The sequence below is a fragment of the Hakea prostrata genome, chromosome 7 (assembly GCF_041222555.1).
Source record: "Hakea prostrata isolate BN-2017 chromosome 7, UWA_Hpros_2, whole genome shotgun sequence".
In the NCBI taxonomy this organism is placed as follows: Eukaryota; Viridiplantae; Streptophyta; class Magnoliopsida; order Proteales; family Proteaceae; genus Hakea; species Hakea prostrata.
The window spans coordinates 7,596,812-7,658,612 of NC_142606.1; the positions used below are offsets into that span (position 1 = coordinate 7,596,812).

The 61,801-nt window shown below is 38.1% G+C and overlaps 2 protein-coding genes and 3 long non-coding RNA genes across 8 annotated transcripts; 1 reads left to right on the forward strand and 4 right to left on the reverse strand.

Annotated features, from left to right (window-relative positions):
• Nucleotides 1-7,412: 7,412 nt before the first annotated feature.
• On the reverse strand, nt 7,413-15,242 carry LOC149009382 (uncharacterized). 2 transcript variants are annotated; one of them, XM_089162257.1, is made up of 8 exons: nt 15,098-15,242; nt 14,884-14,993; nt 13,015-13,210; nt 12,805-12,897; nt 11,569-11,628; nt 11,373-11,447; nt 9,459-9,539; nt 7,413-8,095 (listed from the first exon to the last, which is right to left on the reverse strand). In XM_089162257.1, exons 2-8 carry the CDS (start codon nt 14,922-14,924, stop codon nt 7,841-7,843), a joined length of 801 nt encoding a protein of 266 aa, XP_089018383.1. In that variant the 5' UTR covers nt 14,925-14,993; nt 15,098-15,242; the 3' UTR covers nt 7,413-7,840. The 2 variants fall into 2 exon arrangements, with proteins under 2 accessions (XP_089018383.1, XP_089018382.1); XM_089162256.1 differs by having other exon boundaries at nt 15,115-15,203.
• Nucleotides 15,243-15,338: 96 nt separating this feature from the next.
• On the reverse strand, nt 15,339-18,902 carry LOC149009383 (uncharacterized). Of its 3 annotated transcripts, none has more exons than XR_016174785.1 (4): nt 18,854-18,902; nt 18,630-18,693; nt 16,806-17,079; nt 15,339-15,514 (listed from the first exon to the last, which is right to left on the reverse strand). It is a non-coding gene; the product is annotated as an uncharacterized LOC149009383 (long non-coding RNA). The 3 variants fall into 3 exon arrangements; XR_016174784.1 differs by lacking the exon at nt 15,339-15,514 and adding an exon at nt 16,040-16,535; XR_016174783.1 differs by lacking the exon at nt 15,339-15,514 and having other exon boundaries at nt 16,781-17,079.
• Nucleotides 18,903-21,910: 3,008 nt separating this feature from the next.
• LOC149009384 (uncharacterized) lies at nt 21,911-30,875 on the reverse strand. The gene is made up of 5 exons (XR_016174635.1): nt 30,301-30,875; nt 29,268-29,954; nt 28,092-28,931; nt 27,536-27,616; nt 21,911-22,110 (listed from the first exon to the last, which is right to left on the reverse strand). It is a non-coding gene; the product is annotated as an uncharacterized LOC149009384 (long non-coding RNA).
• Nucleotides 30,876-31,495: 620 nt separating this feature from the next.
• On the reverse strand, nt 31,496-33,257 carry LOC149009385 (uncharacterized). Its single transcript, XR_016174738.1, has 3 exons — nt 32,706-33,257; nt 31,664-31,793; nt 31,496-31,579 (listed from the first exon to the last, which is right to left on the reverse strand). It is a non-coding gene; the product is annotated as an uncharacterized LOC149009385 (long non-coding RNA).
• A 5,153-nt stretch (nt 33,258-38,410) lies between these two features.
• On the forward strand, nt 38,411-55,076 carry LOC149009386 (protein ABA AND ROS SENSITIVE 1-like). The gene is given in 9 exon segments (XM_089160571.1): nt 38,411-38,595; nt 40,503-40,834; nt 43,181-43,268; nt 43,271-43,282; nt 48,010-48,226; nt 50,756-51,101; nt 54,381-54,456; nt 54,542-54,588; nt 54,687-55,076. Coding segments are annotated over 8 exon segments (1,062 nt in total). The 5' UTR covers nt 38,411-38,595; nt 40,503-40,742; the 3' UTR covers nt 54,871-55,076.
• The last annotated feature ends 6,725 nt before the right edge of the window (nt 55,077-61,801 follow it).

Sequence of the window (61,801 nt, forward strand, 5' to 3'; positions counted from 1 at the left end):
TCACTTTATCTCTGTGTTCATTTTTGCGCTTCTTCTCTTCTTTGTCTTCCTTGAACTTTTTGTTGTTTTCCTTTTGTTGCTCTCTTTCATCCTCTTTCTCTCGAGCCTACCTTTCATATCTTTGTCTTCCTTGAACTTTTGTGGCTTCCTTTTGTCTCATTTTCCTTCTGACGCTCTCTGTGTCTTCAAACCCTATAATGCACGTCTCTTCGTTGTGTATTAGGCTCACCGTTTGTCCGGTCTCTCTATTCTCCTATTTTTTCTCTTTGTTTTGTCTTTCTTAAACTCTCCTTTTTTCCCCTTCCTATTGGTTATTTGGCATGTCTCTCTCTCTCTCTTACACCAAACTTCGTCTTTCTTCTTTATGTGAATGAAGCTCCCCTTTGTTCCATTCCTCTTCTCTTCCAAGATTTTTCTTTTTGTTCTCTCGTTAGCGAATGAGGCTCCCCTTTGTTTCGTCTCTCTTCTCTTCCAAGATTTATTTCCCTTTTTGTTCTCTATATTTAGCTTTGTGTTCTTTTTGGGACTCTGTTGTCCTCTCTTAGTTTTTGCGATCGCTTTCTCATCTGCCACTCTATTTTATATTGTCTCTCTCTATCACTCATCAAACCCTAGCTCCTTATTTGTTTTGTCTCTTTATTCTCTCTTTCGTGTTTCCCTTTTTGTCCTCTTTCTTTCTCTAGTACTGAATTTTGCAGTCTTTTTTTTTGTGGTCTCTGTTCAGCCTTTCTCTAATCTCTTTCATTCTTCCTAGTTTTTCTCCCTTCTATTACTCTCTTCGATTCTCTCTTCTTTTTCAATCTTCAAACCCCTGTCTTCCCTCTATCACACTTCTATGTGTGAGTGACTTTGTTCCATTTTTATAATCTGTCCCATTTGTCTGTCTTTTTCGTTCTTTATGTCTTTCTACTGTATCTTTCTTTGACTCTCGTTTTCTTTATCACTTGCTTTTGTGTACTCTTTGTATGCGGCACTCTTTTATTTTGTGTCCCCTTTTATTAACAAGTATTTTCCCTCTCTCTTCTTTGGGTAAGTGAGACTTCTCTCCTCTCCCATTGTCTTCTTTTTTTATTTCTCTCCATCATTTCTATTTTCCACTCGTTATTTTTCTCTCCTGTTGGCTTCCTTGTACTTTCTCTGGCTCCATTTCTAGTTTTTCTTTTTCCCTTTTTTTGTTTTTCCCTCCCTTTATTCGTTCTCTCTCTCTCTCTCTCTCTCTCTCTCTCTCTCTCTCCTCTGTTTCCCTTCAAACCCTTTAATGATGTCTTTGTGCACCTTTCTCTATTTCTAGCTTCCTTTAACTTTTTGTTATCTTCCTTTTGTCGTTTTCTTTCGTCCTCTTTCTTTAGACTCTACCTTCCCTCTCTCACTCTTTCTTGTGTGAATGAGGCTCTCCAGTTGTTCTCTCTCTATTCTCTCCCGTTCTGTCCCCTTTCCCTTCTTTTATTTCTTCATTCTTTCTTTGACTTCCTTTCTTCGCCTTCTCATTTGGATTAGGGTCCCCTTTGTTTCATCTCTTTAGTCTCTCCCGTTCTATCTCCCTTTTTTTCTCGTGTTTCTCTTTTGTTATATCTTTTTTCGACTCTCATTTTCTCTCCAACTTTCTTCTACGTACCTTTTCTCTACCACACACACACTCTCTCTCTTTCTCTGTGTGTGTTTTCTCTATTTTTCTCTCATTTTGGTTTCCTCGTACTTTTTGTGGCTTTCTTTTCTCTCGTCTTCCTTCTGACACTCTCTCTCTTCAAATCCTATCTTCCACCTCTCTTCGTTGTGTGTATTAAGCCCACCTTTTGTTCGGTCTCTCTATTCTTATGTTTTTTCTTCCTTCTATTTTTGTCTCTTTGTTTTGTCTTTCTTGAACTCTCCTTTCTTCACTTATTGGCTATTTGGCATGCCTCTCTCTCTCATACACCCAAATGTTCCGTCTCTCTCTCTTATATTGTCTCCCATTTTGTTCTCTCTTTGTAGCCTTGTGTTCTTTCTCGAACTCTTTTGTCCTCTTCTAGTTTTTGCAATCACTTTCTTGTGTGCCTATCTTCTATATTCTCTCTCTTCAAACCCTTTCATGCACGTCTCTTCGTTGTGTATTAGGCTCACCTTTTGTCCGATATCTCTGTTCTCCTATTTTTTTTCTCTTTGTTTTGTCTTTTTTAAACTCTTTTCCCCCTCTCCTATTGGCTATTTGGCATGTCTCTCTCTCTCATACACCGAACTTCGTCTTTCTTCTTTATGTGAGTAAGGCTCCCCTTTGTTCCATCTCTCTTCTCTTCCAGTATTTCTCTTTTTGTTCTCTCTTTAGCAAATGAGGCTCCATTTTGTTCCGTCTTTCTTCTCTTCCAGTATTTCCCTTGTTGTTCTCTCTATTTAGCTTTGTGTTCTTTCTCGGACTCTGTTGTCCTCGCTTAGTTTTTGCGATCAAAAAAGTGCTCTATGACTCTTCAAACCCTAGCTCCTTATATGTTCTGTCTATTCTCTCTTTTTGTGTCTCCCTGTTTGTCCTCTTTCGGTGGTCTTTTTTTTCTCCCTATTTTCTCATAGAAATATTCACTGGTCTTTCACCATTAAATCTTTAATCAACCAATAATTTGGATGAATTTCTGAGAGGCTGATAGGCCCCTAATAACCAAGGTGTACAAGCGAAGGAATAATGGGGAGTACGCAATATCATCTACAGCTGCTACAGGGGATCCAAATGAGGAGAAGACAGATGGCAGCATCCAATTGGACAGCAACCACTAACCTGCTGCAAACAGAGGAGCAGAAGGAACAATCCAAGTGGCAACAGATGAGTGGCTGATTGTGTAAGAGTTTGTATTCGTATGAGTTTGTTAGAATTCAGGGATTATGTAGGGGAAGAGGAGGGGAGGAAGAGGGAAAGCAAAGAAGGAAGCAAGCGAGTGCTTGGGGAGAGGGAAACCTCTGGGGAATGGCATAGCTATGGTGGTGTTCTTGTTTATCTGAGTTTTTATTTGGTTTTTATTAATCTCAGCCGTCCTTATCAGTTAGTAGAATTACAGTTTGTATTCAGGAGTTATATCCGATCAGTGTTGCTTAATGAAGATGACTGTTAATTCAATATTGTCCTGCTGATATATGTTTCTGAGTTCAGTAGCTTGCTAGTGATAATTCCTATTTGTTTGTTAGAAGTAAAGGATCAATTGGGGTTTAGGGAGGGTTCTATCAGAGGCCCATGTCTTGGCAACAACAGATTGCTTGCTTTCTTCAACATGGCCCTGTGTGATTCTTGGGGAATTGAGAAAGAACTCAATGGTGTCACGCTCAATCCTAGAACACTGTTTGATACGGTGGTCTCCAAAAGCTTGCAGTTTTTGACCATGGAAAACAGAGCAGTACCTATAAGCCCTTTGCAACAGCGTAAAGGTGGTGGTTGTCCAGGTCAAGAGGTGGAGCTTCAGCAGAGTGGACCTGCAATGGCTGATGAAGTGGTGGAGACCATCACAGAGAAAAGCTTTTCTCCATTGTACAGAAGGAGAGAGTTGAGCAAGACACCATATTGGCTAAATTGCAAACAGCAGAACAAAAGAGGGTAAACGAGAGATGGATGAAGAAACGACTACGGGAGGAACAGAGTCTTAGAGAAAGAGAGAGTAGTGGTAGTTGAGGAATTTTAGATTTATCGGGTTCAGCAATGGGCGGGTATAGCTAAAATGGGTACTAAAATTGGATTCAAATCACTTAAAAATTACAGGTTTGATCTCAACCATTTATAAGGCATATTTCACGTGTCACATTATAATGGTGTGCTGCTGTGCACAGCACACGATATTCTTCTGTGTGTTTGTATATTTTTGTATGTGAAACCTTGGCCTCAATTGGATGAGCACCTAGAACTTTTCTAGGCAATGATGGTTCAGGATTCAATGCTAAAAATAATGCTGAATTCAATGTTTTTAACAAACCATTGCAGTAGTGGTACTGAAACTTCACATTCACATGAGTAGACCCTTAGGACTGTAGTTAAGGGTAGCAATGGCGGCAGGATTCTTTGTGCATCGTTGATAAAAATTTAAACCATGTTAGAAGTTTTATTTTTAACTTGGATACAGTTAATGAACTGAACTGATTTTTATTCAATGTTGCAATTACCAAATGACTGACCTTTAAGGCCCTCAGGTGTGTCCATCCATCTCAACTTTGTATTTAGCTCTAAGGCTCTCAAACGCTACCGATCTGTAAAAAACTCACAACAGGTCTTTTATGTGCTGTTACAGAACACTACTTTTTTTTCTTTTTTTTTTTTTTTTTTTTGGGGGGGGGGGGGGGGGGGGGGGGACCTGTTCTAGAATTTCAATGTGGTGCCCTTCGGAAATTGAAGCATTGTTTCTCTTCACCATCTCTACAACTCAATAAAATCAAACAGCAGATGAAAGAAAGCTTCTAATCATGCCAAAGAAGATCCAAGTGGAACCTCCTCAGTGCTCCAGTATTGTCCAAGTCAAATTTGTCTTTTTCTTTGATCAAAGAGAGCAAAACCACAAAAATAAAAATATGAAGAAGGATAAATGGTTAGGTTTAATCGTAGAGGAAGGAGGAAGCTCAAAAGAATCAATCACTTAGTAGAGGCTCTTCCCCCACCCTCTCTATTGTTGCTTGCACTAGTAATTCACTCCTGGAACTGGATTTCTCTTCTGAGTCAGTCTTCATCTCTCCTTGATTGAGTCACGCTGATTGAATCCCCAATGCCATTTATACAAAATCTAAAAAGAAAGTAGAGAGTGGGTTAATTAATTTAAAGTGAATAATTATTATATTGTCATTATCTATTCATTTAAGTAAAATCAGATATCAATGTGCAAATCTTGAAGCACCTTGTACAATTGAAAATTTGTTATGAGAGTTTGGCTGTGCAATTATTGAGTACACATATTGAGAAAAGATGATTCGTAAAAAAGCGGCCCTGAGTTTATTGAATTGAATAATTGCACCTGAGTTGGTATGACCAGTCTTGGGTGAGTACAACTTATCGAGATATTTATGCACTTGATGCAAGGGAAATTTCGTTTTGTTTGACCAATCAAATTGGTGGTTGAAAAGCCTTTATTGTACAGGGATCTTTATCATCAATGCTTTTACAAATTTACTACTTCTAGATGTAAATATGTGAGCTGTAACTACTTATCTTGTTGATACGAGAGGTTTAAGTGCACCTAGAATCACTTATACGAGGTGCCTTTTTTCTAAGGATCCTTGAGGTCTCTGTTAGGGTACTTCTGAAGCGCTTGAGGTGAATAGCTTGGAACCGTCACGGCCCTGTCATTTCCCTACTTTTCTTTTGTGATCAGAGGGTCAAGAGATTATATTGGTAGGGGGTTGGATATTTGTGGGCACGGATGGACTTCTAGAGCCCTGCTTAAATTGGGTTAAAGAAATTGCAAAGCCATCTGTTTTATCTTGAACCTGGACAAACCCAACAAGCATTTCATTAATACAATACATGGTGTTTTAACTCATGGTTTTGATTACCAAAAAAAAAAAAACTCATGGTTCTTGAAGTTAATTATTTGAGCTGATTTAGTGTTGGTACCTCTGTTGAGTTCCGGTTTTTGTTGCCACCTTTGAAATGACTCTCAGATTGGCGGATCACCTAACTTGAATCAGGTAGAGAGAAGCGTGGGAGATAATTGAAGAGGATGCATATGCGAAACTCTAAATTTTTTATATTGATATTGGCTCCATCAGTAATTTACCCTGATAGATCCTCTATCAGGGTAAGGTTTGTTGTTTCTCTAATACTTTTTTACGGTATACCTCTAAGTTCTGATAAATTGAATAGGGATTTTTTATTGGCAGCCATTTAGGGTCGTAGGGGTGAAACCCTAGTCTCCTCTTTTAAGTGGGATAATTGCTGGTAATACTCTTTCAACAAAGTGCAATATTACTTATTACCCATTATTACTTATTTGATTAATAAATTTAAAATTTGAAATTCAGATGACCATTTGGCTCATAAAGGCACGTCATGACTAAATTTTCCACTCATTAATGTGGTGAAGGGAGAATATATCTAACATTTGGGTTTTCCCTCTACCCATTTTCTACCTACACGGCTACACCTTACCTGCTGAAAAACACCAGCCACCACCGCCGGCCCCTTGCCCACCACCGTCCCCTGCTGTAAATATTTCAAAGCGAGAATCGGTCATGCTTGGTTTTTCTTTCAGAAGGCTCTCAGAATCAGCTCTCAGAGCCTTTCCTTCCTCGCCTTTTTAGGAAAGGATCTATTATTCATGTGGGTTGTCACCATAATCAGCTCTCAGAAGTCAGAACCTCCAAGTATAGTAATCTCAATACCACCACTAATCAGACTCTGTTCTTACATTATCAAACAAAATCCACAGGTTCTTAGGACTCATGACAAAACCCTGGATCCTAAGATCGAATTACTAAGTAAGATTGGGGGTTGTTGGTTCTGCACGATTTAACTTTTTGTTCGATCTTTGCTGAAGTTATTTTCCCTAAAGGAAGACATTCATCCAGGCACTGGAAACCATGCTTAACTGAAATCTAAAATATATTAATCTAAAATCTGCATTACGTTAGCTCTTAATCATTAAACCGGGGGGAGGTTGCGGCGGGATGATGATGGGACACATCCAAAACCGGGGGACATGACCACCCAGTTGAGCCTTCGACAAATCCATCCTCATAGCCCAATATGTTTTGGATTTCAGTTCAGCTAATGATTCTTGGAGATAAGAAACGCTTGACATATAGTTGTCTTTGCATGTATTCAAGCACTTGTTTGATGCCTCGTCTTTTGCTGTCTTAAGGAGATTCTCAGCATACAAACGATTGCTAGTTGCCTTCTTGATCGCAATGTCGACGAAAATATTAAGAATGCCAGGAAGAGTGGACTTCAATTAGTTGTGAGGGTCTGATTGAAGCAGCGATACACAGAGGTGGTAGTTGTCTGTGCTCTTACATGTTTGGAGAATCAGGTCGTGATCACTCTTCAATGCTGATGCAGAAACTTCAGGTAAACAGAATGAAAGAGTCGGAGAGAGTGAAAAAGAGAAGAGAGAAACCCCTTCATGGCAAGCCATGGATGGGTTGGTGAGAAATGTTAGAATGTTGAGCTCAATTTATTAGAGCTTTTTGTTCCTTTTCCGGTAAGAACTAAATGAGGCAACAAAATAAATGGAAGGAAAATCTTAATAATTTATTAATGTAAATCTTTTTTGTATACCGTATTATATATTACTTCCCGAAGGATTTGGGTAAGAAACGTTTTTCCGTTTTTTTCGTAAACAATGTGTGAAATGGAGTTGAGATTCTCCACCATGTATTCTCCTTTTCTTTATCATACATTAGAGGGGCCATTTTATAAAAAGAAAATTTCCATAGACAAGCTTAGTAGCTCACTTGCCGGTCGGAGGGATGTAGAAAAATCTTGAGTGAGATATAGAGAAGAATAATTTGAGAAAGAGAGAATAAATACCTGATAATCGTGGAGAAGATTTAGGAAAACTTCAATGTCTACTAATTACTCTAATGTTTTATCATTTATGAAATTTTTGAGAGAAAAACAGGGAATGAAAGGGAAGATTAAGGAGAGAATAAATAAGATGAAAATATGAGAGAAATTCATGGATCTTGAATTAATTTATAATTAAAATGTACCTTTTACTCCTTAAAACTAGGGTTTAATGGTAACCATCATATCCGCTGGGCTCTATGTACCTCATATCACGGGCATCATCAGCGCACAGGGGGCTCTTTGGCTCTTTGAACCTCCTATCATGAGTAACAATCTATCATTCTTACCAAGAAGACCCTATTGTGTACATAAATCATATATTGTATTTTCTTGTAGATACTAATATTTTAATTTCAAAAAATATATTATAATATCTTTACTTTTATGATAAATAAATAATACATACAACACAATGATATAAAGAAATTGTCTGCCCTCACTATTAGAAACTTCGTCTCCTTCCAAACCTGAGGAACAGCATTCTATAACGTTGTGAGGTCGATTACGCTGTGAGACTGATCGTATATCCCATGAAAGTACCTGCTTGATCAAGCTCTGGAACTCATCTGGCGATGCATAGAGTGATGCATTCACCTGAAAGGGAGGGGAAAAAAATAAAATAAGTTAAAGACCAAGCTTATGAGATGGCATCCATGATGTGGTGCTGTTGCACAGCTGCCAAATAAGCAAACCCATCATGGTAACATGAATAAAAGATGATAGTCCCTCCAAAAGGAATTTTATTTGTCCTAAAATGAAAATGGGAGGCTAACATTCTTTGATGAACAAGGAAAGAGAGAAAGGTACATCAGATAAGAAGGGTCAGTATATCTGGGATTTGTACTAATCAGATTGTAAGTGCCTCAATCATATGCTTTGACTGCTTTCTTTGAAGACCTAGTCTAGATTCCTCAGTGATGTAGTAGACCTTCAATGGCTGAACAAGCTTGACCCACACTGCAAATCTAGATAATAATAATTGGTTCCAAACTGGGTTTTTAGTTCCACAGGGGTATCCGGAGTCTATTGTATATTTCTTACAGAGATATCTTGTAATTTGAATTTAACTTTATTATATTGGATGAGTTATCTCTACTAGCAGGTCAAGAGTCTGATGGAGTTCAAGCTGGTTTTAAATTTCCTTTCAGTTGCAGATTGTGATTAGGAGCAGGTCATGGACTAGTTGCTTCAACGATTCTTAGAGTCGAATAATTAAGCATTGAGTGGTGTACTGGATTTTGGCCTTTTCTCATGATTGAAAACTGATGCCTGTCTGTACCAGATTTGGTTGACCATTCTGATCTCTCTTCTTCTGTAGCTCCATTGTTCCCTTAAAAATACATGAGCTCACTGCAACAACCTACACCTCAGACTTACTTACAACCACACAATATGAAGAGTGGAAAACAAGGAACAATGTAAAAGCTAGGACAGACAAACCAATACACACTGAAAAATATTCTCTACTTACGGTGCAGAAGGAATTTATCAAAATCATGACCCTGAAACAGTCTCTAATTTTAGATTATCTCAGAACAATCTTCCCACTTCCTGTTTAAATCTCACTACACGACTTCAAGCACTCCAGACATGGATTTTGTCACAAGCCTTTTTTGTGGTCACCCAGGAAGAGGGATACTTTAATCCCTTACCACCCAAACTCCCATCAAGATTTGTAAGAATAAGGATAGACTTCATGATCTATAGGTTGATTCATCAAGAAAACTAGTTCCAATCAGTTGAACATACCCTGTCCTAATAGTGTCTCCATAAATTCTCAACACTCATCACGGAGTACAGTTAAAATTAGTACTGACATCCTTAGAAAATTCTAGAAACCATTGTACCGTCGAATTTTCAATATTAATGAATAAAGAGAATTGTAAAAAACAAGGACTTCTAAGTTCAAAAACAGACGAACTGATAGATGGGATGATTAATGCAAACAAAAACTTACAGCTGTCACCCAGCAATCGGCAAGAGAGGAAGAGAATTCCTGGGAGAAGTTAATAGATGCAACGGCTAGCAATTTGTCCTCCTGAATAGATTAGACAAGCAACACAATACAAGAAATAATTTATAAAAATGTTTATCAAACTTTATGCAACTTTCTAACCTCACACACACAAAGAGAGTAGGAGATGAATTTAGCATACCATGTCGAAATCCAATTAATAATATTTCCTTCCAGAATTCATGCATCTATGACATCAGGAGAGCAAAACCATCCTTTTTTTTTTTTTTTTTTGGTAATAAAGAGTAGAGTAAAGCAATCTAAAGTGAATTTGTGGATGTTGATCATATTGGCAGGTACATATGTGGGAGCAGTTGTTCAACCCGCTTAACCCGAAATGATGCAGGAGCAGATTATATTAGTTTTATACAATTTAAATTTTACAAACAGCAAATAATTAGCTGAAACCTGCTTTCATGCTAAATGCACAGGGGAACTCAAAGGACCATGGCAGGAGGTGCAAAAGCAGGATATGCGAATCTACCAAAAAATATTATGTCAGGATACTTGCCCTTGTGATCAAGTTTCTCTTTCAAAAGCATAATGAGTATGACGACAAAACAGAGGAATGTACAGAAAGAGTACCCATGCAAACAAACAAACCTTTGAAATTCCCGTTGAAAAGAAAAAAGACCGCCGGAGACATCACTAAACCAACAGATACCTCTTGCAAAGAAGAATTCCTAGAGAATTTCCCAACCCCCGTCCAACCTATCCGATCGATATAATAAAGAAATCACTCTCTATGTGGTCGAATAGTGACCAGCCCTATTTGTATGCATCCAGACGATGGGCACGTTCCAAGATCTCCTGCAACGAGAACCTAACACATCGTTTAGAGTGGCAAACAAGATTTGACCCATTCTCGTGAATGCACTTCAAGAGATTGTCAAGGCAGCAAGTCAATGTTTAGAACTTCAGAGGTGAAATATTCACTACCATGTGATGATTAGTGGACAACCCCCCCCCCCTCTCCTCCCAAATAAAAGTAAATAATATATAAATAAATAAATAATTAAAGGGGTATCACAAGAAACAAGGATCACACATGGAAAATAGATAAAAGGCACCCAACAAGATGCTAAGTACTTCAAAGCAGTGAGCCAACTCCCAACAGAAAAGTCAACAACAATAAAAATTTTATTTCGGTAGATCGATACATAGCATAGGAAAAGATATTAAGGTTCAAGAAAAGAATGAAGTCAAGTGCCCCAATTGGTAACACCAGACACAAGCATGAGTTTGCTACTTTTAACTAGTCACTCTCATGACTCAAGTTGCCGAATATAAACTGTATGCAACCAAATAGCAAGTAGTTACACCAGATATATGCATGAGACAGTTGAGTAGTATAAAGATTTTTTTTTTTTTTTTTTTGGGGGGGGGGGTTTGGAGGGGGAGGGAAGACAACGGTTGGTAGACCATAATTGTAGCCCTGAGGTCAGGGCATCGCAACAGTCACTTAGCAAATTGCGTAGGAAAAATGCCTCCCCCCCCCCCCCCCCAAGACTCGGAAGCCTTTGGCACCAGGTTCACCCATTTTAGTATCAAGTTTGCATAGGTACTAAAAATCTGGTCTAAAGATTAGGGATGATGCAACCACAAAAGGAAGCATATTGGCAATAACCATCTTCAAACAACACTAAGGTGTATATAAAACTCAAATCAGTTTTGCCAGTCTGAACAGAGAGCTTGTGGATAAAACCGTCCTCACTGAAGTGATAAATTTCCAAAATATGAGTCACTCTCCAAAAAGCAGAACAAAATTTTGATACAGTACTACGATAAAAACTATACATGTTTTCTACATACAGAGAAACTGCACCAAGTGGAAACCTATAAGAAAGAGAGAATTACCATTACCCACTTAGGCACTGTTGCTTCCGGGATGCTGTCGCAATATGGTAAATAAGGTTTGACATCAAGTACAGACTGTTGATTAAAACAGTTATAACAATTAAGGAACCTCTTTGAGGCTACAATAACAAGCAAGGGACAAAACACACATGGATATTTCTATGCCTGGATCACATAAGCAATATAGGAAACTTACCGTGCCATCAACCAGGTCCACACCAGAAAGAAGAACCATACGTCCTTGTACTGCCTCCACCTAGAATGCCAAAGGATGAAACCCATTTAGATAGATGAATATATGTATTTATATCATACTACTAAATAGAAGTATGATATCCTTTTTCGTGGAAAAATTCACTCCCAAAATCAACTTTTTCATTTATACGAATTTATGATAGCTAGCTCGCTCACTCTCATGATGTTTCGAAATGACCAGAATTTGTTGATATTCTTTTGTTTTGACAATGGGTGCAATGAATCCAGAGCAATACTTAGGTCTCACCAAGTTCCTGTCAAATCACAGTTTCAGAGAAAATTCATCCATGGTTTGGAACCCTCGGTATAAAAGTCAAGGTTTTGAACAAAATGGGTTTAAATTTTAGTCATGTTGACTGGATTTTCAAACGGAAGGACATCAAAGCAAGGTAACCATCTTCTTAAAACATCCCCTGCACCTAGAAATGCTGATACACAAGCTTACAGAGCTAGTTAACAATTTTAGAGTCAAGGATGGGCACTATAGAGAAGTCCCCCTGCTCCTTCCAGCCCAGTCCCTCTCCTCCGTCTGAAAAGAAATAAAAATAAAAAAACCACTAGCTCTGGAAAAGTTAGCAGAGTGCCCAACCCGCACTCCAAGACTAACTATATTATGTTGAGTAGGCTAAGGCTCTACGAAGGGGTAAAAAGAGAGACTACAAGAAAGCTGCACCAATTGTCCTCGTACATCGCCTAGCGGCTTTATCGGGAAAGCTAAAGCAGATATGAAGCTCAAATTAAGCCATGGAACTGGTATTTGAGTTATTTCAGCAGTAATGAAACTCATGACTTAAGTTGTCCATGAAGAAGTTGAACCTGTCCTCTTTTTCGTGGATGGACCTCGCTAAAAATCCTACAATGACATTGCTGAACAAGCGTCATAGCCATAGGAAGTGTATTTGTTTGGAGTATCATACTACACAGAAGGGTAAAACTTTCCTTCCTTTCAGGGTTAAATTATGCCATAAAAGATGTTTATTCCTCACATGAGATCCAAGATTCCATGAGAAATGAAGTACAGATTAGCAACGGCTTTTAACTTTTCACCATAACAAGTTACAGAGTGCAATTATGATACTTCAATGCCCCTCACGCTATAAGCCGAAAGTAGATATTCAAAATACATTTTGTGGGGCATACAAGATTTATATTATATTCATGCATAATTCAGACTTACTTTGGCAACTGTAAGCCCAATAGGGCATAGTCGATGTGGAGATCTAGTAGCAAAGACTCCCATTTTGCAACCTTTAAGTCTTGGTACTCTAACCTGTTCATTTTAAAACACTTCCAGCCACCAGTTGATAGGAATCTCATGAACATAAGAAACAAATAGTAAATGAATGTAACCTATATAAATAACAATAGTAGAGTATCATAGACATACCTTTGCCTTGAACTTTGATTGAGCTGGTTGCTTCCATAACTTTTCCAGGTCTGTATTTAAATGAAAAACATAAAGAATCCAACAATGAGAATACTCTCCAAGACCTTCAAGGGCAGCTGGAGGAACCCGGCCAGAATCAAATATTAAACATGCTCTAGCAAGAGGTACAAGCAGAGGTTGTCTTGGCGTCCCATTTCTGTAGAAATGAAAGTGATAGATAATGTGACATATAGCGTAATGCAACTATACAAGTACCTTGGTCAAACACTGGGCATTACATGCCATGCAAACATAAACGGATTGATATACACGAGAGTAGGCAGCATTTGGAACCTAAGTAACCTAATAGAATCAAAGATAAAAGAGCACATATAATTTAATTTTCTTTGCCTCGAACTAAATCCAATATCCACAGCAAGAAGTATCTGCAAATAATATAGCTGATACAAAAGCCCCCAAAAAAATTCTCCAGTCAATGCTCTCTCTCTCTCTCTCTCAAACTTGAAAATATTCATTTAGATACTTCTTCTTCAAATCAGACATGTGGTATCCCATTTTTTCACCAATTTCATGGACAAGTTTATCACCGTCCAAAAAGATTTGGAAAAAAATTGGCCTCCATTTAGATCTTCAAATCAGACATGTGGTATCTCATTTTTTTCACCAATTTCATGGACAAGTTTCTCACTGTTCAAAAAGATTTGGAAAAAAATTGGCCGTCAGAAGTTCCATAACAAAATCTTGGCCTAATAACACCTTGCTTGGCTAAATTACAAACACAGTTATTAGCAGACAGAAACTTCCAGTGAAACAAGATCATATTAGAAGCTAATGGATAATTTATCTAAATACATTAATCTCAAGGAGCACTCAGGGAAATTAGCTCAATCTCGCACAATGCCAGCTCATAACCTACTCCAAAGACATTGGGGATGCAAGCCCACAGGAACAGCAGCTCAGTCTTGTTATTTCTTTTTAACCTATAGATCGACAACACAAATCATAGTGGTCACAGCACCTAGGTGGTGCAGGGCCTTGGAAACTGGAAAGAGGGCAAAAGATCAAGTCAATGCCAAGAGGGAGTCAGCCTAGTTAACCAAGGTGCCTGCACATTAGGTAATGCCTTGAGAACTCTTGAATACAGACCAAGAAGGAACTCCCCACATAAGATGTAAATTATTCCAATAATTGTCAGGCAGGTAAAATAAGAAGCACAGTTAATGTTCAGCTTCAAAAAAACCTTAGGAGGCATGTGGACATCAATGCTGGTCTTTCTGCTCTGACAGTGGAAAAAATTACAGGCCCCCAATCCCTATTATTGTGCTCATTTGTCTCTTCATGCCATTGTGAGGCTAGGTTCCCAGTGGTTTTCCAATAATACTTCAATGAGTGGTGAACAAGAGGAACAGAAGATTATTCAAAGGCTGCCCTTATGGGAAGAAGCTGTAATGAAAAGGTTTTGCAGTAATGATGGCCTTGTACATGTTAGCACTCAACAATCAACATTACTGACTACAAGCTTAATCACCCAGGACCATATCTGCCCACTAAGTAAAGCATGTGAGACGCCTACAGTTGCCTAATTCACATTCACTACCATTTACTTGGTCATCCAACGATTACCACTGAACAATAAGCATGCATTTTCAGACAGGCTGTTACCAATTTTATCAATGCATGCTGAAATAGATGTGCGTCTAAGCTCTCCACATATGTATTTTTCCACTATAAATTCTATGCGTATATGTTCAACAGTATAACTAATTAATAGTTTAAAAACCAAATCTCATCCCCCCCCCCCCCCAAAAAAAAAAAAAAGAACAAATAAATAAATAAAGAATATCAATTGTTATCAGGGAAGGCAATTACCTTGTGGTAAAGCATGACTGAACGACAGCAATGGGTGTCATGGGATAAGACACTAGCTCCAACTCGTCAGAACTACGTTTTGTGACCTGTGTCAATGCTTCCCTCAAAGCCTACAGGGAACATTTCCAACCAACAATATGAACTCGTCTAGATTAAAATAACCAATGAAAATACAAAGATGAATGAAACGGACTTTCAGGTAGGAAGAGAGTACCTTCTGAGATACCCTACCTTGCCTCTCAGAAGCACATTTCTCTAAGGAGGCCCTGAGAGAGGTCTCAAGTTCACGAACCTTGGACCTCAAACCCCTCGACTTTCTCCTGAAAATGAGAACTTCCACACGAGCAAACGAAGTCAAATTCTTCCAATACAGGAAATGAAACGGATATAAGAGAGATTCCTCCGATCAGCGGAGGCGGACAAGTACCCAAAACAGCTATCGAAGCGGAAACCGTCGCAACGACTAACGCGATGGACGCCCTTAGCCACTTCGCATTTTCGGAGGCAGCCATGGCCACGAGGTGCTTCTCAACACCACGCTAGCCTCAGTGTCTTGCTGCTCTGCGCCGCAATAGATTGCGGACTCAGGTAGAAATCGACAATAGATCGGCCGCTAGAGATCGAAATCCATCTGGCATCGTGAGGGATCCGAATCAACAAGAGCCGCTTCGACCCGAGGTAAAGAGCCAAGAAGGACAACGGTCACCAAAGGCTAAAGAGGTTTATAGAAGGCATTTTATGATCAAGGGAACAGTTCCTTGTGAAGCTTACGATCATGGGATTTTTATTTGCGGCAGCAGCTGCCTGCTGCTGCCGACGGCTGAGATTAAGCCATGTCATCATGATTTAACTGAATGGTTGAGATTTAAGCATGAGGGATTGATGTGTAAATATTAGTTTTTTGTTTCACACTTTAAGGATTGAATTTTATTAATTTACAATGTTTCATCAAGTACCTCGGAACCCTAGCGAAACCTATCATGTCTGTTTCTTTCCTTCGCCACCCCTGAAGAAGCAGCAGCCGAGCGTCGCCGCCGGAAGCGGTGGCTTCGAATCGAACCCCCTCTCAATTCCTTCTGTCACTCCCAACCCCAAAGAACATCGACCCATAAACCCTAACCCTAATGCTCCCAAAATCCGTCTCTGTTCTCTCACCGGCAATCGCCTCAACCTCCACAACCGAATCCTTACCCTCATTCGCCAGAACGATCTTGATGAAGCTGCACTCCTCACTCGGCATTCAATTTACTCCAATTGCAAACCCAGGCGATTCATCGTCTTCAAGAAAGAAGAATAAGGTAATACGAAGCATGGTGACAACCTCCGAGACCACTTCTGATGACACACAGTATACATATTATTCCCAAATAATAAGAATCGCTCTTCAAATGGAAGCAATCCACCCAATTTCTTAGCAAAAACAATACACGAAAACCCAAATTACCTTCCGAAACAACCACGCCCAGATGCATACATAAGAGAAAAACCAGAGAAAAACCCAGATTTTCCAAAACCCAGTTCGATTTGTTGTTAGCAAAGTTGAAACACAACAGATACACACTAATAAATCAGGAATCTATCAGTGTTACTGTCACCGGAGTGCCCTGGTGTTGCCGTGATCGTGCTCCCGAACATTGTCCGTCATCTGAGAACTGAGAAGACAACATGGAGAGATAGGGTTTTTAAATACCGAGTGAAGGAGAGGGACTTAGTAAAGTAAATTAATAAAATTCAATCCTTAAAGTGTGAAACAAAAAACTAATATTCACACATCAATCCCTCATGTTTAAATCTCAACCATTCAGTTAAATCTTGATTACGTGGCTTAATCAGCAACAAAAGAATTAAGTGTGGAAAGAACCAACAAACATAACCCAATAACTCGTGGATCGTGATAACTATAAAGGAGGGAAAGAAATTACTAGTCATTACACGTGCATCCTGTTGATCACTAGAGAGATTTCACTTCTAAACCATCAATGCTCTAAAATTCTCTGCATAAGCCATGGAAGATTATATCTGTATACAGTTTCGATACATCCAAATAGATATTTAACTTACCATCCAAAGGACTTCTTTTTCTCTTTTAAATGTTCCATTAGCTGCTTCCAGAAGAAGGGATAGGTTGACAAACTTAATTGTGAGATTCATATCGTCCAGCATGAACATGATTAACATCATCTGTATGCCAAGCTACTGCATAAGGGAAGGAAAAATCCATAGCATTAGGATGTATAACAATGAACTAGGACACCATGCAAAGCAAATACATCTGTATTCTAGTTCATAAGTGAAGTACATAAAGAAGCTTTGCATCCAGGTTCTGGAGGTGAATCATATATCATTGGGTTCATTCATTTTATAACCAGAAACAGGCCCTGTTGCATAACTTGTATCGCAGCCTTTGCTTTTTGAACATCATATGCCCATGAAAATGATGTAAACAGCTCCTAGTAATGTATTAAAATAAAAATAAAAATAATTAATTCAAATGGCTGAGAAGATTTCACAAGCTTGGAAATAGGATACTCAAAACATTACCATTTGGCAGCTCTGCCTTTTGAGTACTCCATCTATTAAGAAATAATAATGACAAGTTTACATGCACATTTATGAAGTACGTGTACTTAAACAACCTCTCTTTATGGGCATCCCGATTCAAAAACTAGATAGAGGAGTAGCAACCTATAAGAAGAATACACAATGATAACCAAAAATATATTTTAAAATGGTCACATTTTGAAGTCAATACATATTGGAAAACAACCCCTATGGCTGCTGAATGTATTGCCTTCAAATTCACTTCCAAAAGAAAAAAACACTTCTCCTATTGAGCCAAAATACAAATAAAGAGTATATTACCATCGAAGGAATTCCTGTCATTTTTTATGATGTGAAAACACTTAAAACACTACCCAAGGTCACTGTGACTCATAGATCCAAACTCCCCACATCAGCTAGAATTTTCAGTCAAAGGCATCTTCCTTGTTCCTCATTCAAAAGAGTTGCTATCTTTTCTTCTAGAGCAAACAACAACAACAACAACAATAAGCCTTTTCCCAACTAAATGGGGTCGGCTACATGGATTCTTGCCCTCCAATCGGTTCTGTTCAAGGCCATGCTAGATACAAGGCCTAAGCTATACATACCCTTTCTCACCACTTCTCCTAAGGTTATCTTAGGTCTACCCCTAGCTCTTCTAGTTCCTTCAATATGGATTATATCACTTCTAGAGCAAACATCAAATAAAATACTTCTCTCTTTGTCTAGGAAACACAATATGCCCTCGGACCACTGAATCCATACCAAGCCTCCCTTTTCCCGATGATGAAACAAATCTATGCTCTGCGTCAATTACCCAAAAAAGAACATCGGGATTCTTGACCGCAGACGAAATAAACAAAGAAGGATATGGGAAAACAGAAGCCCTCATGATGATCAATCAATAGGTGAAGCTGAATAGCAGGATAAGATAACAAAAGCATTGCCAGGCTTCAGTCAGTTCCCCACCCCCCCCGTTATGGATATCCCAAGGAAAAGACTCATTGATGTTACCTCGGAGTTTGAGTTCTGCTCTCCAGCCTCCCTCTTGAAGGCTGTTGTCCCCCCTCCCCCCCCCCCCCCCCCAATACATTCTTTTCGCCATTTGGAACTCTTTAATAATATTTACTTATTCATCAAAAAAAGAAAAAGCAAACATTTTATTTGCTCCATGTGACCTTGTGTGAAATAAAAAACCATCTCACCTTCCAGAGGAATCAACAAGAGTGATTGTACAAGCTCTCCAAAGAACAAAATTGATCTAGTCACCTATAAAGCCATACAATAATAGAAAGGAACTAAATTAGCAACAAAAGACCCAAATGTAGCCCGAAAGCAACGACTATTACAACAAGACACCTTTGCAACCGTTAAGCATTTTCAAAGGAAAAGAAAAAAAGGGGGGGGGGGGGGAAATAAGTCATCTCACCACTATTCTGCTAATCATCAAGAAATTTGGCTATAGACTTTCGAACCTCGAAATTCTCCACATGGGCGATGGAAGATTTATAAAAATAAATAAGGTCTTAGGAACATGCATATAATCCCGCAATAATGAACATCAATAACGTAATGTCTAGGCCAAGTTACAAACAAAAGAAAGTAATATTTGAGAAGTGAATTGGAACTTACAAAAATGTTAAATATACAAGGCATTTGAAAGTAGTAACAAAATGAAGTAGAAGACCCACCTTATGCAAAAAAAAAGAAGCAACCAATCTAGAACTCAATAAATGTAGTACGAAAAAAGTTTGTATGCAAGTTTTGAAGTCAAGATCGTAAATCACCCGGTTACATTCTTTTAATCACCAGAAATTGGCTATTTTGTAACATAACTTGCATCCTTCCGCTTTTGTGAACATCAAATCATCCATGGAAACAACGTCAAGCATCTACAAATAAGACAGCTTTCAAGATTTTGCTTAAGGAATTCAGCATCACAAAAAATACAAACCATTCATGCCAACTTGAGTCATTAATAGTTTGTGAAATGTTTAAAATTTAACATCCTATAATCTTCAAGATTTTTTTCTCCTACTAGCAATGATACAAGTCCTCTTATCCACTGTAGCAATGTCTACACAGCCTTGCCTCTCGCTTCCACATATTTTGTGCTTCAAGGACTTTATATCATTTATTATGGTGGTAAAACATTAACCCTAGTGGGCTTGGTCATTGTGACTCATAGGTCCAACCTACTCACTTAAGCTAGAAATTTCAGTCAAAATCAACTCCTTTGTTCCTCATTCATAGGACCTACTATATTATCTTCCTAAGCAAACAGCAAACAAAATACTTCTCTCTTTGTCTTTGTCTAGGCAAACCCACCCTGAATCTACACCAAGCCTCCATTTTCCTAAAGATGAAACAAAAGTATGCTCTGAGTTGATGACCCTAGAAAGAAAATCAGGATTATGGATAAGAATAAAGGAACAAGGATATGGGAAAATAGAAGCCTTCATGATGATCCACCAGTAGGTGAAGCTGGATATGAAAACAACTTACTTGCTCCATGTGTGCTTGGATGAATAAGAAAACCCTCTCACCCTACTAAGAAATCAACAAGAGTGATTGCACAAGCTCTCCGTAGAGCAACATAGAGCTAATCACCTATAAAGCCACTCAATAACAGGAAGGAACCAAAATCAGCAACAACTTGTTCAGACACCCTTGTGATAACTATTAAGCATTGACAGGAAAAAGAAGGTTGGGGAGGGCAACAGTCATCCCCCCCTAAATCCTGCTAATCATTCAAAAAAATCTACTACAAAACTGTCGAACATCAGAATTTTCTGTATTGGCCAAGGAAGATTTCTAAAGATAAGTAGTAAGGCCATAGGCTTCCAAATAAATAATAAGATCTTAGGCTCCCCAATCGATATTTAATTAAGCATTTGAAGGACATCTTTTCTCATTTGCATGTTAATTAGCCGCTTCAACTTAGAAACAAGGAGACATATCACCAGCAAGACATGAATCTCAGTAACATTATTTCTAAGCCAGATCAAACAAAAGGAAAGCTGATATTTGAGAAGCAAATAGGAGTCTATTTAAATGTTTTTCTTTTTTCCTTTTTTTGGATGAATGAAGAGATTCAATAACCAAAAGGGGAATACAAGAAACAGAGCATTTGAAAGCAGACAGGCACAAAGCAAAGCAACTCAGAGAAAAAGACAACGAAACCCCAAGGCTAACATAAATGTTAGGAAATATATATGGCATTTGAAAGTAAAATAATGAACTAGAAGACCCACCTTATGCAAAACGATGCTACGAAGTACGAAAAAGCTTTGCATGCAGGTTCTGAAGACAAGATCGTAAATAGTTACATTCTCTAAATCGCCAGAAACTGGTTCCTGTGTTACATAGTTGTCAAGGCATCACCGCATCACCGCATCACCTAGGAACCTGGTGTCACCTTCTGGCTTAGGTGACGCCTTTTCACCTTGGTCTCGCCTCGCCTTGACAACTATGCATTGTTACCTGACTTGTACCATTTGCACCATTTGCTTCTATGAACATCAAATCATCCATGGAAACAAAGTTACAGTCGCAAATAAAACAACTTCAAGGATTTTGCTCGAGTACTTCAGCATCCTAAAACATCACAACAAATATGAACCATCCATGCCAACTTCAGTCATCAATAATTTGTAAGAATGTTCAAAAATTTTAAATCCTACAATCATCCATATCTTTTCTCTTGCTAACCAATCTTAGTCCCCTTTTGAAACTTTTGACCATACATTTCATATGTTCTAGCCATTCACATAGCATCACCAAATGATTCAAGTCCTCTCATCCACCATAGCAATGTCCACGCAGCCTTGCACCTGCTTCATGGAGAGCCTGTTCTATGTTTCAAACCCCAAACCCGATGATTGCAATAGTACAACTTAACCATTGCACAAAAGGGTCATCCCCCGAAGAATGACTCATTTATGGTTGGTAAAAGCATTTTCCCCACTGGTTCAGTGTGTCAATTTCACCCCAAAATCGTAATGACCTCTGAGTTTCAAGTGAACAAATTACCCAATTTAGCCACAAGATTAATCCCAAATGTAAAACATCCTTTATACAGTTAGACTTACTTCTTAACTCAACCATTCTACCTTGCTTTTTACAAATTAGGAAGTTGCAAGACTAGAAACTAGGACAGCAGAATATCCAAGCAAATGTAAAGAACCTAGCTCACCCAACCGTCGATATCAAGGTAATATTACCTCGGGGGCTGAAGAAGGAAACATTAAGCAAGCCATCCGAGAGAAGGTGTAGAGCCCTTGAGCGCCATTAATCCCCCTCTTATTCCCTTCCAATGTTTTCTCGGGCTTCACCGAAAAAGAATCATAGGAATTTATCATGACAAGTGGAGAAAAAAGGACAAGGCACATCAAATACAGCTTTGCTTCTATTTATGGCCTCCTAGGGTCTAGGATCACCTGTCTTGCAACCTAGTCGGTTGTAACTCACTCCCCAGATTTTCTTTTTTCACCTTCAGGGCTTTGGTAATGAATTTACGTATTCATCCAATAAAAAACATAGCTTTGCTTATCTTATTGCCTTCCTTCTAGGACATGCTAATTTGCACAGGTCGGCCACAATTTGCCATGTGCCTGCATGCTAGTAGTATCCTAGAATTCCCAATCATCACAACCTTTGTAACTCCTCCAATGAGCTTTCATGACTCTGATGAAAAATAAAAGTGGTAACAGCTGTAAAGATTCACAAGAAAATTCAGCAAGTACATATTCACTGATCATTTGTGGATAACTTAAAATCTTACAACCCTATAATCTTTCTAAGACTCCAAGGTTTTATCCCTATAATTAAACGTAGATTTATTGCAAGTTTGCAACCTACTAAGGATTCTTGATTAAAAGAAAGGACGTCAAATCACATAGTCTCATCTTCAGCCCAAATAGGAAAAGACGAACCATTCTTTGCACCTCCTTGAGTAACGAATGAGATAGTGTGAAGTTAAGGATTAAAATATCTCTTGTTCACGGAACTCTTTAGTTCCCTTACGAGATTTTGGAAATTCTGCTAGCATACCCAACGTAAGTTAATAGTGAATCACATGACATCATCAACTCAAGTTCTTCCATCCATTGTAGCAGATGTGTACACAGCCATGCACCTGCTTCTTAGAGAGGATGTATCCATATTTCAACCCAGCAACTAGGTGATTGCAATAGCACAACTTCACCGTTTTCCGCCCCCCCACCCCACCCCCCGGTAAGTGAAGGAAAATAGCATTATCTAGTAAAACAAGACATTGTAATCCTTGGCATGATCGGGGATGAAATATGTGCTTGCATAGCCTAAGGAGATTAAGGTAGCACAAGTTAACTGCTCCACCAATCTAAGCCGAGTTACGGGTATTTGGTAGAAAATTTTTCCCCACTTATAGTTTCACCCATATTGACCTATTAGTTTTAATGGAATAGGTCATAAATTCACAACATCAAGCACAAAGGTATTGCCATCCATTGTTCGCTTAGACTTGCAAAATCCTAGCATTATACCTCGCATCTACAGATTATGAAGTTACAGTATTAGAAATGAAATTAGGACACTTCAGAATATCAAAGTAACTAATTATTTTAAATCTCAAATGAACCAAAATTGACCAACTATCAAATGATCCAGATAACAAAACCTCAAAGGCAGGAAAAGGCCAGAATATACAAGCAGTCTAGACAATGGGTAGAAACCATAGTGCATTGTTAATCCTCCCCGCTTTCCCGTCCATATTTCTTGTGCTTCACTAGAAAAAGAGAGAGGAGAAAGAAAGGATAAAGATAGAGCACCTCAATATTATGCTTAACTTATCACCAGGGCTATCTTTCCCTCTAGTACTTCTAATTTTCATCAATTAACCACAACTTGTCTTGTGCTTTCATGATATTAGATCCCCGGAATTATAATCATCGCACAAACCTTTCTTATTCCTATGATGAGCTCTCATGACTCCGATAGAAATCACGGTAACGAATTAACGAAAGTTCATAAAATAAAAATCCTAAACAGGTTTAGTAGAATCACTGCAAAAAGTCAAAACCATTAGTATATTTTCTCAAAAAGATCAAAATGTAAGAAAGGAATGGAAGGATAAAAGTTGTCTAGAAAGTCTCTCATAATGCATAACGGCAGTTGTTTATTCTATACAATTAAAATATATTACCCATGCCCTCCAAGGAAAAGGACCATTGTTTTTCCCGGGATCTTGGCTCTTCTTTTTTGGCCGACTAGTAGGTTGTAATTCCCCTTCCCCCCTACCTTGTACATTCTTTTCTCTCCCCTTACGAGGCTTTGGTTAATGAATTTTTTCATTCATGAACCCAAGGGACTGGTACTGAGTTTATGCACAATACAATCAGATAAAGAAATAGGATTACAATTGTTCGAAATCAAGCTTTAAACAATCAAAACAGTAGCTGAACTGAAAGGAAAACAGAGAAGAAGAAGAAGAAGAAGAAGAAGAAGAAGAAGAAGAAGAAGAAGAAGAAAAGAGGAGAAGAAGCAGCAGCAAGAGCGAGCTGCGATTCTAGATAGAACTCCTAGAATCGCAGGCTGACTTTATTTATAGATTCGAATGTCAATGTTACAGCTTGAGAGACAAGAATACTTGTCTTCTAAAAAGGATATAAAATACAACCCATGGACAGAATTCACTAACTCAAAAATCTGTCCCAAATAGAAAATACAGAAAACGAAAGTTTTAAAATAGAAACCATGCAACTCAAATTCTTCAAAACTTGTGCACCAAGGATCCTTCTGTAAAATTAAAAAATAACATGAGCACCAAGTCTGCTGCCTGGGTCATGCGCACAAAGGCAGCAGCCTTGACTCTTGCGCAATTCTCAACAATAATATTATCCATATCTAAGCATCCCTTGGCTAGGATAATTAAGCACCCAATGAAGTTTCTAACCAACTATAAACACTATAGTCACCCATCCTAAGTACCAAAAAGCTATTCAATAATTCACCCGGAAAAAAGAGCTATTTAATTAGCCACAGATGGTAACAATTATGGAAATCCAAGATAAACACATATAAAACAGGCCATTATATATACCTGCTAAAGCTAAGGCAAGATAACACTCGAAGGACTTCCATTTCTGTATTAAATATTCCACTAGCTACTTCTAGATAAAAAGAGGGAGAGGTTGACAAAATTCATTGGGAAAAACATATCATCCAGCATTAACGTGAACATGATTAACATCATCTACATGCCAAACTACCATAGAAGAGAACATAATATTCGATTAGTGAATGGAGGAGCGTACATAAATAAAGTAAAAATCCATAGCATTAGAGTGTACAACACTGAACTAGGATACCATGCAAAGCAAATGCATCCTTATTTTAACTCCTAAGTGAAGCACGTAAAGAAGCTCTGCATCAAGGTTCTGGAGGTAAATCATATATTATTGGGTTCGTTCATTTTATGCAAAAAAAGTGCAACCATTCTAGAACTCGTGAACTGAAGTACGAAAAAAAGCTCGCAAGCGTGTTCCCAAGACAAGATCATAAATCACCGGTTATATTCTTGTAATCACCGTAAACTGGCTATTTTGTCACATAACTTGTAGCTTTTGCATCCTTTACAATTGTGAATGTCAAATCATCACAAAAAATATGAACCATCCATGCCAACTTGAGTCATCAAAGATTTCAAAAACTTGCTAACGAGAATCACGATCAAATACACATTTCAAAACCCTACACTTGAGAGCTCCAATTTCACAACAATGGTGGCTTGGGTGAGCTTCCAAAGCCATCAAAGCCTGAAAAATATGGAATAATTAAATACCGATTGCCAATCAAATACGTATATACCAATTGATCTTCCAATACCATAACTATCTTTACCAGAATGCCATTTACTTAATAGTCACAATGAAATAATTAAAGATATTATGGGTTTGAATGCGTGCGTACATAGTACATACACTTACCAACCTCTTTATGGGGCATTTCAATTCAGTAATCAATAAAAGAAGCAAACAATGATGACTACAAATACAATTGAAATTTGACATCCTACTAATATCTTACAGAATTATTTACTCCCGCTAGCCGCGCTAGCTCCCTTTTTGAAACTTCCGATATCGGTTTGACCATACATTTCATATGTTTCTAGCCATTCACATGGCATCAGAAAATGATACAAGTCCTCTCATCCACCATAGCAATGTCTACACAGCCTTGCACCTGCTTCATGGAGAGGTTGTCTCTATGTTTCAAAACCCAAACCGATGATTGTCATTGCACAACAAAGCTCACCCACCGTAAGGCCATTTCATGCGAAGTTGGTTAAAACATCTACCCCACTAGTTCATCATGCCGCTTTCAATCTTATTGGCCTCTTAGTTTCAATTGGATAGATTGCCCAATTTAGTTACAGGATCGATCCCAAATGCAAAACATCCTTTATAATTTATGCGATTAGACTTAGTTTATAACCCTACCATTCTACATTACCTTTTACAAATTATGAAGTTGTAGTACAAAAAGCTAGGACAGCAGGATATATCAAAGCAAATGAAATTATTTCAAATCACAAGTGAACCTGGCTCACCCAACCATCAGATGTCAAGACAATATAACCTCAGGGGCATTGGTAATCCAGACAAGGTGTACAGCCCTTTGAGCACCATTAATCCTAATCTAATTCCCTTCCAAAGTTTTTTGGGCTTCACTGAGAAAAAAAGATAGGAATCTATCATAAAAGTGGAGAAAGAAAGGATAAGGCACATCAATCACAGCTTTGCTTCTATTCATGGCTTCCTGGGGTCAGGGCTCCCCTCTCTTGCCTCCTAGTCATCTGTAACCTACCCCCTTGTACTTTCTTTTTCCCCTACGGGGCTTTGGTAATGAATTTATTTATTCACCCCCGCCCCCCCCCCCCAAAAAAAAAAAAGGGGCCACAGCTTTGCTTATCTTATTGACTTCCTTCTAGGTCTGCTGATTTGGAACAAAGTTGGCTGCGGTTGTCATGTGCTTGCATGATAGTAGTATCCTGGAATTCCCAATCATCATGCAACCTTTGTAACTCCTCCAATGAGCTTTCATATCCCTAATGAAAATAACCGTAAGTGGTCAACAAAAATTCATAACTAAACAACTGTAAAGAATCACAAGAAAATTCAGCAAAGATATATTCACCGATAATTTGTGGAAAACTTGAAACCTTAAAACCCTAAAATCTTTCCAAGCCTACAAGGTTTTATCCCTATAATTAAACATAGATTTGTTGCAAGTTTGCAACCTAGTAAGGATTCCCTCAAATCCCATATTATTGAACCATTCTCTTCACATCCTTGAGTAACAAATAAGGTGTGCGAATTATGGATTAAAATATCTCTTGTTCATGCAAGCCTTCTCTAGTCCCCTTACCAGATCTTGGATATTGTGTTAGCATACACGTCATATGTTAAATAACGAATCACATGACATCATCAACACAAGTACTCCCACCCATTGTAGCAGATGCATACACAGCCATGCACCTGCTTCTTGGAGCGACTGTATCAATGTTTACCCAACAACCAGATGATTGCAATAGCATAACTTAACCGTTGCACCAAGCTAAGCAGACCTTTTACGTGTATTTGGTAAAAAGATTTTCCACACGTTTGGTGGGTCAGTTTCACCCATATTGACTTTGACCTATTAGTTTTGATGGAATAGGTCACATAACTTTAGAACATCAAACACAATTGTATATTGTCCATTGTACAATTAGACTTACTTGCAAAACCCTAGCATTATACCTTGCATCTAAAGATTATGAAATTAACAATATTACAAATTAGGACACCCCAGAAGATCAAAGTAACTAATTATTTTAAATCTCAAACAAACAACTTGACCAACTATCAAATGAACCAAGTAATGTAACTTTAAAAGCAGGAAAAGGCAAATTATGCAAGCAGTCTGGACAAGGGCTAGAACCCATTGAGCACCATCAATCATTCTCGCTTCCTTGTCTAAATTTTTTGTGCTTCGTTAGAAAAAGATAGATAAGAACTTTTCATTAGAAGTGGAGAAAGAAATAAAGATAAAGCACCTCAAAATGTAGGTATGCATAACTTCTCACCTGAGCCATCCTTCTTTCTAGTACTTCTAATTTTGCATGGATTAACCACAACTTGTCTTGTGCTTCCATGATATTAGATTCCTAGAATTTTAAATCATCAGACAAACTTCAAAACTCTCCCAGTGAGCTTTCATGAACATGATGGAAAAAACAGCGTAGTAATGAACATAAAAATTTCATTAATCCAAATCTTAAATGGCTTTACAAAATCACAACAAATTTTATGGTATCCATTCACTTATAATACATGGAAATTTTTGAATTTTAAACTCTAAAAACTACAAGGAATTTCCAAGCTATGTGTACCAAAAGTTAAAAATTGATGATCAAAGCCTACTAAGAATTCCTTGTCCATTTATGCTGCCCCCCCCCCCCCCCCCAAATCCAGATCAAAGCCTAATCAAAGGAAAGGACATACCCACATCATTATCTTCAGCATATACAAAAAGAACATTTCCACATCTTGAATAATTAGTAAGGTTCTTGAAAGCAATGTTTTCAAAGATCCTGTGTTTCATGGTTTTCTGCATTAGTACCCTTGAGAAATTTTCAATACCTTCACATGTTCCGAGCGATTGATATGGTATCATCAAATGAACAAGTCCTCCCATCAACTGCAGCGCACGTCTAGATAGCCACACACCTGCTTCACAGAGGCTGTTTCCATGTTTCATAACCCCAACTTTATGATCGCACTACCGCAATTTAATCGTTGCACAAATGCTCACCGACTCAAAGGACATTTCTTGTGCATTGGTTAAAACATTTTCCCCACTTGTCCAATAAATCAATTTCATTTGTAATGACTTAATTTTAATGGAGCAGGTCACGCAACTTAGCTACAAGACCAACCCCGCATGACAGCAATCCTTTATACAGTTAGACATACTTGCATACCTTAGCACTGTACCTTGCATTACAACTTCTGAAGTATATATTAGTAGAAATGCAGACAGTAAAATATCTAATTAACTGATCATTCCAAATATAAAATGAGTCTGACTCACCCAACCATCAAATAACAATAACCTAACCTCATAACCTGGATAAGGCCGTAGTATGCAAAGCGAGACGGAGAAGGTAGAGCCCTTTGAGCAACATCGATCCCCTTGTTTCTCTCCTGCCAAATTTTGTGCTTTTGTGCTTCACTAGAAATGGAAGATTGGAAAATGTATGAGAAGTCGAGAAACAAAGCATAAAGATAAGGCACATCAATCAATACACAGGTATGCATACCATGTTGCTGGTGTCATCTTTCCTTTCTAGGGCTGCTAATTTTGAACAAAGTTGACAATTTGCAAGGGCTTTCATGAGAGTAGTTCTGAAACTCCCTACCATCAGACACCTTTCTTATTCAGCAATGAGCTTTCATGACTCCAGTGGAAATTGCAGAACACTAATTAACAAAAGTTCATAAAATCAGAATCTTAAATGGGTTTAAAAGAAGCATTGCAAAATCGGCAGTATATTTTCTCAAAGATCAAAAGAAGAAAAAAATGTCAAGAAAAAAGTTGTCTCGAAAGTCTCTTATAGCAAGCAACGATGCATAATGGCAGCTGTTCATAAAATCGAATCTTAAATGGGTTTAAAAGAAGCATTGCAAAATCGGCAGATATTTTCTCAAAGATCAAAAGAAGAAAAAATGTCAAGAAAAACTTGTCTCGAAAGTCTCTTATAGCAAGCAACGATGCATAATGGCAGCTGTCCATTCTACACAACTAAAATATATTACCCGTGTCCCGAAGGAACAGGACCGCTGTTGTTTCCAAGGGTCTTAGCTCCTCTTTCTTTTCTCTTCCCTTCTAGGGCTCAGGTTAATGAATTTTTTTCATTCATCCAAATATATATATATATATATTACCTATGCTTTGCGTCAATGGTAACCTTCCCTCCTCCAATGAGCTTTCATGAACTTGATGGAACATAACCATAAGGGTCCACAAAAATTCATGAAATTTGAAACTGAACAGCTGCAAAGAATCACAAGAAAATTCAGCAATAAATATTAACTGATAATTTAAGGAAAACTTCAACTTTAAAACCCTATGAGTCTATGACCTTTCAAGCCTCCATGGTTTTATCCACATAACAAAATGTGGATTTATTGCAAGTTTGCAACCTACTAAGGATTCTTGATCAAAGGAAAGGACATCAAATTTCATAACATCATCTTCGGCCTAAATAGAAATCCATTAACATTCTCTAGGCATCCTTGAGTAACAAATGAGGTGTGTGAAGTTATGGATTAAAATATCTCTTGTTAATGACCGCCTTCTGTAGTCCCCTTACGAGATCTCAGCTATTGTGTTAGCATACACTTCATATGCTTATAGTGGATCACATGACATCAACAATACAAGTCCTCCCACTCTTTGTAGCAGATTTGTGTACACAGCCACGCACCTGCTTCTTGGAGAGCCTGTCCATTTTTAAACCCAGCAACCAGATGACTGCAATAGCAAAATTTAACAGTTGCACCAAGCTAAGACAACATTTTATATATATATATATGGTAAAAGAGTTTCCCCACTTGTTTACTGGGTCAGTTTCACCCTATTGAACTATTAGTTTTAATGGAATAGGTCACATAACTTTACAACATCAAGGCCCAAAACTATAACGTCCACCGTACGCTTCATCCACAGATTATTAACTTACAAAGCAGTAGAAATTAGGACATCTCAAAGCATATCAAAGTAACTAGTTATTTTAAATCCCAAATGAACCAACCATGACCAATTATCAAAACATCCAGCTAAGATTACCTCAAAGGCAGGACAAGGCCAGATTGAGCAAGCAGTCTAGAGAAAAGGCAGGACCCATAAAGCACCGACAATCCTCCTCGGTTTCTTGTCTAATGATTTTGTGCTTCAACTAAAAAAGACAGATGGAAACTTGTCATTACAAGTGGAGAAAGACAGGATAAAGACAAAGAACCTCAAAATGTAGGTATGCATAACTTATCACCAGGCCCATGTTTCCTTCTGGTACTTCATGGATTAATGACAACTTGCCTTGTGCTTCCACGATATTAGTTTCCTGGAATTTCCAATCATCAGATGAACTTCAAAACTCCTCCAATGACCTTTCACGAGCATGATAGAAATGCAGAGCAGTAGTGAACACAAAAATTTCATGAATCAGAATTTTTAACGGCTTCCAAAAACCATAATGAATCTAATGGTATCCATTCACATACAATTCAAGGTAACTTTAGAATCTGGAACCCTATAGTCTACAAGGAATTTCCAAGCTATGTATACCTATAATTAAAGGTTGACAATCCAAACCTACTAAGAATTTATGGTTGAAGGAAAGAACATCAGGACCCACATTATCATCTTCAAGCACATACAAAAAAGAACCTATCCAAATCCTTGAGTAACTAATAAGGTGCTTGAAAGTAATCGTTTCAAAGATCTTTTCTTTCATGGTTTCCTTCTTAAGAAATTTTCAATATCTTCACATGTCCCAAGAGAATCATATAGTACCATCAAATGAACAAGTCCTCCCTTCAACTGCAGCACATCTCTCTGCGTAGCCACACACCCGCTTCACCAGAGGCTGTTTCCATGTTTCAAACCCCCAACTTGATGACTGCAATGCTGAGACTTAACCGTTGCAAAATTGGCACACCCACCAAAAGGACATTTCCTGTACATTGGTTAAAACATTTTCTCACTTGTTCAATGGGTCACTTTCATTTGTAATGACCTATTAGTTTAATAGAATAGGTTACCCAACTTAGCTACAAGACCTACCCCACATGAAAACCATCATTTATACAGTTAGACAAACTTGTGTACCTTAGAATTGTACCTTGCATTACTACATCTGAAGTTTATACTAATAGAAATGCGAGACAGAAAAATATCTAATTAACCGATAATTCCAAATATAAAATGAACATTACATGCTCAACCATCGAATAAAGATAACCCAACCTCGGTTTGGAAAAGGCCGAGTATGCAAATGGAGAAGGTAGATCCCTTTGAGCACCCATCACAATCCCTTTGTTTCTCTTCTACCATATTTTGTGCTTCACTGAAATGAAAGATAGGAATATGTATGAGAAGTCAAGAAACAAAGAATAAAGATACGGCACATTAATACACAGGTATGGAATACCTTGTTGCTGGTGTCGTCTTTCCTTTCAAGGGCTGCTAATTTGGTACAGATTGACAAGTTGCAAGTGCATTTCTGATAGTAGTTTCCGAAATTCCCAACCACAGACAACCTTGCTTATTTCTATGATCAGCTTTCAATATTCCGATGGAAAATTTGCAGGAAGTAATTCGCAAAAGTTCAAAAAATCAGACATTTAAATGAGTCTAAAAGGATCATTGCAAAACCCAGCAGATATTTTCTTAAAGATCAAAAGAAAAAGAGCGATAAGGAAAGAAAGAAGTTGTCCGAAAGTGCATGGCATAGCAAGCAAAGATGCAAAACGGCAATTGTTAATTCTACACAATTAAAATATATTGCCTATGCAAAATACAATCGTATAAAGAAATGCGATTATAGTATCCATATTTAAGTAGAACAACACAAATATGGATATTTACCAACTGAAGAGATATATGAAGTACCATGAATGATTCCACCCCAACCCCCCCCCCAAAAAAAAGTACCATAAATGCAGGAAAGCTTCTGTTGGTCAATCTTTTGATGATAATAAAGCACCCAATGAAGCTTCCAACAAACCATAAACACTTCTTATTCACCCACACAAAGTACCAGAGATCTATTCAATAATTCATCCAAGAAAGGAGCTCATCCAAGAAAGGAGCTCAGCCACGATGGCAACAATTATGGGAATCCAAGATAACACAGTAAAAAACAGGCCATTATATGTACCGCTAACATAAGGCATGATAACATCCGAAAGCAACTTGCAAAGCCTTAATTGGTGATGCTAAAATTTGGGGGGAAAAAGCATCTACTGAATACTCTGCCCCAAGCACAGAGCTCCCCATCAGTTGATGCAGTTCATCAAACATGTGACAAAAAAATAATAAAAAAGAATCTATGTCTAAAAGGATATTTAAATCTCAAGGCCACATTTTAATAATTCAATTTCATATCATGGACAGCACAATTCTGAGTTACCAAAAATAAAAACGCAGCAGGGCATAATAAAAGTTTTACATTGCACTAATTAGATTTTTACCTGAATGATGCATGCTACAGCTTAGCCATTCAATATGCTTAATAAGACTTCAAATAATAGCAGAGCAATGTGACTGAAACTCCATCTCCTAAACACAAATGACCATCTACACAAATAAATTTAAAAATTCTCCTGAATATGAAGAAGTAACCATTCAGAAACTGAAACAAAAAAACCACATGATTTGAAGAGAATCTACTAACACCATATTAAAATATACTTTCCACTTTCCTTTTCCTTGACGGGCACCCTTTTCAGCACAGTCAATAGCTTTATGTTGTTCCTTTAGTTGTAGCTGAAAAGACCACTGAAAGGCATGTGATGAGATCCTTATAATAGATTTGATTGGAGGCTGAGGCCACTGAAAAGCCCACCCGCCCGCCCCCCCTTTCACTGATCTTCCCTTTCACACCTGCTGAACCTCTTCCATACTGTCACTTGTGAGTTGTGACTGCAACATTGCAAACAATTGTTGCTGAAGCCCAGAAGACACTCTTCATTCAAGCCGTTAACTGCTTCTGCTTATCCTCATCAGAAGAACCGGAGCACACTTATGCTGCTGTTCCGTCCTGTTCGGTCGCTGCAGCAATCAAACCAGCCTTGGATTGAAGATTGGGTTCTGTTCCAGCAGGACTTTTGAAGAGTGTGATCCCACTCAATCCCACTTTGGATCCTTGTGGCTGGCTGCATTATCTTGGAGCCCTAACTTTATTGTTTCATCACAATTTAAATCTCCTCTGCTGCTCACCAGAATTGAACCGAATTTGCAGCAAAGATGTATCTCATCAAGGATTACAGTCTTTCTAGCCAAACACAGTGGTGTTTTGCAAGTTATCCCATAACCTTCTATCTTGGTGTCACCTTCATACCTCAAACTCTCCAATGAAATTGACTGTAATTTGGAAGAAGGGTTCTCCTCACTTTCATGTACACCCAGACCTGAATTTTACACAGTTATTAAGGACTGTTTTGGTTAGAATTAAAGTTTCTACTCAAGATTTTTTTATACTTGATTCATGGCTGTATCTGGGGCTAGGTCAACCCTAATGTAGTCTTACATTAATATTAATACCTCCCTCAAAAAAGTATACATATTGGGCTCATACACTCAATATGTATACATATTAGGCTCATACACTCAATATGTATACATATTGGGCTCATACACTCAATATGTATCCAGACTTACACCGTCTGTAATTCCATCTGTACGCACGTGCACATAATGGATTAGGATTCATTGCAAGGGGCGAACCGCCGCACGGTTGTCAGCATCAGGAAATAAAGGGACGGTGAGATAAGAGAGGTCATGCCCTTGGATTAAAAGCTATTCTAGTAAGAAGAATAAAAAAGGGTGAACTAAGTGCTGAAGGCTTCTGCACAAGTAGAGTGGGGGGGGGGGGGGAATTGCAGCCTTACCCCAACAGCTTTTTCTCTCTTTCCTTTTTTTTTTGGGGGGGGGGGGAGGGTGAGGCGTTTCGATGCCTTGATCTCACACCGCACCAACCACCGAACAAAGGCCCGCCCCTAGTAAGAAGAACCTAGATTGCAAATACTTTGGTGGTATATTTTCCGAATTTGAAGTTCTTCCTTTATTGGTTATAATCCTATAATTCCTTCATTTCAAGCTCATTACAAAATTCAATGTCAAACCTTATTTTTTAATAGATATAACTACTGTTATATATTGAAATTTAGACCCTACCAATCTCAGAACTTGCTAAATTGAATGCTTCCAGCATTAAAGCCCAACTTAAGCCAAAGGGATGAACAAATTGTTCCTTTCTACTAATAGTGCACATCATTAATAATGAGTATTTTATAGTACAGAGAGATGAGATGTCTCACCACTTCTTCCTCCTCTTGACTGATTAATGTTTTCGACATGCTCGAGAAATGGGCTTGCTTTAGTAGCTGATACCTAGAATTATCCAAATAAGGAGTTGTATATAATATAGTAGATTCAATAAACTCCCCTGAGATAACATTCTCTAAATTAAATTAGACTGCTAATCCTAATGAAGAACTGGAAGGATCAAGCATTTGATTTAGGGTATGAATTTCCTTTTGCCACAGCTCTTAGTGTTGAAGGATATATATTTCTATATGCAGCTTTCAAAACTGGGTAAGTAAACTACGATCTTAACCAATTCGGATGCGTCATTATGAACAAGAAGGATATGGATTACTACTTCCGTTTAGCTCAGACATATATTCAATGGAAAGGAAAGCAGTATTGTGAAATAATTCAAACCAGAATCCAAAAAGTAGTCAAATATTCCATTATGTTACCAGAAAAAACAGATAAGCCCTAGAAAATCTGCTTTCTATATAGATTGAATACACCACAATACAGCTAAAACCCTAAAACCTAAAAAAACCAATACAGAAAACAAATCATAGTAAACCCTAGACTATAATAATGAAACGAAACCCAATAGATGAGCAAGCTTCTCCGACCTGGGAGGATCAAAATCATCACTTGGGAGGAGAGGGATGTGAAAGTGGCGGGGTTCTGAGCAGACTGGCCTGTTGCATTTCAAGGTCGTTCAACTGCTGCTCTCTATCCATCTCTATGATAAGAGGAACCACCAGAATCAGGAAAGTCGTTCCTGCAATCCAGGCTGCTTTGCCGGTACTCTTGAAGAGCTTCTTTGTCACGAATGCCGCGTCGGAGACCACTCTCTTTCCATGATAAACCACTGGGGATTGAGAAATATGCTGGAAACCCTAGTTAGTGTACCATCATCGCTGCCTTTGCTCCAACTGTTTTGAGACGCCATGCCGACTGAGAGAGAGAGAGAGAGAGACTGCAAGAGAGACCGGAAGGCTTCCCCGGGCAATATGAAGAGATATAAGAAGCTTCGGTACCGCTGGATTGGAACCGGAGAAACCTCACCATTATACAACCCACATGATTAAATCCAAACTTATTTGTTGGAATCAAACTTCAAGAATCTCTAGAACCCTAGCCACCTTCTTAGTCTTACCCAACTTACAGAGTCCCCGAATCATGCTTGTGCTGGGAATTATATCTGGGATGTCACCTTGACATACCATGCTCTCCAGAATCTTAAAAGATTCGTCCAGATCCCCATTTCTCAAAGAATGACCAGAAGCTAAACAGGAATGACCATTTTCCGCATGCCCATTAGGGCTTTTTAGCGGAATCGATACTTCACCACTGAAGCTATTTGTCTCCACGTTTGAGACTGGAAAAACCCGATTGCTCCTATTCTTTCGAGATCGACTGTCTTTTCTCAGCCTAGAAGCAGGGGATATAACAGAGCAACCGGCCTTATATACTGTATTCTACTGGAGAAGCTAAACGGTCGCAATTCTACTCGGGAAGCTAAACGGTCGGTTTTCTTTTTATTTTTAATTTGAGTGAGTTGTTGTTTTTGAGTGACGGCATGTGATGGTTCACCTTTGCATTCTTGGATTCTTTTCTCTTTTCATTTTTTTCTTTTTTTTTTTTTTTTTTTTTTTATTTTTTTTTTTTTTTATTCTTTCTCTTCGCGAGGTTCATCCGGCCCTTTGGCTCTATTCTTTTTCTTTTTTTTTACCGACTTGGTGTGTAGGTGTTTGTGTAGGTGTTTAGTTTTCAACCGTTCAAGGGTGCGATAGGTTGATTACGGATTTTTTGAGAATGTTCATGTTTATTTAGGAGGGATATTTTGGTCTAAGAAAATACGTACAAGAAGTGTTTGAGGTTTTTTTTGTAGTATGACAAGGAAAATAAAACGTGCATAAGCACGTGGGTTCATTGCTTCTTTTTTTTTTTTTTTAATGTTTGTATACCATCTAAAGCTCGCACCGTCTTCTAATTTGCATTGTTATAATCCGCGTAATTTGCACATTATACGATTGAGGTGATCCTTATTATGCACATTACACGATTGAGGTTCATGCCTTAGAAAAAATTTATCATGATCAAAGTTATATCAATAATAAAAAAAATATTATTTCAACATACTTTATTATGCACGAAATAAATGTATTTCTTTCTTGTGTTTGTAAGAGTTTCTTGTTTTTTCCCATAGGGTTCTACTTTCCATCCATTTTTGGTTTCAAGTAAACAAAATATTTGGTTTCAGTAGTTTTATTTATAGATACGTTCACGAAGAGACTCAACTCTAACATTAGTAGGAATTTTAGAATTTTAAACATTGATGATTTTATCAAATATAATTGTAAGTATTTATTTATTCTCTCACTTAATTTATGGAAGTTGACCATTTTCTCTTTCTTTCTTTTTTTGTAACAAATGTGCTATATATATAGGGAAATTGGGGATGGAGAATATTACTTATGCCTACAAGGGTTGAATCCAATGGAGATGTGAGATGCATAACCACTCAACTAACCTTCCATTAGATGGTTATTTTCTCTTTTAAACATATCAAATATAATTGTAAGTATTTATTTATTCTTTCACTCAATTTATGAAGTTTGACTATTTTTATTTTTTCTTTTAATTAATAGTTTTCAAATTCATTTGTTTCCTTTATTCTCTCATTTGAGTATTTGCTCTCTCTTTATTTCATCTTCTTGTTTTATGACTTTTATGGTTCATGGTTAGATTTACTGAATTCTCCATTGATGTTTTCAGGGCTTCTCTTCACCAATTTCATGAATTCTTCTCAAAGTTTAAACTCATTTAAAAAGAACAATGCAGATAAAAGATGAACTCAACCATCAGAGATTTAATCCACGGCGCCAATCCTGCTGCTTTGTTTCCATAAATACAAATAGGAAGGGTTTTAAGAAAAAGGCAAAAAAACTGTAACTCCTAAATGCTTGTCTATTAAAAAAATCATATGGTATAATAATCATTTCTACCGATTATGGCCAAAAGTCACTTGTTTGTTTTTAATAATTTATGTGGAAACTTTCATGCAAGAGAGAGGGACAACAAGAAGGATTTTGATCAGCGGTTAAATGAGAATAAGAAGAATGGGAAGGCGTGAAAGATTACTCGGCGGCCATTGTTTGAGATGGTGTTGAACAATCATGTCCAGCACCATTGCATCTATCACTCTCTTAAACTTCATGTTCCGAGAGGCGCTGGCAAGACTACTGTAATCATCAGCCATAGTCTCTCAGCCTCTTCACCCGTCCATGGGCATTATCCATCTCTCCATTTTTGACTCCTAGTTCTCTTAGTTGTATCGATGCTTTTCATTGGTCACTCACTTGGTTGGGATAAGCCTGAACAACTTCTGAAACAAGGACGCATGTCCAGGGATGAAATGAATTCCACCGTATAAATCATAATTCGTACAATATGTGGGCAAAACAATTTCTTGATGCGCCAGCGAAACTTGTAATCACTAGCTTAAAAATAAAGTAGGGGATTTAAGAAAAGTGGCATTTATTGGATGGATTTGATAATTTCTTACCATGGTTGTAGGTAGTAAATCATTTTTTGATAAGTCATTTATGGTTCTCATGCAAACTACTCTATGAATTTAAACTGAGCTTCAGTTAATTTCATATTTGATGATAAGTGATCAGGTTGTGGAAATGAGGACAATCCAGCCACACCAGATCCACCTAGCTGGTCTGAGATATCAACAATCCTCTATTTGTCATTCTTTCTACTCCATGATTGACTGATTTTAAATGATGTTTAATTCAGATCATGTCTTTGCTTAATTTGTTTGTGTTGTGAAAATTGGCTTGACTGATTTGTTTTTTTCTTTTTCCTGTGCTTAAGCTGCTGTCATTTTAACTAAAGTGAATTTTCATATGGCAGATAATGTGATTCTTTACAAACCCGTGGAAGCCTATGATACTTGCTCTTGCTCGACTAGACCCTTAAAAGAACATTACAACTTTGGTCAAAGCATTTGGAGACTGTCACCTGCTAAGGGAGCTTTCTAATCTTGTATGCTTTCTGTTTAACTTAGTCTGGCTTAAATTCATAATTTCTCTTTCAATGGATGAATATATTTAGGGTAATTTTCATCTGGACCCCCTGAAGTTTGGTCCATGTCATTTTTAGTCCAAATAAATGGACACTTTGCGTCTACCTCTCCTGAGGTATCCAATAAGATCAATTAAGGACAATTTATGATTTTTATGACCAAATTACCCCTACATCTATTCTACCTAAGATTTACATCATGTCTTCGTAATTAACTCCAACGATCAAAATCAAAAGAATGGGGGATTGACTCCATTAAACAAAGCACATGGCAGGAGTAAACACTCCGTTACAGTTCCAGCCTCTCCGGCGAGTCGTAGTCTAACCGCCGGCGACTGTAGAATCGCCTATCCTTCTTAGAGAACAATCTTTAACGAAAATTACAAATATTCCAAGCTATCAGATTGTGGGTTTGGAGAGTTACCGCTAAAGGCAATGCCGGAGCAAGCAACGACGCAAGTCTGAATAACGGTATTCTCTTGCCCTATGAAAGGTTGTTTGAGAAAACTAGTTTTATGCAACAAAACCCATCGTGTCTTGGCAAAGAAGAAACCCATAAGCTCAGCACTGATGTTGAGGGAAGGTAAGATTCCAGTGGTGAGATTAAGCTTCATTACGATGACGACGAACATAACATTCAGAAGTAGACTCACCACCATAGCCCTGATGGTCACTTACTGCCACGATGGAATTTTTTTCTTGCTTTTTGAATACCGATGTCGCTCTATCAAAGATGCTCTATTTCCTCTTCGACATTCTGTGCTCTCCAATCTCATTCGCTTTTGATGCTTGCCATCGTTGGAGTATGGAATTTGGTATCTGGAATCTCGTTTTTTCAACGTTTTGGATCACTGTGGTGGGTGTGATGGGTTTTTAGAGTGGGTTTTAAACAAGAATTAAAAGCATATATTTTTTATAGCATGGAATTAGGGATATAATAATTGGAATTGTTTTTTCCATTTTTTTTGCCCAACAATTGGAATTGCAGAGTACAGAGTACGGAGAAACAACTGGAATTGCAGAGAACAGGGAAACCTGCTTTATTTTATGCGTTAAAGAGGGAAATTATTTTTAATGTTTATTCAATTAAATATCTCATTCGTAGAACATATGTGAGGGTATTTTGGTCATAAAAATCACAAACTGTCCTTAAATGATGTTATTGGATACCTTAGGGGAGGCAGATGCAAAACGTCCATTTATTTGGATTAAAAATGACATGGAGCAAACCTCAAGGGTCCAGATGAAAACTACATTTTATTTAATGGTAAAAATACAATTTAATTTAAAAATTAATTTAAATAAGGGGTTTGACGATATTATTCAACTAATAAAGGATTCAAAGTGCGATTTGGTAAACGTCGAAAGAGGTAACTGATATTTACCCAAGCCCTCCAGAGATTTCATTGGTTTAAGGTAAATTGGATTGTTCCTTTTGGGCTCGTCGTTAGCCTCTTCGTCTGCCTCTCTTCGGTTACACTGCTTGTGCCATTTGAAGGTCTGCTTGAAGCCCTTCCATTCTGTACTTTATTCCGCTTGAAGCTCTCCACCGATGGTCTTATTTTGAAACCCTAATTCGATAAATGGTCAAGGTGATTGTTGAATACTGTAGATTTGAAATGCCTTTTCATTCTGATTAATGCCTCAGTGTTTCGTCGCGCGTATTTTGTCTATCAATGGCTATTTCGAAGTTCACTGTAACTGCTTCACTTGCACCAGTGTTTTCTCCTGATCCCTTTTAAATGGAACAGAGAAAGGATTCAGTTGTATCTGAATCATAATTATCTTTTTCCCCCCTCCTGCAATTAGCTGATAAATTTGAACTACTAACTTTTTTTTTTTCTTCTTTCTCTTCTTCTTCTTTCCAGTTCGAAACCTGAACAAAGTATACTGGATAGATTCGTTTAAAGCTGTTCAATCATAAGTTTCCCATCCTTCCTTTTCTCTCATGGATTTAAGTTGTTTGTGGCATCCTGCCTTTAGTACGAGAGATGTTTCGTTGGAGTCTTACATCTGATCCGTTATAAGGCGTGGTTTCAGATTGTTTATCAGAGAAGTTGGCTTTGTTCTTGATTGATTTGCCTTTGGTATTAGTTCTTCTGATAACGATGGATGCCAAGAAGAAGGCCTTGTATCGTGCTAAATTGAAAGAAGCTGCTGCACAGAAAAAAGAGAAACGCGTAGATTCTCCTCTTGTGAGGTAACATTGGCTCTTACTGGTAATGTTCGATTGTAAATAATCGCTAGCATAATATTAAACACTGAGGTGATCAACACATCTCTGTTTTTATTTGTGATCCTTGGGACTCTGATGTTTTATTGATGAAACAACTTATTTTCAGCCAGAGAAAAAAAGTACACTTGAAGGTTACACAATATTTTTACTTATGTAGCAACTTTATGTTACCCTATTTCTTTGTTGTATATTTCTGCAGTTTTCCAATGGTCCAGTATTTTTTATTTGAGGACAAATATAATGTGAAAAAATCAGGGCCCTTTGTGATGCTGTTATAGAAAAAAGAATAATATGGATGGTCTTTGTAATTTCAAGACATTAATTGACTAGCTATACTGAGAACATGACAGAGAGTTTAAGAAGAGAGAATAGGAGATGGAATGCTGTCCATGACTTGAGTTGTGAACAGCATACTCAAATTGTGGGAGGCTGTGATATTCATTTATTTACTCATATATAAGGACTTTAAACTTATAAAATCTAACCACCAACTAACTAATGTACACCATTAATGCCCAAAACACTCCTCACCTAAATACGTCAACTAAGACCAACTTAATACACAAACTAACTCCAACATAAACTGAGATTAATGCTTTTAAAAGTCTTGATTTGTCTATACTTTTTGTTTTTGGTGAGTTTTATATTTGTTTGGTTCCTTTTTTCACCCCATCCCTCTTCTCTCTCTTTCTTTTCTGTTAAACAGGAATTTATGAACTCTTGTGCCGGTTATTTAATGCAGTAAGTTCTTGTTTTGGTGTTTTGGTCACTTAAAGTTGCTTTAGCATTATTTAATGCAGTAAGTTCTTGTTTTGGTGTTTTGGTCACTTAAAGTTGCTTTAGCATACAAGTAGCTGATGTTTATTTGTGATATCTTATGTATTTATTGTATACAAGGTTTAAGATATCTTCAAGGTGGCCAGTCCCCCCCCCCCCCCGGTTGAAACTGAAAAATAATAAATTATGAAAAAAAAGTACGCAGCCGCGCGCCCCGGGCCCAATACCTTATACAGTTGCTGGACAGGTTATAAGCATCATTGGTAGTTTCATGGTGCCATAGGACTGACAAACTGAATGCTCTTATTGGATGACTGCCATGACACCCTCTGCCTAGGAATCTCTAAAAGTTCACAAGAGCAGCATAGATGAAATCAGTAACATATGCAAGATAACCAAAAGTGGGGTACTGGTCACTGGACCTCAAAGAAGATGGTGCATATGTTTATCCACCATATTAGGAGTCCATGCACGGTGGTTCTTGTGTGGCATGCGTAGATCGAGTCTCTTTTGTACATCTTTGGTAGTCGTTGGATAATTCATGATGTTCCTTTTCCTCTTGGATATAATCTATACCTGTTGGTTGAGCACCCCCATAGTATTTATCTTTCAAGGGAGAATCTTTGTGAGTGATGGTGGATGCAAACCATTCCACGATTTTCTCTCTCCTAAGGCATTTAGAATTGAAAAGGCGGCAATTTGGAACTGGTTTCTCTTTTGACGTAAGCAGCCATCGTAATTTCGATGTTAGGCGGGTCCTAAGGTATGTCCAATATAAAAGCAGTTTGTTCTTTCACCTGTGATGTCTAAGCGTCTAGGTGACCCAAGGCATTTGAGGGGCCTAGAAATGTAAGATGACACCAACAATTCAAGTCAACCAAATGATGCCTAGTTTCACCTGCTCATATTAAGGGGTTTTCTTCCTTTTCATCTTCCCAAAACGGTTAACATCAGTAGAAGTTAGAAAGCAATAGTGGCAATATGTTGGATTAAAAATATAAATTCATCCAAAATTAAATGTGCCGATGATTTAGCATCGATATGTTTCTATTTTTTTCGCTTAAGGGGTGGGCCGTGGGCCTTGGCGCAGTGGTCGGTGGACCACAGTTGTAGCTTGAGGTTAAGGTATTGAAACAATCTCCGAGCAAAAATTGTTGGGTTAAGGCTGTGTAAGAAAAATTGCCCTCTCGGACTCTGCTTGTGTGGAAGCCTTTGGCACTAGGTTTGCCCTTTTATGTTTCTATTTTTTGGCTTCATGTGTTTCACTTCCCTTGACCATGTTAAACATAGATGATATAACAATTAAATATAGAAGAGTGGTATGCCATTCAGCTTTTGGTATGCTCTGTGTGTATTTCATATGGACTCATAAAATTATTTCATATCAGCTGTTGTTTGGAAACAATATCTTACTGTATGGGGGATGATTTTAACTAAAGATGGTGAAATAGAAATGGAGAAGTTAGTAACTGTGGCTTAAATTGAATATGGAACTAATGACATGTATAACTTTTCTCCCTTCGCTGCATGTAGGTACAATGAACATGATCAACCTGTCTGTAGAGTATGTGATGTCACTTTGAAATCTGAGTCCATGTGGCCTGCACACCAAGCATCTCGCAAAAACATCATGAGGTGATGCTTTACTGGATTTTTGCTACCTGTTGAAAATGCTCAAACTTTTAAGAGAACTACATCAGCCTGTATCTACAACACATCTATCATCAAATTGTTAATTTAAATTAGAGCAAGTTACATGACCCTCCACCATCCCAACCCATCTGCGGTGTTCTAAACAGTTACCTGGACCATCTCTACACAATGGGTGGGGTGTACAAGTAACCCTAATCTGTTAAGTTGAAAGTTAATTGAAGTAAAACTTAATGAACGACCATATTGCTCTTCATTAGTGTAGTTTTACGCTTTTATCCTTATATTACAAAACATAGACCCATTTCTTCGACGAGGAGTGTAAATCTTGAGACTGACGTGATAAAACCGATCCGGCCTGGCCCTATAAAGCCAGGACCGCACCGAAACGATAAATAAACTGATTGGTTTAGGAACTGGGCCGATTTAATGCAAGTTAGTCTCGGTCTTCTTATCCAGTCTGTCGGTCAGCCCGACCAGGTGACCCCATTAAAAGACCGAGAGACTAAAAGGTGAAACTGACGAGCAACTATGACAACTCTGTAGGTGCACTAATGTTCCAATCTGTGTTTTATAGCCTAGAGATCAGCCCAACTGTCATTCTAGAATCCAAACTCCATCAGAACTCAAAATCCAGATATAGGATTTTCAAATTCAAAATTTCAAAACCTAATCAAGTTTTATTTCCTTTGGTAAAAAACCTCTGATTTCACCTCCCTCCATCAAATTAGGTTGCCTGTCCAACCCTTACCATGCCTTTTAACTTTTCTTCTTTGTTTTTTCTAATTACTGGTTTTGTTTACTTCTCTTAATCTTCTGCAACTTTTGGTTCTCTTACACACCCAAACTCCTAAAGTGGGCCAGTTTCAGAGATTCAGTGTTAACTTCTACTCACTTGGTCTGGGGGTTAGTGAGTTTAGTTATTTTCTTTGAGTATCCTTTATCTATGACAGCCTGGGTTCTTCCTTAGGAGGAGAATCGTTAGAATTTGATAAGCCCCTTGTGTCACGCGTCTATACTCGAAAGCATGGAAAGCAAATCCCTAAAATCTAGGGAAGGAAAAGATTGGAAGCAAATCCCTAAAATCTAGGGAAGGAAACGATTGGAAGATTTGAAGAGTCCTATTGCATTCGGATTACCTTTTAGGATTATATTTGAAGAGTCCTATTGCATTCAGATTGCCTTTTACGATTAGAGTTGGGATGGTTCGGTTGATTAATATGGTAGGAAAGTAATTGCTATAAATATGGAAAGGAAGAGTAGGTTAGGCATGGTTTTTGAGTTAATGGGGAAGAGCTATTGCTCTTGGGTAGCCGTAGGATTCACCTACTGCTAGTAGTGTGTTTTGTTTCTCGTTCAATTTTTATTCAAAGTCCACTATTATTATTATCTTCTTGAGTTATTCCATCTTTGTTAAGTTGCTTCATTCGGGTACTTAACAAATTGGCATCAGAGCCAAACGACTCCAGGGTAATGGTAAAAAGCAGAATGGAACAGAGGGTAGACTAATTAGAAACCATGGTTAAAGAGATTCAAGGTAAAGTAGGGGCCTTAGCATATCAGATTGAAAAAGGGGAAAAAGACAATGATGAATTCAGAGAGGAACTGCGATTTCTGTTCTCAAAAGGGAAATCAGCCGATATCCTAACAGCAACGACGCTTGAGGAAACGCCAAATGAGAGAATGGGTGAAACAGAAAAATTGAGGGGATTTTTTCCTAGGCATCTTGACATGCCAATTTTTTTTGGAGACGACCCTATGGGATGGATCGCACGCGCCAAAAGATATTTTGATTTGAACAAATTAAGCGATGGAGTGAAACTTCGAACCGCAACTTTGTGTTTTGAGGGAGTTGCGTTAGGGTGGGTACGTTTTCGCGAGTTGCACCAACCATTACTATCATGAAAGAATTTGAAAGAGGCGTTGATCCAGCGTTTGAGTTCCGCACAGATGAAGACTCCACAAGAAGCATTGATCTCCCATAAGCAGGTTGGGTCGTTTGCTGCTTACCGCGATGGATTTGAGGCACTTACGGCGGCTGCCGGCACTGTAGAAGAAGAGTGGCTGAAGGGCGTGTTTTTGGCAGGGTTGAATGAGGACGTTAGGGCCGAGGTAAGGGTATTTGGACCCACTACATTGGGCCAAATAATAGATCTGGCCCAGGCAGTAGAAGCAAAAAACGTGGCTGGAAAATTCAAGCAGAAACCTTATTGGGCCCAGCCCACTCCACCGACCCAAAGTTCAGCCCAATGATATGTTCAATTGGGCCCAACTAGCATTAACTCAAAAGGTCCAACATTGAACCCAGGAACCGGAACCAACCAAGTGTTCACTACCCCGGTTCGACCAACCCAAAAAGACCTATCGTTTTCTTCCTCTTCCCATCATTTTGCAACACCGGCGACTACAGGTTCTTACGGACGATCGAGGTGGCTTTCTCAGGAGGAAATCAAGGAAAAAATGGACAAGGGTATTTGCTTCCGGTGCGATGCTCCTTATACCAAAGGTCATCGTTGCCCTTTGAAGCAACTTAGGGTGCTGGTACTCCATGATGCCGATGAACAGGATGTTGCAGCCACTATAGAAATGACCAACGGTAGCCCTGGACTTGACGAAATTGACCCTCTGGTCGAAACAGAACTTTCACACACCTCTCTGGTCCCACTTTCCAGATTTTGACCTTGAGGACAAGGTGAAACTGTTGGAGGGGAGTATTGATAAGCCCCTTGTATCACGAGTCTATACTCGAAAGCGTGGAAAGCAAATCCCTAAAATCTAGGGAAGGAAACTATTGGAAGCAAATCCCTAAAATCTAGGGAAGGAAACGATTGGAAGCAAATCCCTAAAATCTAGGGAAGGAAACGATTGGAAGATTTGAAGAGTCCTATTGCATTCAGATTACCTTTTAGGATTAGATTTGAAGAGTCCTATTGCATTCAGATTGCCTTTAACGAGTAGAGTTGGGATGGTTCGGTTGATTAATATGGTAGGAAAGTAATTGCTATAAATATGGAAAGGAAGAGTAGGTTAGGCATGGTTTTTGAGTTATTGGGGAAGAGCTATTGCTCTTGGGTAGCCGTAGGATTCACCTACTGCTAGTAGTGTGTTTTGTTTCTCGTTCAATTTTTATTCAAAGTCCATTATTATTATCTTCTTGAGTTATTCCATCTTTGTTAAGTTGCTTCATTCGGGTACTTAACAGAATCTAATCCTCTCACTGGTAGAACTACAAAGTTAAAAGGAGGCTACATGGTTTATAGCTTATAACTGCAGATACCTTCCTCCCTTATAATGTTTTTCTGTGGTTGAATAGTTTGTAGAGCCTTTAGAGAAGAAGTCCATTCAACCCCTCTCTCCTCTAGGCTAGATCGCGACAGGGTTTTAAGTTTTTAACCATCAGTGATCTGGTTTTGTATATTGTATTCTCAAATGGGTTGTTATTTTCTTTTTGGGATCCATATATGCAACCCCATTAAGTAGGGATAAGGCTGAGTTTGTTGCTTGAGGTTACAGGGTTCTGCTTGTTGATACTTAATTGAAGTTTAATTATGGTGGAACTGAGAAACAGGGTGTGAGAAGGATGGGAGTTGGGACCAGCAGCATGGGGTGGTGGAGTTGCAGGAGGAACAAGAACAAAAAAGCAAAATAGAAGGGGCAAAGTTGTCTTTACATTTCAAAACTGATGCCTGAATAACACTGTCAGCCTTCAGGGTGCAGATGTAATCATGTAATTGTTCAATGCACCAGTGGTTGGGTGAGTGCTTGTTTTCGAAATTAGAGCAAAGTCCAGGGGAGGCCAAGAAGTTTGGTCTTTAAATTTTATTTTACATGGATATAAATTTCTGCTTTATTCATGCTTGGATTATAAATTCTGTGTGTCACTTCTATTCTTCTTTCATTTTTATAGGAAAATTAAAGGTTCTGTGGAAAACATGAAAAGTGAAAAGTGCTAGTGGATTGCATGCTATTCTGGTTGGTTTTTCTTATTTTTGAAGAGTTACTTTTTGGCTGCATTTGATGCTGGCATGGAGGCATGTGAGTAACGGGCGATGGGCCTTACCTAAAATAGGAGGAGAAGAACAATAATGGAACATGTCCAGAACTAGATTTCATATCAATCAGTTTCTTCAGATTTGATTTCTGATCAGTTTCTTAGCATGAGAACAATAAGAAGAATATGACATCAGAATAACAAACTGATTTTAATTCTGACTGATGTGGAATTCTAGAATTGAGTGAGCACCTCACTTTGGGATATGCTGAATTATTTTTATATTAAAAATACAGATAGTACTTAATATTCCTGAGTCCTTGAATCCTAGCCATGGTATCTGCTGAGTTTGACTCATTGTATCATGTCCAAAACCCACAAGTTCATTCTGGTTGCTTTTGACTGCCTTTTGCAGTTCTGCTGAAGTATTTGGTCGAAGTCCTGGTGCATGGACTGACTTTTGTCGATACCTGGACCTGCTTTACTGGGTGAAGCCTTGTCCAAAGTAATCTGGCCTATTTTTGTGGTCACATCTCTATAGTCATACCTGTACCTTGATTGCATGGTTTGGAGTTTTCCTACATCATATTCCATCAATTTATGGCTTGATTTGTTCATCCATCTAACATGTAGGCATTTGTTTGCCTAAAATGATACTGTTATTGCATGCATGATAAGTATTACTGTCTACTGATGAAACTTTGCCTACCATATTTCACAGGCGATTCAAAATGTGAAGGCTTCTGCCGCTGGTTTATCACAAGTCAATGGTGGGAAATCTGAAGCCCCTGTGAAGGTTCATAAACCTGAATCCAAATTTCCTGTAGAGTTGCAAAACACCAATTCTGAGGCCTCTAAAGAATTGAAAAAATCACGGTCATCTTCTGCTTTGCCAGAAGGCTTTTTTGACAATCCTGATACAAAAAGACAAAGATATGGTATGAAGGTGTTATTAGACCGATTTATTTTATAACATGGGTCTTATTCTTCTTATCTTATAATGATTTTGAGACTCTGTAGCATCTACTCTGAATGACCTTATATGTGCTTTAGTGGGAATTTGTGATAACCTAGACTCTCTGGGTTGTGGGCTTGACATATTACTCTAGGTAGCTTTGAAGGTTGAGAATGTCTTACCAAAAAAAAAAAAAAGGTTGAGATTGCAAATGTTAATAATGGGACTAGAAGAAAGGATATAGGGGGAGATCAACTATAATTGTGAGAAAAAGGTATGAAATAAAAGGATGAAAAGGGAAGCTAAAAAAGGTGCAGTCAACCGAAGCCTAATTTAATGGAACTTTAATTGCATTTCAAAGAGGTAATTAGGATTTTACCAATGACCTCTAATTACCGATCTCCGTGATACTCCTCCGACAATTTAAATCTATCTTGAACTCTTTAACATGCCACTAACACCTTAAATTAACTGGACTATCTCTAGGTTAGCAATGTATTGCAATTACTATGGAGGAGTATTTTTTTAAAGAGTTAAAAAGATAACTGGACTATCTCTAGGTTAGCAAGGAAAATTTTATAGGACCGTTGTCCCACCAGCTATGATGTACGGTGCAAAGTGTTGGGCTGTTAAAAAGAATCATATAAATAAACTCAGGTGTAGCAGAAATGAGGATGCTAAGATGGATGAGTGGCAAAACTAGGATGGATAAGATAAGAAACGATCATATTAGAGTTGGTCTGGGAGTTGCTCCCATAAGTGATAAGCTTAGAGAAAGTCGTTTGAGGTGGCACGGCCACGCTCAACGGAGACCTATAAATGCTCCTGTTCGAGAAGTGATATAATCCATATTGAAGGAACTAGAAGAGCTAGGGGTAGACCTAAGATAACCTTAGGAGAAGTGGTGAGAAAGGATATGTATAGCTTAGGCCTTGTATCTAGCATGGCCTTAAACGACCGATTGGAGGGCAAGAACCATGTAGCCGACCCCATTTAGTTGGGAAAAGGCTTATTGTTGTTGTTGTTGTTAAAAAGATACCATACTAGTGATTTTTATATACTTCTGTGGTTGCTTGTTTTGTCACATTAATACAAGTGTACCTACCATTTCAAAAAGTAAGTAAATTTTGTTGTTTGTGGATGGTAGAGACTTGAGGCATATGGCCCAGTTTCCATTCCCTTAAACACCTGAATACTCCTCTGTCTGGTGCGTGTTACTTGAGACAGGTTTTCATTGTTACATGTAAGGTTTAATCTTTATTTCTTTCCTTAAGAAATAGTTCTGCTGATCTCCTGCTTGCCCTTGAATGAAAGAAGCTCCAAGCCCTAATGATGCAGCATGGTGCCAACCCTAATCAGTAATCCAGTTTAGGTATCAACAAATTGGGTAGCTACTACAGTTAAGAGCTTACTGTTCTTGATATTCCAGCAGTCAGAATTGGTGTGAAGAAACGAGAATAAAGAAATAGAACAGCAGAAAGAATGTTTGTATAGGAACTGTAAGAGTACTTGTGAATGGAACCACAATAAAAAAAGAGCAGAGAAGTAGAGCTCCCGCACCTAACACGCTTCCACAAGTAAACGTCATTCAATTTTGTAATCTGATAGGAAATTGCATCCTTATATATAAAAAAGAAAAGTCAAAGGGTAGTGCTTATGTGAACTTCAGACTCCTTAAAAATCTATATAATCTAACAGAAATAGAGTGGGGGATAAAAAAAACAGTAGTAAATAAACGGATGGACTGCAACTCTAACTAGATTGGCATTAATGAGATTACTCTAAATGAACTACTAGACTGCAACTACTTGGCCCCAGGACTAAGAGAGCTCCACATATATTAGTCTACACCATGTGGATCTAGAAATGGACCTTGTAATTGAGCTATTAACAGATGAAAGCATTTTAAACAAAGCCTGTAATCAAGTTCTATCAAACAGGCCCTAAGGTTTGCACTGTAACTGCACTACCTAATTTCTCCTCTTATTGTGTAAACCTTTTTTTTGACCTTTCAGGCAAGCCTAGACTACTTGCTTTGCAGGGTTTCACTACAGCAAGAACTCTTTACCATTTGGTTCCTTACCTGTGGAAGTGAGTGATATGACCAAAAAATCTTATGTCACTGACTGCAAGCAGTAAATTCTTTTCAACCATTTGGAAAAGTTGTTTTCTTATCAAGGAACCTTGCTCAAAGTGTAGCGCTTGGACAATTTTTCTGACTTTAATCTTCTGGTTATCATGTCACAATGTGATATAGTTGCATCAAGAAGATTTTCTCAGCTAATCACCTCTATTGGATGAGGGTTAAGTTGACATTCTTGGTTTACATAATTACATCATTATTTTAATTTACCTTCTTTTATGAGGATCCTTGTTATCCATCTTATGCAGGCTGTATCAGTGAGTGCTTTTGTGCATTTGATGTTTGTTAATCAGAATTCTTTTTTTTCTCTTTCTCCTTTTGGGAACGATTGTGGGGCAATAAATTGCTGATTCTTTTTATTTCTGGTAGAAGGTGGTGGAGACAATGATGGTTCTATTGGTCCTCAATCTTCCACCAAGTTGGTTGACTCTGATTCATCTCTAAATGAATATGGAAAGGCAGAAGATTCTGATCGAACTGATTCTTTGGAACCATACAACTCAGAAAGCAAGAGCATTGGATTACCCACTATTCATGTCGTAGAGTCAAAAGAGAGAGATGAAATTAAGCCTTCCAACCAGCTTGGTCACCGGTCCGGAAAAGCCAATGCTTCAAAAGTCCAGTTGACCAAGGGAGCTCTTCCTGAAGGCTTCTTTGATAACAAGGATGCTGATTTACGTGCACGTGGCATTGAGCCTGTCAAGCTTGATATAAGGTATGTTCTCATGTTTGATGGATATGAGTTGTTTTTCCACAATAGGCCAAAAGTTTTGTGTCCATTGTTAGAAAATCTTTTTTTTTTATTTTTTTTATTATTTTTTTCTTTGGACGAATAAACTATAATTACCAAAAACCCCTAAGGGCAAAGAGAGAGCGTACAAGGAGGGACGGAGGGGAAGGGGGCAGCCTTTGATTAACAGGTTGGTAGAAGAAGAAAGGCCCTAAGTAACAACAATAAGCCTGTACCTTGGGGTCTCCACAACAGTTTTTTCTTTTTTTTTGGTTGGAGTGGTGGGGGGGGGGGAAGGGAGGGGGAAATGTAGTCTAGAAGAAACATCAAAGTGGATGGCATTTCAAATCATGTCCTAGGATTGGAGTTTGACCTACATCTTTTGAGATTGCACTCTCACCAAAGGTGATAAACGGTAGCACCAAAGACTATCCTACCAGCATAAAAAGAGCTGGGAAAGGATCTCAAGTTCCACCACCAGTGCCAAGCGAACCCATAAGAGTGCCAAAAGTGAGGCCAAATGGATGACAAAATCTTTCTCCAAAGGGAGCTGGAGAAAAGGTAGGAGAAAAAGAGGTGGTCCACATCTTCAATACCACAAAGGATACAATTTGGGTTAATGGGGATGTGATGGTGAACAAGGAAAGCTTGGGTGGAAGTTTAATGGATTTCCAGAGGGTGAAAGCATGGCAGAGAATGAGGCCTTTAAAACAAATGAAAGGAAACTAAGTAATAGTATGGCCTTGGGTATGGGTGAGGTTCCAAGGCGAGGTGGAGAAAGAGCTTGAGGGGAGGGGAGCCAAATGGTCTTGCCATGGCGAAGGGAGTTTTTGTTTCTTCTTTTTTTTTTTTGGAGGGGGGAACCAGATTTCTGTGTGACTCGAGGGAGAGGGTGGGGAAGACCAGGAGCCATTAGAGATGGAGCAGAGGAGATGTGGGAGTCATAGATGGAGCAGGGACCAAAGTGTTTAAAAGATCTTTCGATGACCTAAGAATGTAACTCAGATAGCATGTATTCTTCTGCCATGTGGATAGCTCACTTTGCTTTTTTGACTATTGGATAGATAGGTTAGTCTTATTGATATATCTCAACTTCAAAAAATAAGTTTGTCTTTACCTCTCACAAGTTGTTATATTAGATAAATAATTTCTGTATTATTTTATTTTGTTATTGTTATTTTTGTTTTTTGTTTTTGTTTTTGGGGGGTGGGGGTGGGGGAAGTACATAGTGGTACATAAGAGTACACCCTTCCTTGAGGGACCATAGCAAAAGAAGCTACCTTTGAACAATCACATTATAATAGTTTGGTAACATGTTACAAAAAGGATGCTGTTAGGAACTCAGCAACGCCCTCAATCAAACACCTGAATCAGCTCTTGGCAGCCCTGAATTCCACTGATAAGCCGCTGCACAAACGATATCACCAAACCACTCACACACACACTCCCTGCAACTCAGTGGCAAACAGAGTTTGAGAAGACTGGAAAGAGATCTTTTGTGGTTTGTTCATTCACTAAATAAATTTAACTGTGTTCCAACCGTTAGACTGGAGTTAAGGTACAATACTCGACCTTTCTAACTTGAGTGCTCACTTGAATTACTGCTAACTGAGGAGGGTCTTCTGCAAGCTTGCCCTCTTCCTTACACACTGAAATCTCCCTTTCTCTCGTTTACCTTCCCTCGATAGAATGGTGCTACCCCAAGAATTCCATTAATCCCCCTAATCCTAGCCTTACATCTGTGCCAACATTCCCTGCCCCAGTCAGGTTTGCTCCCTTTTGTCCAAATGTGGCTGCTTCCCCATTACATGCTGCCATCTGTCCCAATTGCTTTCTCTGCCTCTCCTGTCCCTTACACGTTTGATCCCTCCTTTCTCTGAGTACGCCACATACATTGGTGCCTTATCGGATGCTATCTGGATAATCAAGTCTAGGTGTAATTCTGTAAGCAGAGTCCTTCTTCTGCCAACTCTGCTACTGGAAGTCAGTAAACAATTGGGGACACTGCGTCTGGACTGGCTCTATAAGCTGAATATTGCAGTAGGGTTCCTCCTGTATTCTTTTTCTATCCAGTAATGTTTTCCTAGCCATCTCCAATTACTGCACGTCACCACCTTCCCTTTTCCCCTATCAGTTCCATTGTTGTGAAGTCTTTTTCCCCTATTCTCCAGAAAAGCCTCCGTGATTTGTTCCTCATTAAGTACTCTCCTGCAGCACGTGAAGCATTACATTCCCCATATGAATCAATCTACACTCTATTTAGACATTTTTCTCAAGAGGTTGCTAATGAATGATTCCTGTGAACCATTTTCCTCATAATATGAAACTACCCAATCCCATAAATTGATGATCCTGTAAAATCCTTGCAGTCCTCAAGAGGATGTTGTGTACAATCCTCATATTTATTTGTTTTCCTTGTTAAAATTCAATGGATTTAGGTCTCTAATTTCTGTTCAGATGAAGTACCTTTGAACTGGTCATCTGGTAATGCCCCAAAGTTGTTCCTTGCGCCTGATTTTTGTAGTGACTTCCGTGTCATCTGTATCAGTCCCAAATCCTTTTTCAGAGAGGTTGATAATCAAGCCCAGTTCTATGAAAGCCTTACTTATTTTGGGAAATTTCCTTGATCGACGGTTTATCTTCATTTTCTGGATCATGAGAATTGAACACAATAAATTGCTTTTTTACATGCTGCAAGTAAATGAGTCTGTTATGCTACCAATTTTGTCGTCATCTTGGTCAATTTACAGTGACAGTTTTACTGCTTCAGTTGTTTCCTTCTTTGTCTTCTTTAGTTGTATGCAACTGCTTTTCAGGTGGCAGATGCATGAAATTCTTTATTGGTTGACTATTTGACTGTCTCCATGGTGGGTTACAATCAACACTGCTTCAGTTGAATCCTTCCTTGTACTAAAAAAGGGGGTCTCAGTGTAGTCTCTTCTGCATTTTTCTTTGAAAGGATAACGATTTCACATCAGTGGAAGCATTATATATAAAGAAATTGGATTACTAATAGGTCAAGAAGTTCAACTATATTGAATGGCATTTGTTCCATTTTAATGTGATTTCTTATTCTAAGCCATCACGTCATCTGCCATACATGACTGAGTGTAGAATTGGCAGCCAAATAGTTCGCCTTGTTGGCTACAAGCAGAGCTGTTGTTTCCCCCATTTAGATTTTCTGCTGCTTAGTTCCCTTAAATTTGCTTTCTAAACTATAACATGCACGAATGAATGTTAAACATATTGATGAAATCTGCACAGGGACGAGTACAAAGAGTTTGAAAAATTGATCCAAGAAGACTTGAAGGAAGTGGATGAACGGTTAGAAGAGGAAGAGGTCAGTGTTTTAATTATACTGATGACGCGTATTTGTTGTTTGAACTACACTAACTGATGTTGGCACATGCAATTTATTTGGACAGTTTGATGCTGCTGAAATGATAGAGGGGGCTGAGTCGTTAGAGCAACAGTGAGTTATTGGACACACAAGAAATTATCATTTGTGCACTTTTTGGGCGGTTAGGCATTTCTTAATCATGTTTTTTTTTGGTCTGGTCTGGTTGGCAGAACATGTCGGCAGAGAGTGGAAATGTTGAAGCACAAACAAATGGAACGTAGAGCTGCCAGTTCTGCTGGAAATAAAGGTGTTCCCACAACAACTGTGGATCAGAAGAGCAAAGAAGAAGAATCATCAAGTGATGAAGATGTTGATGACGATTTCACGGTAGATTGGAGAGCTAAGCATTTATGAACACCTTTTAAATGCTCTGTTCATTTCTTATACTTGCAGCAATCGTGAAAGAAAATGTGATTTCTTTTTAAAATTTGGCTCGGTGTCTGCAATTCAACGCCATTATAGGAGTTTTTGCCTATAAATTATACTGTAAATCTGCTCTACACTGTTGTAAGGTTGAAGCTGATGGCCAATTTATGAAAACACATCTGTATTTATGCACCTGCACCATCATTTATCTCAAACAACTTTTCAATCAAGGGTTACTTAAAACAGTTCTGTTCCCCATTTCTTGAGAGTGTTCAACGCCAACAGACAGTTTCTGTTTCTATTTCTATTTCTATTTCCATTTCTTTTTTCTACCTAAAGCAAAGAGTGTGGAGTCTTTTCAAAAGAGAAAAGAGAAAAGAGAAAGGGACACATGAGAATGTTCATGTAGACCATATTCCCAACCAAAGTTCCTTTCCTTGGCAAAAGTTAATCTGATAAAAATTGATAAAAATGAGAAAGACCAACATAATAATTTGCTAACTGAATCGAGTGAACTTTTTATCCAAAAATAATGATAACAATAATTTGAGTGACAACCCAAGATGATGATGATAACCTGTCATTCAATTTCAATTACGAGGAAAATGAACCCTAGAAGGTAGTATATGGTGGTATGACCTTCACATCAAGATGCTGATGGATGCAAAATAACTACATTTATTTATATTTTTCTGCATGTTTCGCTCCATACTAGCACATGAACTACTAATCCTAATTACAATAGGATTGGGTTGGTTTTAGGCATTTTAAAACTCTAATACTAACCCTAATTATTCTAGAACGGCTTAGTTTTAACCCTAATCCTATCAAGTCGGACTAGGTCAAGTAAAAGCGCTTTAACCCCGACTCTAGTCTTTATCCTAATTGTAATAATAAAACAATGCATAATTACATACGATCGTTCTACTCTACTCTTCTACTTCAAATGATGTATGCTAGTTAGATAATCAACTTCGATCCAACCTGGACCCTAATCGAGGCCACCTTATCCTAGCCTTAACTTGTTGCCGGATTTTATCTCATGACAATAACACAAACTAATGAAGGAAATCTTGCAAAATGATTACCTTAGAATATATATAAATTAGCGTGTTGGTCCACTAAACTATTAGTTAATGTCTCATCATAAAGAAGATTGTGACATGCCATTAAGTGGCTCCTCACCTAAAACATTTTTAGGTTAGAAGTTAGAACAAAATATCAACTTAAGGATTGAGAATCTAATCATCATTTTTGACTGCACTCATTTGATTAAACAAATCTTATTAAAAAAATTTTAAAATTAAGTCTACTGGATAGATAAGTTTTAACATAATCATGCTGGTTTTGTTTCATCAATCTTTAGGCAACAAACCGAACGTTTATAGGCCCAATAGTACTTTTAAAGCTCAACTTGTGTTGAGAGAGGGGCCAACAAGGGTTTTAAAGCTCAACTGATAGAGAGAAAGTGGGGGCCAATTAGGGTTTATAAAAGCTCTACTGGTGTTGAGAGAGGGAGAGAGAGAGAGAGGAAAAGTTTTGGATAATAGAAAAGAGAAATGTATAAAGCAAGAGGAATGGAAAACAATGGATTAAAGAGTAAGCGTTTGGGCAAAGAAAAGAATAATTTAAAGTAATATTTTGTTTGAAAAGAAGATTCCATGCTCTATCTTTTGGTTCAAAGTTTATAAATAATCACAAAAAGTACATGAAAGTAAATTCCAGGATATTACCCCCAGAAAGAAAAAAAAAAGAAAAAAGAAAAAATCCAGGATGTGCAAACAGTAAAAATAAATGAAAGCAGATTCCTTTGAGCAACTCTTTTATGTTAAGTTCTGTATTTTAGGAGACAAAACCTTGTCTTTTTAAAAAGGAAACCTAAGGCAACTAATGATGTATCATTGTATCTATATAAAGCTTATGGATGCACGCACGAGTGGTTGCACGTGTAAGCTACATATATTTTGAATGGATAATACTTTTTCAAATGTAAGACATAGGGATCTCCACCTTGAGTTGAGTTGGGATCTTTTATCTGCGAAGGTAGAGGATTGTGCCCTCGTTAAATTTTTTTCATCACAAGTTTAGAAGGGGGATCATCTCTGATTTATCTTATTAGTGTTCAAAGGTTGGTTCTCAGGGAGGCGATCCTATGGAGTGAGAAAGAAGGCATAAAAAATATCATATTTTAATGCGACTCGCAAAAGTTGAGTCATTGTTTTGTAGACCTGTTCCTCCCTATTGAGATGGATGCATATCGAGTGGTAGAGGATATTCGTCAGCTTCTTGCTCTTGAACCATCTTGGTCAGTTTAGTATGTTTCTAGATGGGCTAACTTTGTAGCCAATATTCTAGCTAGGAAGGCCATGTCCTTGGCAAGTAGGACTGTTTCGTCTAATGCCGTTCCTTGGCTTCTTGAAGCTTGTACTCAAGGATGTCTTGGCTTCTTCTTGCCCCTCTTCTAATTAAATATCCTTTTACCAAAAAAAAAAGTGCGGTAAAAAAGAAACACAACCCTTTAGCCTTATGGGTAAGAGACTTCGAACTCCTCAACCCATCATGGTCTTTACTTAGCTGAATATTTTGCAGAGTAGTGTACCCTAATACCCTCTCACATGGATAGTAAAATAACCGCCATGCCTCTCTCTTCTTAGATGCTCTTGGGTATAGTTCTTTTAGAAACAAAACTTAAGACTTCCTACCGGTAAATCGTAATTTTGGCTTGTAACAATCGGGTCCATCGAGAGTTGGGATCCTCTAAACCGCATATCAAGGATCTAGTCTCGTCCCCTAAAGTTAACCCTTCAACTCATTCAACCTATGTCGTACCTCCTCTCACAAATTATCAGCCTCTTCAAAAAGCACGACAAACGATATGCAACACATAAAAATTAGTCTGGATCCTTGCCCTAGAGGGATATGAGTTATAAGATATAGTCACATGACATATTCTAATTCAAGGATTAGGATAAATCATTAAGCACTCATTCGAAAATGTCCTCCAAAAAGGAGCCAAACACCATAAAAATGGACTTTACTTTTGGGCCATGGAGGAAGGTAAAGCGCAATGAACCATCAATTTTGATTTGGCAAATTGAGATTTTGATCCATGCATTCATAGAAGACATTCGACACTTAAGTTCTGCTTTCGAAGAATGCCGTTTTTCTTTCGTTTCTAGGAGATTCAATCATGTATCGGATTATCTAGCAAGGAGGGCCAAGTCACTTTCAGGCATGACTAGTTGGCCTTTATCCACTCCCTGGCTACAGAATATTTGTAACTCTGTTTCCTCGGCTTTGCCTTAATAAATTTGTCTGGTTTACCAAAAAAACAAAAAAACTGTGTAGCTTTTTTTTTTTTTTTTTTTTTGGTAAGAAAAACTGTGTGGATTAAAGGGGAGGGGTTATCACTATCTATAGTGAAGTGTGCTACTTCACTAGCCTTTTAGCTTTTAATACTCCATGACTAATAAAAACACATATAAATTGTTTTCTAATTCAAACATCTCATCTAAATAAATAATTTTCAAAAAGTCCTAACAACTTCACATTCTCCCCAAGAACACGTACAAGTCAATGAAACGTTGAGCTTGGGCTAGGTGTGGCCACAATTTTGCTGATGAATTTGCCCAAAGACTTGTCTTATTCATGTCACCATGGACCACAAGATGATTTAATGGATTCAACCAGGAGGGTTGATTACCTATCTCCTTTGACTTCTTCAAATTTACTTTCATAAAGCTAATTAAAGCCTTCTATTGTCTCGTAGCTCATTGGAATATTATGGAGGATGACCCATACAAGAAAATTAGTTTTTCAAAGGATTAAGATAGCATACATTATCTATGATCTCAGGTTGGATCGCGAATGGATATACGACAAACGCATCCAAAACACGAGGCAATCAATCAAACACCGCAATTGGCGAGCTGGCACGAACAAGTGATGTTACATTGTCCAAACATTTTAATGCTATGCGTGTCAAAACTAGTACTTTTGATACAACACACAATCTATTTTTTAGTACTGTTATCTAGAGATGTAAATTTTTCTTGATATTCCAAACCTGCTTGGCCCACCTTGAGCCTAAAGAAGGTTTGCACTCAAAATTCTAACCCTGAGGGTAGGTCTGGCCACAATTGAGTGGCCTTAACCCTGACTTGCCCCCAATCCTGTCTTGTTATAGGTTATTTTTCAAGTTACGCACTGTTTTATTATCTTGTGATTAGAGTCATTAGCATCAAGATGCAAGTCAAGATTAGGATTAAGTGTCTAACTTGGTTCAACCTAGCTACAATGTTTGATTAATTAAGATACTCCAGTTCTGACCCCATTGAACCTCTAATATATTCTAATTCACTTGATCGATGTATATGAGTGAAGAAAGAATCCCTTCTTCTACTAGATAGCCATTTGGGGGTTGAATGACCAAAGATGACAAGGTACAGTGGTCCATCCATATGTCTGTTGCATGAGATATTCTTCTATGTATTCATCTCATGAATGGGTGGGTGAAGAGATACCATTGGTACCATCAGAACTGAAAGAATTGAAGGACTGCTTCCACTCCATCAACAAGGGGTGAGGTGTGAGTTTGTTAATGGTACAAGTCCCATCCATCAAGTGGTCACATCCTTAATGTTTAATATAACTTTTGCCTCCAAAAACTTTGGTTCAACCAAGTATATATTGACCCCCCCCCTATAATGGGGTCCACTTTTACATACCAAGTGTACATTAATAGGTAGGTAGGCCCCACTTGGCTTTCCTAGTGAGGAATCATAGAAAGTGACAAAACATTGATGAGGGGGGTTGGCAATCCCTAGAAGGAGAATTAATCAATTACTTGAAATATAGAACAGTTTTTACATGGGCCCACACCATAGTTAACTTTAAGAAAGAGTAGGAGGAAGAGGATCAGGTTATCTACTGAAGGTGACTTGTCAAAAAAAGGGAAGAGATAAGTAAAGTCCCAATTGTGTGCATCACCTATGTGTTTTGGAGTGTGAAACCATCTCTTGATGTGTACAGAGTATCTTCTATGATCGATAACCCCACAACCCCACAACATCAAAGAAAGCTCCATTTATTGTTCCATTACCTCACCACCATCAAAGAAAGCAGCTCCATTGTCTCTCTCTCTCTCTTTTCTCTAGTGGTTGACTGGAAATGACTTTAATGACCTCTTTGAGTCTTTATAACTTAAATTTTGTATTAAAATCTTCTTAATCATAAACTAATGGACCTTAGTGGGGTTTGTTGAGAACTTTAGATCAGATTGTATGCAAATTTAATAAAAATTAATCTTAAATGGAAGGACCACACAAGTTTTATTGTATAATTTCTATTTTTAATCATAATCAAATCATTTAGAGTAGAATCAAGTCTAAACTAGTGAAGACTACGCAGTTGATGGTATAACTAGGGATTGCGTTGCTATTAGTTCGTCTAATTGAAGTCAAAGTTCATGTGAGTCTTAATCTTTTTTTATTACAAGTATTGTATATGAGTCTTAGTTAATTATATGTAAAGTATGTAAGTTGGGTTATAAATTTTACCTAAAATATCTTCCACTTGATAATTGAGGTCCTAATAAAATTTGGTGTATTTGGTGCTAGGAGGAAATAAGTCAAAAAGTTTTTGATACCACCACTAGAAGGAATACCATTGAAAATAATTAAATAATATATTAAATTTGACGAACGTACGTTGCTCTATATAGAATCATTGGGATAAGGATATTGAATGATACGTTAAGTTGACAAAGACCAACACTTCATAAATAAGATGTCCAGACAATGGCTTGGTATAGAAATAAAATGATTTGGAGATGATTAATACATTTTAGCGATGATTTTTGTGATCGTTGATGATGACTTTTTAATTTGAGGGTAACTGCTTAAAGAGCGATCATAGGGTGATTAGAGTGCACTTGTATCAAATAACATGGATCTTAGCTGCATGTTGTAATCACAACTAGCTAACGGCTGAGGAGTTTGGATCGTCTACTTATATGGGTAGAGGTCTGTGTTCATTTTACACTTCTTCATCACACATTAGGAGGAATCTCGATAACCTCTCCATCGAAGAAGCACTATCTGTCGTTTTTGTTTTTTACCGTACTACACATTTTGTTGGATCATGGGAGATTCATGTATGTTTATTTTATTAATTTTTGAAATATGTGGTGAAAATCCTCAAAGGAGCACTACTAGACTTAGAGATAGAGATAATTTAGGAAATTCTCCGAATTTTGATAAGAAAAATCAAACGTAAATTTCTTTAAATGTATAATCGAAAAATATAAGAAGAGCACAAACCTTTAACGGCCAAGACAAATGATTCGGACTCACGGGGCGAGTGGCATGGCCCGAGATTGAATTGACATTGACATGTAAGCCATATAAGCCGAGCTGCATGAAAGTTAACGGAAATCTTGGGCGACAAGACTGCATGAGAGTGGGGTCCATCCAAGACACCGGAGCTTTCGGTGTAGGCATCAACCATCAAATGCATCTCTCTCTCTCTCAAGTCTCAATTAGATCAGCAACGCGTCAGCAAGTTATCATGCCACGTGATCTCATGACATCACTGCTGGCGCATACGAGTTTTCTTGGCGGGAACGATTGAGCTGATTAGTTGGCAAGGATGAACCGTTAGATTCGATTGGATGGTTCCAGGAAATAGACCGCGTGGATGGATCGCTACGTGCGGTCCAGCTTTAGCTTCTGGATCACTTTTTGGTCGCCTACAAAACCTGTAAGATTTATCACTTTTATTTTTATTTTTGGTTTATTATAAATATGGATTTAAGATTTGAAATCAAATCCCTTCACCCAATCCTGAAACATAATTCCTATTGGTTTGATTCTACGCAGGGTACCGTGGTGTCGCTAGGGGCGACACGAAACCCCTTGAC

What these genes read in the sequence shown, in the direction of transcription:
- LOC149009382 (XM_089162257.1), bottom strand. Translation starts at nt 14,924, where the DNA reads ATGACACCCATTGCTGTCGTTCAGTCATGCTTTACCACAAG. An exon ending in CAGTCATGCTTTACCACAAG is followed by an intron (nt 13,211 to 14,883) that starts GTAATTGCCTTC and finishes TCATTTCTACAG; the next exon opens with AAATGGGACGCCAAGACAAC. An exon ending in TTGGGCTTACAGTTGCCAAA is followed by an intron (nt 11,629 to 12,804) that starts GTAAGTCTGAAT and finishes TTGGCATTCTAG; the next exon opens with GTGGAGGCAGTACAAGGACG.